General features: G+C 30.7%; 3 protein-coding genes across 13 annotated transcripts in view; 1 reads left to right on the top strand and 2 right to left on the bottom strand.

Annotated features, from left to right (window-relative positions):
• Positions 1–4,580: 4,580 nt before the first annotated feature.
• LOC111312188 (UDP-rhamnose/UDP-galactose transporter 6) lies at positions 4,581–8,994 on the top strand. The gene is made up of 6 exons (XM_022912227.2): positions 4,581–4,822; positions 5,937–6,180; positions 6,991–7,175; positions 7,258–7,458; positions 7,570–7,731; positions 8,413–8,994. Exons 2-6 carry the CDS (start codon positions 6,051–6,053, stop codon positions 8,731–8,733), a joined length of 999 nt encoding a protein of 332 aa, XP_022767962.1. The 5' UTR covers positions 4,581–4,822; positions 5,937–6,050; the 3' UTR covers positions 8,734–8,994.
• A 3,406-nt stretch (positions 8,995–12,400) lies between these two features.
• On the bottom strand, positions 12,401–14,605 carry LOC111312189 (small ribosomal subunit protein uS13z/uS13y/uS13x). The gene is made up of 4 exons (XM_022912228.2): positions 14,494–14,605; positions 14,034–14,194; positions 13,564–13,752; positions 12,401–12,725 (listed from the first exon to the last, which is right to left on the bottom strand). The coding sequence occupies exons 1-4, from the start codon at positions 14,494–14,496 to the stop codon at positions 12,620–12,622; spliced, it is 459 nt and encodes a 152-aa protein (XP_022767963.1). The 5' UTR covers positions 14,497–14,605; the 3' UTR covers positions 12,401–12,619.
• A 47,934-nt stretch (positions 14,606–62,539) lies between these two features.
• The window catches only part of LOC111312190 (protein GIGANTEA-like), a 17,111-nt gene continuing 7,561 nt past the window's right edge, over positions 62,540–72,089 (bottom strand). For all 11 annotated transcript variants that reach the window (XM_089763716.1, XM_022912233.2, XM_022912229.2 and 8 more), the window contains 8 exons: positions 70,706–70,943; positions 69,952–70,102; positions 67,716–67,925; positions 66,022–67,560; positions 64,169–64,237; positions 63,655–63,873; positions 63,419–63,511; positions 62,540–63,208 (listed from right to left, as the gene is read on the bottom strand). In XM_089763716.1, the coding sequence (XP_089619842.1) occupies positions 62,909–63,208; positions 63,419–63,511; positions 63,655–63,873; positions 64,169–64,237; positions 66,022–67,560; positions 67,716–67,925; positions 69,952–70,102; positions 70,706–70,943 (2,819 nt within the window). In that variant the 3' untranslated portion in view covers positions 62,540–62,908. The remainder of the gene's footprint in view (positions 63,209–63,418; positions 63,512–63,654; positions 63,874–64,168; positions 64,238–66,021; positions 67,561–67,715; positions 67,926–69,951; positions 70,103–70,705; positions 70,944–72,089) is intronic.

Consider the following 72,089-nt stretch of genomic DNA (forward strand, 5'->3'; position numbering starts at 1 on the left):
AAATGCATGTATGCAAAGAACATTTGCCTTAAGATGGTATTTAACTAAAAGATTTCATTTATTCCAAAAAATTTTTATTTACATTAAGTTTATCATCTTAGATTTATAATCATAAAATTGCTTGATCTGTTCATACTGGGCCTTGGCTTCTTCGATGAAGTTTAATAGACGCTGCCCATGCTCTCCTACTGGGATCACCACTTGTTTCAATACCTCTGCCTCTTTCACCATCTCTCTTACCTTGCATACCCCTTTACAATTTTGGGTCATTAGGTGCTCAATATATTTTTGTCTTTCTAAATTCTCTCTTTTACCACACCAGACTTGGTATGATAACTTTCTATGCTCTCTAACCAATGCAATAATATGGTCTTCTTATTCATTCAACTTTTATCTCAGCCTACTTAGATAACTATTCAGCATGTTATTCTCTGTCTATACTTGGGTACTTTCTTCTTCCAATTCAACATATTCTTGTTTCAATCTTGCATTCTCTTCAGTCAGCTCAACAATGGTTATGTCTTTGGCCCATTCTCTCACATATAACCTTTTATGCTCTTGGTGTAGCTTTTTTAAGTCTTCAACAGCTATATCACGTTCTCTCGTAATTTTGCAAACTCTGGTTTCATGACTTTCAGCTCTACCTTTTCACTGGTCTTTTTCTTCTCGAAGCTTTTGGATTTCTTACTTTAACTTATCTTTTTCAGACTCAAATTCTTTTGTCGCAAGCTCTAATTCTGATGGTGTCTCTTCAAGCTTTCCTCTTGTTGGTGGTTGAAAGCTTTCATAAGTGAATACCATTTTTTGTCTTCGCTTTGCTCTTCAAAGCAAATACCCTGGAGTGACTTTATCAATAAACGATTCAAGACTCACTCTTCGAAGATTTTTTCATGCTTTAATCATCTCATTCATCCTCTGAAATACTTTTGGCTCACTATAAGAGAAATCTAACTTATGAAGCCCATGCGTCATAGGAATGAACTATTTTACCCCAAACTACCTTCTCACTAGGAGTGGTGCATAATTTGTCGCTCCCTATAAACCTAAAAGTGGGACCATTGTATTATTCCCACATTGATACAATATAGGTTCATGATTCATCCACGGGGCCAACCACCTTACTTCTGTACTGGTCAATTTTTGTAAGAAAGTTACTTATTTTTTTTTAGATTTTTGTTCTAACTACCCACTTTCATAGAATTTCTTGATATGAGCTCGATTACAAACATAAAGCTTCGAGAAAGCACATTTTCTCTATTTGAAATGGCTTTTCATCTATAAGTATAATAACTGCATACAACCTATAAAGCACCCTCCATTCTGACGATAGTAATTCAAAGATCTGATAGTCTCTGCTAATATTATCATTGAAGGATTACAACCGTTGATCACACTCTCGAAGAAGTCAACCACCGCTATTTCAATGTAACCCAAAACCTTTGAAAATATCACCATTTCGTATATGGCTAAGGCAAATATATCTAACCCCCATTCTTCATTGGCATGTTACACCAGAAACTCATGAATGAACTTTCAAGGTAAGCAAACCTGTTCTTATTTCTTCTTTGTATGAGAATCCATAACTTCTTTGTCTATCCCCATGAGTTGACCCTTACGAAATCTTGATTGGTGTTTTTTGACATATATCTTATAAGGAGCCTTGAGGTGCAAACCCTATAAAATTAAATATTCTTCGATGTTTGGTGTCATATCAACTTCATTGAAGATGAAACACTTGTATGTAAGATCTCAAAATTAGGTTGCAGCTCTAATTAGTTGATCGTCGATAACTACTGTAAGAAGGTACGCTATATGCCCGTGTCTTTGACAAAATTACTCTTGTCTTGACGGACTCATCTTCTTTTATATATCAACTAAATCTTATAGATTATTTTATTTGAGAATGATAGATGTTTCTTGAGATAAGGTAGAATCATGTCCGATTGATAAGCAATCCCCTCTCTTCAGTTGAATCTTTTCTGACTGGATCCTTACTTCGTTGGTGACTCACAAGGTGCTAATACAGATGAAGAATAAACTAGTCGTTTTATGGAGTCCATGAAAAATTTTTGTTGAAGACCATCTTTCAAGCAAATGTTTTTTATGCAACTTTATGATATGAACATGAACCAATGCAAAAGAATGAGAGAAAAGGTTAGTATGCCCAGAAAAAAAAAATAAATAACTAAGTAAATTAAAACATCATACAGAATAAGAGGAATGAACCCTATGCTTTTGGTTAATTCTAAAAGGGAAGAATGATGGCTCTATCTATAGGTTAGGCACTCTTAAGGTTTACTATATGTGGTTTGAGGTTAAAGTCTAAAGGTTTTCAAATTGCTCCTTACATCATTGTTCATCACAGACTAGTAAGGCATCCTAATCCTCACCCATTACAGGCTACAAGCGAAAAAGGTTCAATTTGAGTGGGGGTATTTCGCTAGCCACTGCGGAGGCATTAAACCTCATGAAAGCAATAGGTACTTTACTCCCTCCTAAAAAGATGAAGCTCGGGTATAGAGCTCATGTTATGCATATGCATATGAATGACATAATTAATAAAGTAAATGAACATGAATGAATAAAAAAATCTATAAAAAAGGTTCAATTTTATTAGGCTTTTGGATAACACAAATTTATTTGCTGGCTTGACTCTTAGACAATCCCTAGTGGAGTCGTCAAGCTGTCATAACGTCTAGATTCGGGGATCTATCGCTAGACATTGACTTGAAGGAGTCACCACCAATCTTTTTTATCTAGGTGTGATTAGCCACTTAAGGAGTCTATCCTTTTAGGGAACACCTAAGCCTAAAGGTCCCTAAAAGAATAGGTTCAAGTCTACTAATCAGAACAGAGTTTGAGAGTACGGTTACGTGTGAGGAAGGTTATAGCACCCTCACAACGTCCATCGAAAGATGGTACCAGCTTAATTTTGTGTTATCCAATAAGCCTTAAAAATTTATCAAGTAATTAATTATTAAAAATTATTCTCAATTAACTCTAATACTTTTAGCAAAAAATTAAGAAAATTCCCTCACCTCAAGAGTATGCAAAGAGACTACTGTTTCACTTATAGAGGCTCTATCGTCGAATTTTTTAATATAAAAGAAAATTCAAGAAAACACAAAGGAAAAGAAATAAAACGAAAAAAAAAAAAGAAAAAGATGATTTAGCTTTAGGTATAAACCTTTTCCTCTTCAAAAAAAAAAAAACTCATTGCTTTCGTACAAGGAAAATTGATACTTTCAACTTTTTCAAAAAAAAAACTTTTTTTAAAAAATTATTTTCAAAGAAAATTAATACTTTCAACTTTTTCTCGAAAATATTTTTTAGAAAACTTATTTTTAAGGAAAATTGATACTTTCAACTTTTTCTTAAAAATATTTTTTTGAAGACTTATTTTCAAGAAAAATTGATACTTTCAACTTTTTCTTAAAAATAATTTTTTTGGAATTTTATTTAAAGAAAATAAAGAAAATAAAATAAAATAAAATAAGAAATACTAAATAATTCTAATATAATCAATAAATAATAATAATAATAATAATAAATAAATAAAATAAAATAAAATAAAATAAAAACTTTAGAACGGCTTGGCTTAGAGGCTCGACTTAAGGAAGAAATGGCGGCTTGAAGATGCAACTCGGGGCATCGGTTCGGCTCGACTCGACTCCAGGGGTTGGTTAACACTCGAGTCCTCATCCCTCTCTCTAAACAACGAAGAACTTTGGTTGAATCTCGTCGGATTCTAAAAAATATCATCGAAATCTGGGTTTTTCGTTAGAAGTTCGTCGAAAAGTTGGTCGATTTTTGAAAATAGTTATCGAAAATTGGGTAGTTGGCCGAAAAGTTCAACCGGTGCCGAAAAATTCACCAAAAAATTTAAACTTTGTCGAAAAATTCAACCGAAATCTAAAAATTTTCCAAAAATTTTCAGAAAAAATTCACTTAAAATTCTTCAAAAAATCCTGAAATTACTTCTGACATTTCTGAACGCCTTTTTTCTTTCTCTTTTCGCTCTCTCTCTGTCAGTGTGTTTTTTGTTCTATTCCAACACCTATTTATAGGAGTTGATAAGAAGAGTTTTTGATTAATCTCAATTCCCTCTGGGACTTGGATTCAATCTTTGAATCCAATCCCAACTCTACCAGCCCCAAATTCACGTCAGAATCTCAGCTGTTCCTAATCCTAATCTCAATCGAGTAATCAGAAAAAGAAAGAAACAAAGAAAAAAATAAATAAAAAAATAAAGATAATATATTAATAGATAAATAATAATAATAATAGATAAATAATAATAAAATATATATATCAACAGATAAATAAAAAATAAAAAATATATATTAATAAATAGTAATAATAAATAAGATACAAAAAAATAAAAAATAAAAAAAAATAAAATAGACTTATCCATTTAGATCAGGCTCAATTGATCTGAGCTTGGACTAAATTAGATGTCTACACGAACTTATTAGCAAAAAAAGAAAATGAAAAAAATGAAATAAGGGAAAGGGAATAAAAAATGTGTAGGATGGAATAAGGGAAAGGGAATAAAAAATGTGTAGGATGGAAGGAATGAAGAGTGAATTGTGAAAAAAAAAAAAAACGTGAAACATCGGATGTCGTGATTTTGCTGGCTTTTGTCTGCCTGTCTGAGTTCCTCTTCCACGATCCCTTCATTTTCCAACTAATGTTTACAAAAAAATTGAAATTTCCTTTTCTCTCCAACTCTCTGGGGATCCAAAGAATCTAATTTCCAAACATTTCCTTTCCCTTCATTTCTCTCATTTATCGACGTCTGACTTTCCATTTCAACTAAACGGTACTATGGCCTATCGTTTTCATTTCCCTTTCAATGCGTTAGATCTGTTATTTGCTTTCTCCATTGATATCAATTCTGAGATCTAGCACTGTTTTTTTCTTAGATCTATTTTCCAATTTTATCATTTTTTTCCTTCTTTACTTGATCTGGATCTGTAGCATCATTGATTAGAGTGTTAAAACTGTTCAATGTGATTTGCTTTGCTTTTTTTTTTATTAACCACTAAACCAAATCTAAAGTAAAATTTCATAGTTTAATTAACTTTAATATTTTGCTCATTTCTTTTCACTCTTATATATTTAATGTGTTTGACTAATGTAGAATTTTGCAATTATCTTTGACGAGGGAAAAAAAATGAAATCTATCATTTGAGTTAAATTATTTTCTGCAAGAATTGTGTTCATAATCTGATTCAAAGAGGGAAAACATCTCTTATTGGTTAGTTATTGTACAACTCAAAAATCAATAGTTGGAGTTGAGTTGAATTCATGTTTGCGGATCGCCGTCACCGTGATCTGTTGAGCACAATACATTTCAGTGTGTGGATGTCGTTTGCACGTCATTGCTTTTGTAGGAATTAGCAAATTACTTAGATCTGTTCTCGAATTGGGTAATACATCAGAGGTAGAAGATTTTGTAGTAAGCCTAGGCATTGAGTTGGTTACATGGGTATCATGATTTTTCAATGCTGAAATTTACAAATTGGGTTAGTATTTAATGGGAAAAATGTTGCTAAATATTTGTGTTTTATGCAGTTTTTTTTTTTTTTAATGTGGTTTGGATTTTTTTTCCCCTAATTTTTCCTTCTTGAAAATTAGGCAAAATAAAATAAAAATTTATAAAAGTAGAACTAGTTTGCAGAAAAGGTGAATCACTGCTAGTCAAAGGTTCCTAAAGGTGGAAGGATAGTAATTTAAGAGAGTAAAGCCACTCTTGTGCTTTTTGGAATATCAGGCTATTAGTGGTTGTTCTAAGTTTTAAACTCATATCTTAATTGTACGTGTCTTTTCAGCATGGCTTTGTAGACTGTTCTCACAAGCATTTTTTTTTAATTGGATTTCAATAAATTAGCTGTTCAAGTTTTTTCCCTTATTTGTTGCTATTATTTTTGTAGGACTTATTGCTGACGTTGTTGACAAGTCTTGGACATCATATGCACATGGATGGATTATTTAAAGAACGTTGAGTGAAATAGGATTTGGGGTTATCACTAGCAACAAAATATAAAATGGCTCCAGCTAATAAGGCTGATAGAAAAGCAGTTGTAGATGTGGCTGCTTGGATGTTCAATGTTGTCACTTCTGTTGGAATTATTATTGTCAATAAAGCCTTAATGGCTACTTATGGTTTCAGTTTCGGTAAATTGCTTTTCCTTTCAAACTCTTTTGAATTGCTTCCTCCCTCCCTCTCTTCTTATGCCACAAACGGTAAATGATGTTGTGGCTTGTTATAGTTCAATTGAATTTGGAAATTTTCTTGGCAAATTCTCTTATACAAATGTATAGGATCAAAGTTACGAGTTGCCATGAGATCAGCACATGAAATACAAATAAATGAGAATAGTTTGCTGAGCAAAGAGTTGCTGTAACAGTTGTGAGCATTATCTTGGAAAATGAAATCAGCAGGTGAGTTCTAAAGGTTTGAAAATTGTGATCATGGAGTGGTAGGGCTGAAGGGCAGATGATAGTGGAGTGGTAAGGCTGAAGAGCAGATAAGCAATCTTGCAAAAAAGCTGTAGAATTGGCCTTATTATACACAGAAATGAGGATGAGGTTCAAATCTGGAATATGTTTGGTATGGGTTTGTGGGGGTTGTAAATGGTGGAGAAAGTGAACAGTATGTTCTATGATTCCCTTCCCTACATACCCCCTTTCTTTTTGACCTGTTCTAGAGGGAGAGGAAATGATTGGAAGTAGTGGGAAACAATTGAAATAAAAAAAAAACTGTAATCATCAATAGAGATGAAGAGGAAGGCTTGACTTGGAAGTTGGAAGTAGCTGGGATTTAAGTGTAGGATGTTTGTGATGCTGGTATAATAATCATCTGCAAGTAAATAAGCTAAAGATTCTGGTTTTTGTTACTTTATGAATATTCTGATTATGCTTGCTGCAACAAGGATGTAATAAACTGTCACTAATTCCTTTGTATTTTATTGCAAATTGTTGCAGCCACAACATTAACTGGTTTGCATTTTGCTACCACAACCTTGATGACGGCTGTTCTAAGATGGTTAGGATACATTCAATCTTCTCATCTACCCTTGCCAGAGCTTTTGAAATTTGTTTTGTTTGCAAACTTCTCTATCGTTGGAATGAATGTTAGTTTGATGTGGAACTCTGTGGGATTTTATCAGGTAAAGTATAATATTTGCTGGATTTTCCTAGTTGTGTTTTTGAGGTGATTTGGAAATCACAGATTCTCCAATTCAATGGCAGATTGCAAAGCTGAGTATGATTCCTGTATCCTGCTTTCTGGAAGTTGTGATGGACAAGATTCGGTACTCCAGAGATACAAAGCTGAGCATAGCTGTTGTTCTTCTGGGTGTTGGTGTTTGTACTGTCACTGATGTGAGTGTTAATACTAAAGGTTTCATAGCTGCTTTTATTGCAGTTTGGAGTACTTCTCTACAACAGTATGTAAGTTTTTAATTCCTGTGCATATAAATTGAATCTTCTAATGTTCTGAATTGCTGTATTTTTTAGAACTTACAATGTAGTTTTTATTTTTTGTTATGTTTATTTTTGCAGTATGTTCATCACCTTCAACGAAGGTATAACCTTAGTTCCTTCAACCTATTGGGACACACTGCTCCTGCGCAGGCTGGAACACTGCTGGTATTAGGTCCATTTCTGGATTATTGGTTGACAAACAAGAGAGTTGATTCTTATAGTTATAACCTAGTGTCTGTGGTAAGTGTTCTATCTATATGTATTCATTGCTTCATGAGTTTTTTGCATATGGTTGTTGTTGCCATCAATGTAGAACAAGGTTAGATTTACTTGTTTCAGAGTTGCTGTTAGAATCATGTTTATATGAATTAAATGGCATGCGTTCATGAATTTGCATGCTGTAATTCATGCAATTACTTGTTTGTCTTGTGGCCTTCAGTTATGCTTAATTTGCATTGCATATGATGTTGTTGTTGTTAGCATATCTGAATGCATCTCCTAATACCACTTAAATGCCATACAGTGCCTAACATCTATTAAAACATCTATCCTCAACATGAGTTTAGGCATGCCTAGCGGAAATATTTGTGTTCAGTTCATTCTGATTGGAGAAAATCAATTAATCGTTAGTCTGATTTATAACATGCAGCATATATCAACTGATGTACCCACTCTCCTCTCTATCTCTTTAGCTGCTGTATAAAATAGACCCATGCATTGATATAATATTTGAGCTATAAGTTCACTTTCACTCATTCCAATGTGGTTCTGCTGCTGCATTTGTTGTAGCAGCAAGCTCGGTTGCCATTTTTGGTGCCTGCCTTTCCTGGATGCAGTTATGCATGTGTGTAATTCCAATTATAGCTTGTTCCTGTGAGTTTTGGTATTACTCACAGCTGTTTTATTTCTTGGTCTTTGCAGATTTTCATAATTCTTTCATGTACTATAGCAGTAGGAACGAACCTCAGCCAGTTCATATGCATTGGTAGATTTACTGCCGTGTCCTTCCAAGTACTCGGCCATATGAAGACAATCCTTGTGTTGATTATGGGATTCTTTTTCTTTGGAAAAGATGGTCTCAATCTGCATGTGGTTCTGGGCATGATCATAGCTGTGGCTGGAATGATTTGGTATGGAAATGCTTCATCTAAGCCTGGTGGGAAGGAGCGCCGGAGCCTTTCTCTACCTACCAGCAGACAACCAAAGCATGGTAGTTTGTCAGATTCTAATGAACACGACTGAGAAAGCCTAATTCTCCGTGTAGGATGTAAGTTAAGCATACAAGGGTGTAGCTGATTTCAGAAAAACCAACCATAATTTTAAATTATTTTTATCCTGATTTTTGTAATTCTTATTCTTTTTGCATTGGGTTCACTCTGAGGGAATGGATCATTTTCCATAGGATTAGATTTTTTTGAAAATTTGCTTTTCTATTTCAAGAATATAATTTATATATTAATTTCTTTTCTGTGCAATTTACTTCAAAACAATCATTTTTCTTGATTCTGAGCATCATTTTAATTGAAGTTTCCAATCTCTTGAGACGTTCAAGCGAACACCATGACTACCTAGTGTCAAAGCATGTTAAATTAGCAATGCATTTCCCTTGTTAATCAATCCTTATAATTTTACGAAGCAAATTCTTGGTCTTCGAAGAATGTCTTCTTCAAAGACAAGTATCCATATAATTTTTATAATATATTTTATAAAGAAGAAAAAAATAAAAATAAAAATAATTAAAGAAAAAATGTTTTTTTATTTTTAAATATATTTTATAAAATATTATTTTTTTATTTTTTATTATGATCTTATTTATCAGTAAAATACTATTTTTAATAGAAAATAGATCTTTAAAAACTAAAATTTAGTTAAAAATTTGAAAACTTTTTTAAAGAAAATTTCGTATCATTTTAAAAAATTAACTAAAAATTTCTATATTGGTTTAGAAAATTGAATAAAAAACTCCATATTATTTTAAAATATTAAGTAAAAAATTTTATATCATTTTAAAAAATAGATTTATTAATCTATTCAAAAATCTATTTTCTATCTAAGAATATATATTTTAAATATGTTTTTTATTAAAAATTTTATATTTATATAAAATAAAAATATTATTTTCAATAACTCGATTTTTTTTCTTTATTGGATCGGAGGTGGTACGAGATGTTTTGATTGTTAATTTTTTTTAATATTTTTATAAATATAAAACTTTATTAAAAATAGATACAAAATAAATTATTTTTGATAGGAAAAATATTATGAATAAATTAATAAATAATTTTTTAAAATGATTTGAAAAATTTTACTTAATAGTTCAAAAAAATATGGACTTTTCCAGATACAAGCATTTTTTGTATTTAAATTTTGAATGAAATTCTATTTTGATATTTTTATTTGTCACATAAGATATCGATTGATGTTAACATTTATCATTCAATTTAAATGATTGCATAAATCAAAGAATCAAAATATGATAATTTTGGATAATTGAAGGTCCAATCAAAATTTTTTAAAATTTAAAATCAAAATAAAATTTAATTCAAAGTTTATGTTCTACTAGTGCTATTTATCCCACTAAGAATTAAAGTAACAAAATTGCTAAATGTCAAAATCTTATGAAATGAACACCTCCTTTGGGTGTGTGTATATATATATTTGTCTTGTTTGCATATCATTAGTTTTTCTAAAACAATTTTTTGTTCGAAAATTAGAATATACATATATATATTCTTATTTTATCTTATATTCTTAATTATAACTCCATTTTTTTTTTCAAAATAAGGATAATTAAAAAATATTATAATCAATGAAAGTCAAAATTTAATTTAAAATTTTTTAAATTTTATGCAAAAGTCAAAATCAAACATAATATATAAGACAAAAAGGAATATTAGATATAAATGAATGAATGTATGTTGAATAATAACATAAGCAACCACATCTTGTACAATCTCATCACATCCAACATAATCTATATTAAAATTTCATACACATCATTTGTTATAGAAATATCACTACTTCCAACCAATAAACACTAATAAAAAGAAATCAAACACTAATAAGAAATATATTTAAACTTCAAATAATAATATTTTTTAACTGTTACAAAATCAGAGTACAATAGTTATATGATAGGAGACATAATTTTTCCTTTCAAGTTTCTCCATTTGTTCTTGATATCAGCAAAATATAATAATATCAATAGACATAGAAAACACACAATAAAATGTCTATAAAAAAAAATAAAGAATACTATAAATAAACTTGTGGTATGCTTACCAAAGTTCTATCTGTACACGCTTCGAAGTAGAATATAAAAATAAGTTTTCAACCTTTTCCCATTTGAGTGTAACTTGGGCTGGGTTAACCCAAGAACTAATTCAACTTAACTAATATGATTTGGGTCGGATTAAGTTAGAAGTTAACATCGATCGAATTAGGTTCTTATTCATGGGTTAACAACTTTTGGGGGGAAAGCACAGACTGTATCACGACTTACATGAACTCGACCTAAAAAAAAATTGTTTTGTTTAAAACAAACAATGCTAATGTGACTTACTCACCGGTTGCCTTCTTGTAACACTTTTTTAAAAACTCTGAGACCTACAATTTTATTTTAATAAAATAATATTAATTTACTTCTTATAATAATTCTTTGAACACATTATTTTTCAAACGATAATGAGACTATTGCTGAAATCCTCATTTGAAAATCAAATTATTAATTCTTTTTCAAACAAACAAATTAACAAAAAATTTTATATGATCCATTTCAATCAGATCCCATATAAATTGAGTTGGATTGGATTAAATCAAAAAGGAGATTGATTTGTCACATAATCCAATTCATGTTGACTTCAAGTAACTCAAGTTGACTTGAAGAATCTAACGAAGGTGCACTCTTAATTTTTCATACTTTCATTATGAAAATAATGATACTAAAAAACATTTGTTGTAAAATGCCGGAAAGTATTTCTAATGTCATATTTTTCTAAAAAATTAGAAATAATTACTTTCATAAAAAAGGAAAAACAGTAATAACTACTAATAAAAAAAAAACCTAAAATAGATGTAGTATGGTAAAAATATTGTAGAACACAGAATGGATACAAATCCTCCAATATAAGCTGGAAAAACTAAAACAGAAAAGAAGCAGGACTCTCAAAATTTAAAAAAAAAATAAAAATTCCTTACGATAATTACTTAGTTGCCCATGCTGTCCGCCAAAACTTTTTTTTCTTGTAAGCTCCATTTGTTCATTTTTCTCATTCTTATCCACTTTTGGGTTTTGTCGAACTGGAGACACATTCTTTCTAAGCTAAGCGTTGGAATAACCTGTTGGAACTAAGGATGGAGACACATTCTTTCTTTTTAAGCTAATCCGTTGAAACAACCTATTAGAACTAAGGATTACTATGTTCATTACGAATAAAGCAAGGTAACAAAGTCAATGTTTATTAAGCTTAAACAAGAAGTTTTCCTTTTTAATTCCTAAGACAAAATATTGAAACAAAACCTTGTTACGATAAGAAAGGTAAGTTTTCCTTTCCAATTTCAAATGAAAATATTGAAACAAAATCTTGTTCTTGTTGTGATAAGAAAGGTGTGTAGCCGACTCTAATGAGAGTATGGTCACGGGCAAGGAAAAGATTTACCGAAGATATGGGGGCCACAAGTGCGAAGAAATTAAACCAAGAGTTAGTACGTGTAAAATCTGTTTTCGTAGCGGTGAAGCAGAAGAAACTTAACCATGCCCTAAAGAAGCATCCCTTATAATTCCCTTAGCAGCAGCAATATTAACCATATTGACGCCTAAACCTTCAAGTAAATGCCTTTTGCGCATCAATGGGAAACACACGTGCTAAAGGAACTGAACATTTCAAAGAAGCAACATTTAATCTAAATATACCTATCAATGAAAGTTTACTTAGATAAAAAAAGATCAAAATTTTTTTGACCAAACAAATGATTAATTAAAACAGTAGTCTGAAAGGGTTTTAAAAGCAATCGAAAACAAGAAGGAAAATCATATCAAAAACTTGTCTTGATGCAAACGTTGCTTAAAAGCAAGGAAATCAACTCTCTGCCTGACAATATATATTTGTCCAAAATTTATATGAAGCATTCATCGCTTCTTAGAGACACCAACAGTCTTCCCTCTGCGACCAGTGGTCTTGGTGTGCTGCCCACGGACTCGAAGGCCCCAGTAGTGTCTCAGACCACGGTGGTTCCTGCATGACAGTATTCACATGTTAGCTGCCATCCCATGCCCCAATATCCAGAAAGTAGATCACAATGAGTAAACTGAATCAAACAGAATGCAAATTATTTCTCAAGAATTTCTTAACCCACAGCAAATGATTGAATGAGAAAGGAAGAAAATAAAGAAAAATAATTTTAGCTAAGGAACATTTAAATATATATGATTTAACATTTTTTACTTTTGATCCAAAACATAATAATTGTAAATCATAAGTCTTACCATTCGTACACCATGGTTATTTGAGTATGTATGCCTAATTACATAAGCAAAAATGGCATAATATCTTAGATTTTAAGATTTCTAAGTTTTTGTAGCAAAACCCTCTTCTCATCTTAATCAATAATAAACATCATCAAGATACCACAAAAATACACCTAGCATTATGACAATAACCTGCCCACCAACAGAAAGCTTGTAAGAGACTGCACAGAAAGCAAGCAAATATGAATGTAGGTTCCTACAAACTTGCCCACATGCAAGATAACACGCAGGAAAGACCAAGAGACATGTTTTACTCTCAGCATCAAAAAATTCAAATACAAATGCTATAGAAGAGAATATCTCAAATAAATTGTCCAAATCATTTTGTCATATGCTAGAAAATGCTTACTAAGAATGCGGAAGCAATTGCAAGTAAAAGGACATATTATGAGACTTAGGCAAACATAAACTCAAATTAAACAGAAACATTCATGCTTAGATAGAGTTGGCTTGATCATATCTTTTTAATTATCAAATAAATGGCAGATCAAATACACAAGGGCAATGATTAACACTACCACAAATAAAAAGAAGAAATAGTTAACCTGATCTTCTTCAAGCGCTCCAAGTCATCTCTCAACTTCATGTCAAGAGCATTAGACACAACTTGGGAATACTTTCCATCCTTGTAATCCTTCTGCCTATTCAGAAACCAGTCTGGAATTTTAAACTGCCTGGGGTTCGCAACAATGGTCATGAGATTGTCCAGCTCTTGTGCAGTCAATTCACCAGCCCTGATAACAAAAAGAAGTAAAAATCAAATAAGATCTCCACAGCAAATTACCAAAAACTGAATCCCATTGACAACATCCTCATGCCACAGACTGAGCTATATAAGTAATAGCAGCCTAGAAGACTATTTAAACTAAAGTAGATAGAATAAATCGACACTCATAATATTCTTCTTTTAATCATTTCAACATGAAAAAGCTAAAAGCATATCATATATCATTGCCTAAACTTTGTGCCATAAAAGCATCATTTCTTTGTCTAAAATTTTAAAAATAAAACAAACCTCTTGTTCATGTCGACATCAGCCTTCTTGCAAACAATGTTAGCGAAACGCCTTCCGATACCCTTGATGGAGGTCAAAGCAAACATAATCTTCTGCTTTCCATCAACGTTGGTGTTCAGCACACGCAAAATGTGCTGAAAATCTTCGTTGGCCACCAGAGACTACACACAAACACACACACACAAAACATTAAAATGAAGTTAAAAGAAACAATCTTTATAAAAAAAAAAACATAAACGAACAATTCAAATAATACAAAACCCATTTAACAAACGCTCATACCAACCCTCTAACATAAAAAAAACAATAAAAAATGAAGCAGATTTAGATCAAGAACTGTGAGTCATATCAAGAAAAATAAAGCATACAAAAAAGGCTGAGAAAGAGATGAACTAATGAAATGATGGGAACAGAGAATAAAGATTAGGAATTTGGAGGAGAAAGACGGAACCCTAATTACCATTTTTGTGAGGGATAAGGAGGTTAGGGGAAGAGCAGGGAAGAAGCTCCGGAGGAATGGTGAGCTGAAGCAAAGAACCACGGAGGCAACACTAGGGTTTTTAAAGTGCTTATATATAATGATCCCTAACTAGGGTTTTTAAGCGGTAGGTTGGGTTTTGGGCTTCTGGGTGAGTGGGTTTTGAGCTAAAAAACAAAAAAGAAATTTTTTGCGGTCCAATTACTGTTGGACAGACCAAAATTTAGAAGACCAAAATCAATTTCAACATAAAAACAAGAGAAATTTTTTAGACATAATTTTTTGCTATTTTCCTCCTTAAACTGGAAGTGGCCACCAAGTAGCCGAGGTGAACTATTTTTGTCAAAAAATTTTATTATTATTTATCGATTTTTATTATTTTAAATATATCTATAATTATTTAATGTCAAAATAATAAATAATAAAATAAATAAAAATATTATAAAAGTATTAAAATTAATATACATATAGTATCTCATATATTACAATTATAGTTTTTTGTTAATTTTTATACTATATTTTGATCATTGTATTTTTATTAATCATTTGATCAAATGTATAAATTTTAATTTATTAAAGTTTATAATTTTTTGTAAAAATATTTAAAATAAAATAACAAATAATTTAATTTCTTTGTCATGTCTTTTTACATTTATAATTATCATATTATATTTTTTATGTTATTTTATTATAATAATTTAATATCTAGTTAAGTTTTATGTAATTAATTTAATATGTAATTTAATAGGGTATTATAGTAATTTTTATAAAATGCCAAATATCAAATTTTCATGTAGTAATGGTAATATTATTTTAATAATTTAATATGTGGTTAATTTTATATTATGGTAAAATTTAATAAATAATTATGAGGTAATCATAAGAACATTTTCATAATTATGGTTAAAGAGGTATTATAAAAATTTTGGTCAATTATGGTAGAAAGTGTATTTTTGTAATTATGGTAGGAAGGGTATCATAATAATTTTAATCAATTATGGTAGAATATCATTTTCATAATTATGATAAGAGAGGTATGATAATAATTTTAACTAGTTATGATAGAAGAGATATTTTTATAATTATAATAAAATAGATATTATAATAATTTTGACAAATTATAACAAATAAGATATTTTCATAATTATGACAAGAGAAATATTATAATAATTTGGCCTTTTACGGAAGAAGGAGCTTTTGTTTTGCCATGTGTCACCCTCTAATCAATTGTATAGAATGGCATTAAAGAAATCTCCATGAAGATTACTTTAAATGTAACTAGAAATATTACTTGAGCTTCGCTGCAAGATAAAAAATATTATTTAATTATTTTTAATTTTTAAAAATATTTATACTTTTTTCATACTTTAATTGACATAATTAATTTTAATTTTCAAAAAAAATTTCTTTTGTTATGTTATTTGTTTTTATGCTTTTTAGGCATGCAACTACAACACCACATGTTAAAAATATCTTCTCTCTTTTGTTCTTTTAAATTTGGTAGGCCTAGTCATAGTATTACATAGTAATAAGTAATAGTAATAGTACCATCCCATCTCTCACATTCTTTTTCTACACACCCTATTCCCTACCTCTCATGTCTTTATTAATTGGTTTTTGAGAAAATTATTACAGATCAAAACTTGATATTTCAAAACTGCTTTTTAAATCTTTCAAAGCATCATCAAATTTTCACAAAAATATTTACCTTTCTTACTCATTTTTCCCTCTAAAAAAGAAAAAAAAATGTCTTTCCTTTTCTTCTTCTACTTCTTTTTCCTAGTTTTTTTTCATCTCACTCTCTACTCCGCTTACTTCCTTCTTACTTTTCCCCCATAATCCTTTCTTAAAATTACCAAATAATTCTAAAAGACCTTCAAAATTGATGCTTACCCTTTCTTGAAATGTTATCGTTTAACTCCAAGTTGAATCTCTTTTTTACTCTTCCTTCAACACAACCTCTTCATTTCATAATACCCTAAAAAAATCCCATTTATTCTTCATTCAATTCTTTTTCCACTTTGACCTTTCCTTACACTCTGCCATTCATGTGATCAGATATTACTATACAGAGTTCGTTTACCCATAGGTTCATTGTATATTTAAGTTATTAAGGAGTAAAAAAATTATTTTACAATCTTAAATTAGTCAACTTCTAATGATTAAGGGTTAAAAATGTTATAGACACCCTATTTGATCCGGATCCAAATCAATTGGGCCTAATCCGATCAAGCCCAAGCCCAATAATCATATTATTTTATTTTATTTTATTTTACTTTTATATTTTTGATGTTTTATCTGTATGTTTATCTTGTTTATTTATTTATTTATCCTTTTTTTTACTTTATTTGTTTTGATATGTGTATATATATATATATATTTATGATTGATTATTTTGTTTTATCATTATTTGTTATCTTTAGGGTTGATTATCTTTAGTTTTAATTCATCTTGTTATTTGTTAAAAAAAAAAGATAATTCTTGAATGATTGAAATTGATTGGGGAAAATATTGTTCTTGGAGATAAAGGCTAACATTTCTTCTGATGATGAGATTAAAATTTCAATTTGTGAAGAATTCACTATTTCTTAAAACACTGATTAAGTCAAAACATTGTCCATAAATAAACTGCAATTCACAATAATATAGGACATAAAAAAATCACAAAAAAAAAATCATTGAAAGCGATCGGCCAAAACCACCTACATCACCTATTAGTGAACAGAAATAGGCAATACAAAGGAACCACCGTCAGCCACCCATCAATAAAATCCCAGTAAAAAACCACCATCACCCTTAACCTTGCCAACATTGGTTTTTTAGCCAAAACCTAGACCCAATTACCATAAACATCACAACAGCCCTCTTTGTTGAGACAGGCAGTGCCTCAGCCCTTTATCAGTTCTCATCACTGAAGTCATGACCCTGCCACCAGCATTAAATCTTTATTCAAACTACCACCTGTAAGATGTATCACAATAACAAAAAATAAGTAGACATAGTTAGTAAAACAAGGGAAATAGATCTTTGGTTGTGAGGCTGTTAGGGATTTCTGGACATTAGAAGAAATAAGGCAAGGCACAAAAGTAAATAGGGAAAAACATCAGTGATAGAAATAGTGGTAAAAGTAACAGCAGTGATGAATGGCACCTGTGACGATTCATGGGGACCTAAAGTTTTTTAAGATAAAAAACGGTGCAAACATAGAGTAAAAGGAATTGAATATCATACTTAAAGATTGACTTGATTGGATAGATGAAAGATGCTAAAATAGTGGAGGAAAGCTGTACTTTTAGCTTCAGATCTGATGCATTTGAGGAGGATTTTCAAAAAACCAAGCCCATATTCGAGACAAGGAGGCCACGGTTAGCTTTCAGGAAAAATTTGGGCTTCAATAATAGTTGATCGAAGACAGTAGATGGTAAGGTATGGCGGTGCCTGCACCAAAATCTAAAAACCTTAAAGTTTTTAGTTGGGAATCCTAAAAGAGATAGAGAGTCTAGAGAGACTTTATAATGAGAGAAACAAATGAAAGAAATAACTGAGGATAACTAAAATGGGCATTTATACCTAAACAAAATGGCGTTGTTTCGAACCTTTCAAAAACCCTAGATCGATACGTCAACCCATCAACTGACCCGACCCCATCGCAATCCACTTATTAACCCCCAGACTTTTTCAACTTCTTAAGTAGAGCCACCAAACCAGCCGAGCCATCTAGTCTAGCTGACTTTTCTTCCTACATTTGAGATCTTCTAAAGCCACCAAGTCGAGCCGCAATTCTATTTTTTTGATAATTTTTTCTTTTTATTTATTTGTTTATTTATTTATGAGTTCTATTTATTTATTTTTCTTGTGATACACTTTGCTTGATTAGTTATACATATAGGAAAAATTATTAAGAGAAGTTTTTCTTTATTAAAATAATTATAAAAAAAATAAATCTTTAATAAAAATTGAAGAATAAATAATAATTATCCAATGATGAAATTTTTAAAAATTACAAATGGTTAATTCTAAGAAATTTCTAGGTGATAATTTTTTTTTCTAAATTTGACCCAACTAGAGGAAAAATTTAAATAAAGTTTTAATAATAATAATTAATATTTATTTTTTAATTTTTTTAAAATAATAAATTTCATAAGTAAATTTAATAAAATTTTGAGATTGAATTACTAATTATCTAATGATAAGATTTTTAAAAATTTCAAATGATAATTTTTCTAAAAAATCTTTAAGTGAGGAATTTCTCTAAATTTGACCCAAATAGTGTAATAATTTAGATGAAATTTCAATAAATGTAATTGTATTCTTTGTCAAATAAAAAATAAAAAAATAAAAAATAAAATTTTTAGTATGAAAATATATGATGATTATCCAAGGATGAAATCTCAAGAAAAATCACAAATGGCTGAACTTTTATGAGATTTCTAGGTGAAAGATTTTTTTCTAAATTCAACCCAAATGGTGGAAGAATTTAGAGGAGATTTCAAAAATAATTGTCATATTATTTTCTTTCTAAGGATTAAGAAACAAATGATGAATAATAAGAGTTTATGTTCTAAATTTAACCCAAATGGTGAAAAATTTAGAAATGAAACTTGTAAGATAATTTTAAATTAGGCCCAAATGATGAAAAATTTAGAAATAAAATTTGTAAAACAAAAAATAAATCCCAATGATAAAATTCTTAGTAATCGTAAATGAATGATTATCTAATACATTTCTAAGTGAGAAAATATTTCTAATTTTAGCCCAAATGGTGGAAGAATTAGATATATTTTCAATAAAATAAATTTAATAAAAAAGGTGTTTAAATTTTTTTACGATGGAGCCTCTTCAAGGAAATAAAAAGTGACTTTACTAGATTGATGGAGAATCTAAAAAGTTATTTTTAATATTTAAATTTTAAATTTAAAACCATTAGAACTATAAATCTTTAGGATAATTTAAAATAAAATGGTACATTCTTTGGATGGGCATGTGGGGGTGCTATAATCTTTCCTATATGTAACTGAACTCCCAAACTCTATTCTAATTAGTTGACTAGAACCTATTCTTTTAAGAACCTTTAATCAAGCTTAAGATATTTTGTCATAACGTATAGAGCTGTAGATCTACCGCTAAACATAGATTAGATGAGTCACCACATATCTTTTTTGGTTAGGTGTGATTGGCCACTTAAAGCAGATTTTGATCCATAAAACCAGAGTTTAGATTCGGGAGTATAGTTATGCATAGAAAAAGTTATAACACCTCCACAATGCCCATCCAAAGGATGATATCAGTTTGACTTCCAATTATCCAAGCCTTGATCATATTTGTGATTTACCAAATAATTTAATATTAAAAATTAGTCTTAAAATTGTCCCAATAGTATGGTAATAATTTAAGATAATTTTTTCACTTCAGGAGTATTCATAGAGACTAGTATCTCGCTCTGAAAAGATTCTATCATCAGATTTATTAATTTTTATTCAAGAAAAACTAGTATAGCCTCAAAATAGTTTGGTAGGGCTTATTTTGAAACAGATCTCCCAATAGTTTGATGAGATTTTATTATAAAAAGATTCGTAAAAATTTTGTGAATTTCATTAAGTCTTCCAATAGTTTGGTAGGACTTAATTTGAAGCAATCTTTCAATAATTTAAAGAATAAAAATTATTTTTTTTATTTTTTTTGAAAATTGATCTATGGAATTTTTCAATAGTTTAGTAGATTCCAAATTAAATCCATGAAAATTCTCCAATAGTTTAGTAGAATTCATGAATTTATTTTGTAGGGATTTTTATTTGAAAAAGATTTTTTTATTGAAATGATTTTTTTCTTTTTATAAATTTTTTTTGAAAACTTAAAAAGATTTTTTTTGTTATTATTTTGAAAACTTATTTGAAAAGATTTTTTTTTGTTTTTTTTTTACTTGTTTGAAAAGTTTTTTTTTATATAATTATTTTTTTAAACCAATTTATTTTCAGAAATAATTTTTACAAAATTTCTAAAAAATAAAACCATAAAAAAACTTAAAAAAATAAAATGAGCTAAAAAAATAAATAAAAAAATAAAAATAAAATAGAAAAAAAAACCTTGCGATCAGGTCAAGTCAGAGCTCGGGTTAACGCACGGGTCACTGAGTTAGAGTATGGATCTTAAGCTACTTGAAACGAAGTCGTCTTAGCGATGTATAAAAGCCAACCTTAGCGTTTTTGCTTCAGAATCCCCTCTATTCCCTTTCTCTCTAGACTGAGAAGCTTTGACTTATCTCTAGAATTTCTTAAAAAACCCATCGGTAAATTCAATCGAAAACTGAAAATCTCATCGGTTTCTGAGAACGTTATCAAAAAATTCAATCGAAAACTAAAAAAATAAAAATAAAAAAAAAAACCTTGCGATCGGATCAAGTCAGAGCGCGGGTCAACGTATGGGTTGCCGGGTTAGAGCACAGATCTTAGGCTACCTAAAACGAAGTCGTCTTAGCCATGTATAAAAGCCAACCTTGGCATTTTTGCTTCAGAATCCCCTCTGCTCCCTTTCTCTCTAGATCGAAAAGCTTTTACTTCTCTCTAGAATTCCTTAAAAAATCCACTGATAAATTCAATTGAAAACTGAAAATCTCATCGATTTTTGAGAACATTGTCAAAAAATTCAATTGAAAACTAAAAAACTCACCGAATTCTGAAAAACTGATCGAAATATGGTCAAAAAATTCAACCAGTCACCGAAAAAATCATCGAAAACTTTAAATATTCATAAAAAAATTCATATTTTCCAAAAAAAATCCAGATTCTTTAGAAAAATTCTAGATTTTCCCCAAATTTGCCCAAATTACTCTTCGAGTCCTCCAGAACCTTAATCTAATATCTAGAAACCTAAATCTAACCCAGAGATTTTCAGAATTCCCAAAATCAAAGTCCCAAAAACCTATACTACCAAAAAATTTTTCAGAACACCAATTCTCTCAAAAATCAGTCGTTTCCCCCCAAATTCATTCCCTTTCTCTCCGTTGTTCATTGTAATGCTCAGTTTAATTTATAAGTAACATTAGGAATTAGACATAATCCAATCCTAGGGTTCAAGCCTAGATTGGTTCTATCCGAACATGATTCTTGGCTAGATTTTAGTGAAGCTGAAAGCCTTTGATTCAGTTCCATTAACCAAAAGAATTCAATCCAAATTCATTTTCTTAAGCCACGACAGTTAAGAAAAAAAGAAGATAAAAACAAAATAATGATAATAATAATAATAATAATAATAATAATAATAATAATATAACAATAATACTATATAATATACTATGTTAATATAATATAATAATAAAAATAACCCTAAAAGTAATTCTATTGGCCCCGGACACATATGGTTTTTTACATATTCTAAAAGGGATAGATTCACCTAGGTGACTAATCATGCCTTAATTAAAAATTGTTGGTGACTCTTTAAGTTGTGTCTAGCGATAACTTTTTTAATTTGTCTATAATCATTGTGAACCCAACTTTTAGACATATAATTAAAAATTATGAAATCTTTTATGTGTTATTTTTTTCTTATTTATTTATTTTGATGTTTACTTAAATATATTTTTTTTTGCATATGTCCTAATCTCTTCTCTTTTTCTTTTTCTGCAAATTTTTTTTGTTTTTTTAGATTCTTTTATTTTTTTTCCTTTCTAATGAAGATAGTTGTCAAAACTCATTCGATGATTTTTTATATGTAGCATATAAATTCTATCCTTAAATGGATATAATACCTTTTATGAATTTTGATCATTAATAGAAAATGAATTACATGACACATATATTGTTGACACATGTTCTATTAGTTCAAGGTAATATAAATATGCTAAGGTTTATTAGATAAGGGTGGAATAAGTGAATGAAAAATGGATGAGATATTTTAAAGGAAAGGGAATTAAGTCCGATGGAAAAAGGGAAGAACATAAGGATAAGTTAGACAAGGGCACAATACCTTGGCTCTTGTAGTGGTATTGGCAAAGCTGGGAATGAAAAGAAAAAAAAAAAAGAAAAAAGTAAAGTGAGAAATAAAAAGGAAAATGATAGAGGATAAAAAAAAAAAGAAATATGAAATAGGGTATTTAAAGCGAGTGGATTGAAGAAGTGGAAAACTAAGAAAAAAGAAATGGGTTGGAAGTAAATTTCATACTTAAATTTGAAAAATCTCTTAAAATAATCTAGTATTTTCTATCAAATTTTGTTTATTTTTATTGGATTTTTCTTGGTTTTTTTATTTCAAATTTAAAACTAGATGTTATCATTTTTTTTATTAAGTCATAGCTTTTGTGGGTTATTTTCTTATTTTTTTCATATTTAGATCACTTTAAATGGTATTCTTTTTTATTAATATCATTTATTGTTATAATTTTTAATCTTTCTTGAGTGAGTTTTAGCTAAACAAACACTTTTGTTATGTATTTATGGCCATTAATTGCTAATAAGGTTTTTTGTGTTTCTAATTATTATTTAAAAAAACTATATAGCAATTTAACTAGATGAAGAAAAAGAAAAGAAAAGAAAATTAGGTTATTTATTTTTTAAAATTGTAATTTATAATTTTCCTTATAATTTTTATTAAAAAAATGAAAATTTCAAAATATCTAAGGGCTTTTGAATTTACTTTTTTATTTGATCTTACAGTTTAAGGGAGATGCCTCTTGATTACTTTTTTCTTTAATTTAATCTTTTATAAGGATATGTTTGTTATTTTATTAGAGTTTTTGCTTTCTTTGTTTTTCATTTTTCATTTAACTTATGTACTATTTTTGTTTTTTTTTTACCTATAGGTTGATATCTCATTTACCATATGGTTTTGCTGATTTTAAAAAAAATTAATCTTTATTTTATTTTTGTTTGTAGAATTTTACTTTACTTTTCTATTCGTTCACTATCAATATATTTAATACTGCTTATAATTTTATTTTTGCATGTGCAAAGGTGGCTTTGAAATATAATTTTTTTCAAGTATTTTACATCTTTTTTCAAGGATGACTTAGAGCTTTATCCATCAAGCTTATGTTAGCACTGGATTTTTTTAATTTTAAAGGTGTTGATCATGTAGTTGTAATTGTATTAATGTTTTTTGCAATTGTTTTTTCCTTTTGTTAAAAAGTAGAAAAGACATAATAGAGAACTTGACGAAATGAAAAAAATTCTTTCCGTATTAGGTTAAAGAAGCCTATAAAAATACATGATAAGCTTTCTTATGTGCCATGATTTTACTTTTAAATTCTAAAAGTTAAATGTTTATATATTCATTTCAGCCAATTAGCACATAATACGATCTATGTGACTTGTAAATTGGCTAATTGATTATGAAATTTTTATAGATAGCATGTATGATGCTTATTAGGTAATTTTAGATTCATTTATTAAATTTATTTGAGTTTATTTTCATTTTTTTTAGGTATTGTAGGCTATTAATTATATAAATTATTCTTAACATATTTTTTATGACAGTTTTGTTCTTTATATTTGATTCAGTTTGACTACTTTAGAATAACTTAAGTGCATTACTATATTATGCTTAGCGCTACTAAATTATGACCTTCATGAAGCAAAAAAAATACAAAAATTAGGGATAATTGGCTACTATTAGGATGCTAGCTCAAGTTTAGGGTTGAAATTAAAAGTTTCTCATTTGTTGTACCTCTAATTTATTGTCAGTGAAGCCATCTAATTGGTAATAGTGGAAAAAACTTACAACTTCATCCATTTGTAAAAGCAAGACATTTGACTATTGTAAACTAAATTTATGGGGTTAAGGGTGTGTCAGTCAACACAAGAGACTCTCGATTAACACAAGGTTGGATGTACATATTCTTTTTAGAGTTTTCAAGGTTAGTTAAGGTTTTTGGGAGGTTTTGGAAGTAGGATTCTAGCTTTTAAGAGGTAAAAGGATGTTTTTAAAGGTAGATGTTAGTCTTGAATTGATCTTTATTTTGAAATGATAAAATATTAAGCTAAATAAGCTTGATTATATTTTTGTAAATAGATTTATTTAGTATTTATTCTTAAGTTATATTATTTTTGTACTAAATACATAATTTGTTTACAAAATATGTTTTAATTTGTTAAAACTTGGAAAAATGTTTTTAGGTGTTTTTATTAAGTAAGAATTTGTTTTAGATCATAAACAAACTTTTTTCCATGGTTTAAAAACATTTGGTGCAAAAATAGAAAGAAAGGATCGATCTTTTAAGTTATAGGTTCGATTGATTTTTCATCTAGAAAGCTTCCAAGTTCAAATTTTAGCAAAACCAATCAATCCCCTATGGTACAAGATCGATTAGATCAAGTGTTTACAAAATAGGATCGATCCCCTCTTAGACATAATTGATTGGGTATTTATCTAAAAATCCACTAAGTTGAAAAACTAGCAAAACCAATCGATCCCTACAATATAGGATTGATTAAGGTATAGGATCAATCCCCTCAATCATAGGATCGATGGGTTTTACCAAAAATACTCTAAGCAGTTATTTTTTCAAATATTCAACAAGTATTTTCATCATCAATTTATTCCTAATGGCTACAAACTCAATTCTTTTATGAGTTAGGCATACCGACACATTAAGAAGCAGAAGGAAACAAGAGAGCAAGCACCATCAAACTTTACATTCATTCTCTTAAGAATTCAAGAGTTTTTAGAGCTTAAATTCCATATTTTTTGTATTTTTTGTATCCAAATCAGATTTGTCTTTCATTCAACATTTTTTGCACCTAAATTAGGCAAAACCTAAGCTTTTAGGAGGTTTTCTTAGTTTGCAGAATAATTAAAGCTATTTTGTAACCAAGAGGTGATGCATTCTTTTGAAGGTTTTGAGAGTTTTTATGAAACTCATTTTGTGAGATTAGAGGTTGCTATTTTAGCCTAAAAAGAATGGAAGTGGGAAGTTGTTATCTTAAGCCTAAAAAAAGATAAGGATTCTATATAAGATAAGAATTGTATATTGTAAGAGACTTATTCAATTAGTTAATTGAAGCTTACTTAAAAAAGGTAATAAAGAGGACGTATGTGCCTCTAGAGAAGTATCGAATCTCTATAAATTATTATATTTGATTTCTCTATTCTTACACTTTTTATTTTCATTATTGCTTCTATTTTCTTTAAGATCATCAATTGTTGTTGATTGCATCACATTTTCTTATTATTTTTAATTTTTCATTCAAATATCTTGAAGTTTATTATTGGAAAAGAATTTAGAGAAAATCCAATTCACCTCCATCTTGGATTGCCTATCTATTCTTGGGCTAACAATTGGTATCAAAGTTTGAACTATATTTTGTAAGTTTAACAACTTTAGAGGAAACTATCTTATGGTTCAACATATTTTCTAACATGGTGAGGAAGTGCTCATAGCTCCTAATATAAAAATATATAAGTTTTGTGAATGAAAAAAATGAGGATGAAGATATTAATCTTAGCACAACATTTTAGAGTATGGAATGTGATAATAAGAGGGCTTGGAACTCTTTTAAAAGATGCAAACTACATAAGGCATATACTTGATGATGCTAAAGCCAAATGCATTCTCTATGGAACTCTTAACTCCAACAACTTCAATTTGATCTCAAATTGTTCAACCTTAAATGAGATATGAGAGAAGTTGATTGAAATATATGTAAGATAATAATCCAACTATAATGTATCATGTCTTATCACCATTGAAGAGCCTGGGGTAACCTCTAACTCTTATGATTCAAACTCTTATATATTTGATGAATTGTAAGATGCTTTTAATGAGTTATATGTGAAATTTGAGTCAATCAGAATAAAATACAAGAAAATGATTTCAAAATTGAATATTGAAAATGATTTCTTAATAAATACAAAGAATATTTTGAAAAAAAAAAATAAAAAGTTGAAAAAAGATTTTAAAACCTCTCATAAGAAAAATGAAATTTTAGAAAAAAAAGTTTTGATTTGAAAAAACAATTTGATGAGTTAATAAATGAAAAACAAAGAGTTTTAAATAATTTCTCATATGTTAAAATGACCAAAAGCAATTATTGTAAATTTCATAATCATTGATCTATATCCACTTGTCTTATAAGAAGGAAAGTCTCATTTAAAATTAGGCAAGTCTAGGTTTCAAAAGGAATAAGAGACTTGGTCACAAACTTTGAATAACCCAAAATAATTTAGCTACCAAAAATCAAACAAGTAATGTCTCTTGTAGGTGTGCTAGAACAAGAAGCTACAAAATCTTTTATTGAAGATTGGATACTCTAAACACACATTGGAGAAGAGTATCCTTTACATTTTTATTTGAAGAGAATTTGAAATTAGTTGCCTATTCTTGATTGAATATTGATGTATGCTTTGTTGATATATCTCGATTATGTCAATTTGATTTGATTAGATATATGTTGTATAATCTTGATAAAGTGTGAGTTTAAAATTGAGTATGGATTTATTTTGCTCTTGAGTGCATGATTTTGATATAAATATTCCTCATGCTTATTGAAATTGTGTTTAATGCTTATTTCCTTGAAATATATTTTTAAGAGAATATTTGTTATGACTATGAATATATTGGATATGACAATAATAAGGAGAATTCAGGGGAATTCATGAATGCTCTTTAGAATAGGATTGCATGAATGATCTTAATATTTTGATATTATTGATGAAGTTTATTTTGCATATTCTTAAGACATGTTTGTTTTTAGAAGCGCTTAAGCATATATTTGTTTACGAATACTTGATATTGATGATAACATGCTTTGTGAAATTATTATTGGTGCTTGTTGTGATAAATTATGTGCTTAATTATTTTATATTTATGCACAAACTTAGGGGGAGCACTTAAAACTTAATAATTTTGAATTTTTGAGTTTTGCTTTGAAAATTTTTGCAAAAGTCAAGCTTTAAATGTGAAAATTTATTTTAGAAAGTCTTTAATTGTAAAATGACTTTGAATATTTTGTGTTCAATGATTTAAACTTGCTCAAACAAAGAAAACTTATTAACTTGCAATGCTTGTAATTTTTCATTATGTTAAATGCAAGTTATAAAGGATTTTTTAGTTCAAAAAATCAAATCTTGTTTTTGAGCATATATGGGTATAAAAACAATTTGGACAAATTTAAATTGTGATATAAACTTTTTAAAATGGTTTAAAAAGTTTAAAATACACTTTTAATATATTTGACCTTTAAAGTAGCATTTTTCAAGGAAATATGGATTTTAAGAGTTGACTTTTTGATTTCCTTGTTTCTAAGGCCAAATAACCTCTTAAACAACTTTATTTTGTCATTTGAAATTTGTTAGATTGGTTCAAGATGGTTAAAAATGAGCTTGACAAGTTATGAGATTTTTTCAAGGTATTTTATAAGAAAAATGAGCTTTAAAGTGTCACATATTTTATTTTGCATAAATAAATTTGATTGACTGAGTTTAGTATGATAAATATGATTTTATGGTCTTAATGCACTATGTATGGTATACATATTGATGTTTTTTTTGTGATTCTTGACAATGCTTAAATTATTTATCTCTTGGTTCTTAAAATAGTCTTGAAATATGGTTGAATTCTTTATCTTTAATTCAAGATTTAATTCCTCTCTTATGTTTGTGAATTAATGAACTTCTTATTCTTAAATGAAATATATTGATTCTTGGTTCATCTATAGTCTTGGTTAATATGTGCTTACATAATCTTTGATTTAACTTGACCTTAATGCTTGTATTTTGATTTTCTAAATGGCTTGTTGCTTCCATTTTGTGAAATGTAGCTTTGTGCTTAACTGATTTATTAAATTTTGTGAAATATTTTTGAAAAATGCTTACTTTTATGCTAAATTTATATATCTTTTTTTTTTATTTTAATTTGATGTGTGATGAACTACTTGTTTGTAAATGAAATATATTAATGGTTTATCTATTGTTCTTGTCAAATGTATGCTTTTGCTTTACTTGACTTGCTTGTAATATGACTTGAGTAAATGATTTTCTTATGATACTTATTTTTAGTTTAAGTTATTGTTGATTATGGCTTATGGCTTATGACTTGTATAAAATATCTATACTTTGGTGCTAAAATTTTTTTGAATATATTTTAATAATAAATGTCTTTTTTGAGCTTTTTACTTTTATATGGCCTAAAATTAGTTTTCACATATTCTTGTATACTTATGAATATTGAATATGTTTTATTTGTGTTCATTATTAATTTTTTGCATATTACATAAGAACATTAGCTTTAATGCCAACATTGCTTAATTTGATATTTAGTTTTCTACATGGTTTATAGCTCAAGTTGATTAATTATTACTTAAATATACCTCCTTTGCTATTGGCAAATTATGATTAGTGGACAAATGTTTTTGTTTCTTATAATAACTTAAAAAATGGAAATTCATTTTCTAACAATCAGTATAATCTTTATCAATTGATATTCTTGATGCTACCAATGAATTTTTTTGTTAAGAATTTTCCTACATCTATGCTAGAAGAACTTGAGATATACAAGAAAGAGTTAATAATCTTTTTGGGATTTCAAATATAGCAAGCAAAATATCTTCATCAATCAAGCTAGTTTTGCTCAAATGAAGTGGATTGGAGAATTTAAAGCTTAATAACAAATCTTAATAAAGATGGGGGTAAATGTGTTGAATCTAAACTTTATAGGTCTATATTTGATTGATTATTTTATCTTATTATAAGTAGACCATACATAATGTTTAATTTATGCTTTGATATATGTTTGCTTTGATATGTGTTTAAGATACTTATTTGTTTTGAATGCCTATATCAATATATTTTTACTGATGTGCAAATATGTGATCTTATGCTTGAAATTATGAACACATCGTACAAATTTGTCACCAAGTCATTTATAGTGATTGTTTTAACATTGTCAAAAGCTTGGATTGATTAGTGCACCTTGATTAATATTCATACCTAGATTGCTTTGATTAATATCGTTAATGCATGAATATTTGTTTAATACATGAATCTTTGAACATGGCTATGAATTGAATATATCGATTTCTTGAACCTTAATTGCTTTGACTCATAGATTATGAACTTATGATTTAAAATTTTATCCATGTTCATTGATTAAGATCATTGAGATAGTATGTACCACATTATGTCTAAATGTTTATATCCTTTTTGGTATATTGCTATATATGATTTAAAATGTTTTTACGTATGCTTGTATGATTTTGATTGAATTATGTTTGAATAGTTGCATATGTTTGGATTGAGTATATTGCTTTACATTGAAATAATTCAAAATATATTTGAACAATTATGCTTTTATTATTTCTTTGCTGTAGCATATGTATTCATTATGTTTGAAAAATCATGCTCATATAATTCTTTGTTATAACATGATGAAGAAATCTTATTAGTCATTAGTACTCATGTCTTATTAATTATATATGACCTTATGGTTTTTGTTGAATATTTAGTTGGATATGATATGCTTAAGAAAGATTGCTCTTATCAGTTTAGATTTATTAATTGAAATTTTTATATGCATAAAATATTTTTGCTCTTTGAAAGTTGGTAAACAAAATTGCTAAAGAATTTTTAAACTTTCATGGATGCTTACTTATTTATGTGCCTATTCCCGATATAGCTTATACCTTTCATGCAAAATTATGTGTGCCTTAAATTGATTACTTTTTATTTTGAAAAAAGAAAAATCTTAGAATACAAGTTTACTTGAATAAAAATGATCTATTTTGTCATAACAATTGATATCCTTTGTGATAACAATTCTTTAACAGTTGATATGAGCTTGATTATGTGTGTTTGAATTTATGCTCAATTGCTTTTAGATTCTAAGCATATTTTATAAAAACATGATTCATTAGTTGCATGCATATCATTTTTCTATCCTTCTACTTATAAGTTTCATGTAGTAAATGTGAATAATTTTATGCTAAATTGCTAAAATTGGATACATTTATACATTTAAACTATTGTGTTTGAATACATGTATGTAAACTTCATTGTGCATATTACACTTGAATACATGCATTAATTATACTCTTAATATTATTTGACCTTGCATTTTGTCTTATACCTTAAATTAATCTTTTTTTTTTAAATGATGGAAAAGGGGATAGTTTATGGAAATCCTCTTATATGTACATTATTAGTAAAAAAAAAAGGAGAGCTTAAACAAAAAGGAGGTGAAATGAATATGTGAATATTTGCTAATACCTAGTTGCATATTTGCTAATGACTTTTTGTTACGACAAAAAAAAGAAGAATATTTTGTGGAAAAATTTGCTTATGCTTAATATGCATATGTTTGTGTGTGCTTAATTATTATATATACTTTAACATGTGTGTTAGGTGGTGTTGGATTAAGTTGATGCATTAGTTGAAGAGGAGAATTTATTGAGTTTTATTATGCAATGTTTAAAGGGGAGTTTTGCAAAATGAATTTTGAAAATGGCTTTCAAAACCCTCAAAAGATTTTTATCAAGTAAATTTATCTTTAAATTTTGTCACATAAAAAATGAAGAGATTGTTAGCCTTGAATTAATCCTTATTTTGCAATGACAAAGTATTAAGCTAAATAGGCTTGATTATGTTTTTGCAAATAGATTTATTTAGTACTTGTTTTTAAATTTTATTATTTTTGTATTAAATATATAATTTGTTTACAAAATGTTGTTTAATTTGCTAGAGCTTGGAACAATGTTTTAAAGTGTTTTTGTTAAGTGAAAATTGTTTTAGAACATAAACAAACTTCTTTCTATGGTTTAACAACGTTTTATGCAAAAATCAAAAGAAAGGATCGATCCCCTGTTTGATAGGATCAATCTTCTAAGTTATAGGATTGATTAATTTTTTGTCCAGAAAGCTTCTGAGTTTAATTTTTAGCAAAACTAATTGATACCTTATAGTGTAGGATCGATTGGGTCAAGGTTTTGCAAAACAGGATCGATCCTCTCTTTGACATAATTGATTGGATATTTTTTCAGAAAGCCATCAAGTTGAAAACTAGCAAAACTAGTCAATCCTTACAATATAGGATCGATTGGTAAGGCACAGAATTGATCCCTTCCATCATAAGATCGATTGGGTCTTGCCAAAAATGCTCTAAACGATTAGTTTTTCAAGTCTTAAACAGGTATTTTCATCACCAATCTGTCCCTAATGACTATAAACTTAATTCCTCTATAATTGGGCATTCCAACATATTAAAAAGCAAGAAAAAACAAGAGAGCAAGCACCATTAAGCCTTAAATTCATTCTCTTAAGAATTCAAGAGTTTTTAGAGCTTAAATTTCATAGTTTTTGTACTCTTTGTATCCAAATCATATTTGTTTTTTATTCAACATTCTTTGTACCTAAATTAGGCAAACATTAAGCCTTTAAGAGTTGTTCTTAGTTTGCAAAACAATTAGAGATATTTTGTAACCAAGAGGTTAGGCATCCTCTTGAAAAGTTTTGAGAGTTTTTGTAGAAACTCATTTTGTGAGACTAGAGATTACTATCTTAGCCTAGAAAGATAGGGAGTGAAAGGTTGCTATCTTAAGCCTTGAAAAAGATAGAGATTGTATACAAGATAGGGATTGTATCTGATAGCAGACTTCTTCAATTAGTAGATTAAAATTTGGCTAGAAAAGTCTAGAGAGAGAACGTAAGTGTCTTTGAATAAAGACTGAACCTTTATAAATCATTGTGTTTGATTTTTCTATCCCTATACTCTTTATTTTCATTATTGTTTATATTTGCTTTAATACATCAATTTTTGTTGACGACATCACATTTTCATATTGTTTTTAATTTTCCATTCAAATATCTTGAAGTCTATTATTGGGAAAGAATTTGAAGAAAATATAAATCATTCCCTCTTAAATTGCCTATCTACACTTGAGCTAACAGTAAAACTTCTTTAAAAATTATGAAAAAAGCCAAACAACTCTGGAAACAATTACCAAAATATAGCTAATAGAGGGAGAGACTTGCTAGATGTCTTGAGATTTTGAAACATGGGAATAAAGGTGCCTATTGATAGGAAAATATGTGTAAAGCTAGGGTTCTTTATAGTTTATACCAAAGGTTAAATGATTACCTCTCTAGATCTTTCCAGAAGTTGATACTAATAAATGAGATCAAGAGAAAATCTTAGAATTAAATATGTGTGTGTTGATTGGCACAAGCCATGTGTCGATTCATACAAAATAATGTTGATATACACTAGTTAACTCTGCTGGAATTGATTTTTTATTTTAATTTCATTTATTCTTTAAGCTAAAGTTAGTTTATTTAAATCCAACTTTAAGAGTGCAAAATTTGACATTTATAATATTTAGTATTCCCATAATTAAAAATATCAAAAGAATGAAGTAATTAATTAATTATCATCTTGAAGTCATATCGAAATAACAATTTATAAATCAACATTCCACTTAAGTAATGTACCTGTTAATGGTGTTTTAAGAGGTGGTGAGCTGAGACACTTTGATGATGATATGGGAGATGGTTTGGACAAAGTTCAGACCTACAGTAAGAAAGCACGTCAGAGGAAGAAGAAGTTGGTTCTTCGAGACATGTTCTGATGCTTAAGTTAGTCAAGTGTCTAAAGTTAAAGTTAGAGAAAGAAAAAAGTAAGTTGCAAAGAGTATTAAGTGAGCTTGATAAAAAAGGGTTAAAATTCCCTACCTGGAACTCATTTTTACCTTATATATGTGACAATGGGTAATGATGTAGCCAAAGTGTGTAATAGTTTATAAGAAGTCCATGTGGAGTTTGAAGAAAGAACACGTGGGTGAGTGTGGGTTGCATTTAATGATCCCAAGCTAGTGTGGGCTACATTTAATGATCTTAGACAAATTAGAGGCTAGTTGGTCTGTTGTGAGATGATACACTAATGGGACATAAATGGTGATAGTTAAGCGAGATCATCCCATGAGTGAAGAAGTATGGACAAGTTTGTATTTTGGTGAGGAGTGATAACATTATAAAATAGAGTTATTTAGACTTGTTTTTAATGCTTAAATGAGTTACTTTTGCTTATTTTTGTTTAAATAAGCTTTTTGTAAAACTCTTAATGTGTTTAATTTGTTGTTTTGTAGGAAATATTAAAAAAAATTGAATCTTGATAAATCTTGAAAAATCTTGAAAGTTCTTGATCAATCTTGGATGGTTCTTGGTACATTTAGAGTAATCTTGGACTTTTATTGAGAAAATCTTGTTGAATCTTGGAAATCTTGAAGTTGGAGTGTTGAAATTGTTCAAAAATACTGTTGTCGAACCTATGCAAATGAAGAATTGTTCAATTTGTTGAAGAATACAAAAAATTTATACAAGAATTAACTAAGGGAAGTTTAGCCATTATTCAGGAAAAAAAAATAAATCCAAGGTCAATGCTAGTCTATTGTGTTCTATGTAGGTGCACATGCATGGGATTATAGTGGATGATATGGTAACAAGTCTTTTATTATTGGTCAAAAGTGATAACTTAGAGACTTATGTGACATGATACTTGAAAATTTTGCTCATATGTGAAAAAGACCAAACAACCCTTAGTAATCTTATTCCAAGAAAGATTCCTAGAATTCTCACATTGACTAGGAAATCCTACCTTGTTTAGGAAATGCATTTGGTTATTCTACTTGAAGACGGTTTTACTAAGTTGATTGAGTAATCCTAAGTTGAATGAGAATTCCTACTAATGGTAGAATCTGCATGTAACAAAAAAACTTAAAAGAAGGGACGACATACATTTGAGATTTAAATTTAAAATTGAAATTTCTTTTTTCAAAGAAGACTCCAATTTAAAAGAAAATTCCAAAAAGTCTTCAAGTTGAAGAATTGTTTTTATGAGGCTACTAAGGGTTTAAAAGTAATTACAATACATTAATGTCTATTAAAAATGCCCTAACCACCCATACTCTTAAATTATTAAGAAAAAAGTAATTCAAAAAGGTTACAAGATGTATAAAACAAGACTTAAATAAAGAGACTTGGCCAAACCTATCTTCTTGTATTCTAGAAGGTCATGTCAGCTTTTTTTTTTTAATTTTTTTATGATACCAAAAAAGAAAGATTTTGTTAAGTTAGCAAGATTGAAGCTAAGTCAGCACCTAATTACATATCAAGATTCAATCTACATATATTAGAAGGAGTCAAGTCAAATTAGCACAACAAAGATTCAAATAAAAAAGACTTTTCCATTCAAGAATATAAAGTTGGCAAACCTAATTAGTTTAGGAATTTAAGATTAAGTCAGCTGACCATTAGTTTAGGGTTTTTATGTAATCTTGTTCTATAAATAGCTAGGTTAGACATTGGGAAGAAACTTGATTATATGAGAGATCAATCTTTAGTTTAGCAATTTTTTTCTTGTCTTCTTAAGTTTTTATTATTTTTAAGCTTTGCTTTATTGTAATTTACATTGTTCAAGTTTATTGTCAATTTTCAAAGTAATTCAAGTTTTGGTTTTCAAATTTAAGTTTCTGTCCTTACTTTTTTTTATTTCAAATCAATTTTATTTTATGCAATTCATGCTTAGGTTTTCTTTAGAAGTTAAATTTGATTTAGTTTATGCTATTCACATGCTATTTGCTTTTAAATTGATGCTTGCATGTTTTAATTCATAAAGTTCATTTGGTATTGGATGTTGTTATTATTAATCTAATTTGATTTTAAGTTTAAGCTTTTGTTCTTAGGTTAATTGATTAGAGCGCATGTTTTTAGGTTTAATTAAGATTTAATTGAGTAATTTGTTTAAGTTACATGCTTTTAGGTTTAATTAGTAATAAATTCGGTTTAATTACTTCTGGTAAGTTTAAATTTAGTAGTCATGCATGATAATTAGCATAATTGGTTTCTGGTTTTAAGTTTTAAGTTAAGTTAAAGTTAATTCATAGTAATTGCATGTTTTAGGAATTACTTAAGTTCACTTATACTTGATGCAATTTTGGTTTTATTTCTTAAATTAGTGCTATTGCATGTTAAATTTAGAATTGCCTGAAATCAAGTTTAATTGGTTAAAGTTGCAATCGGTTCTAGTTTAATTCTTCTTTTTTTATTTGATTCTCATTAACTTGTTAAGTTTGCATGTTTAGTTGTTCATTTAAGTTGTTGCATAGGTTATTAGTTATATTCGATTCTTGATTTTAATAAAGCATATTATTTTCATATTTAGGTTTAGAATTGTTTAACATTGATGCATGTTTAAATTGGTCTTGCTTGCTTAGTTTTTAATTCTAAATTGCTAGTAATGTTGGTTTAGATTAATTAGAATTATTGCATCTTAATTCAATTAATTACTTGTTTTTTGCATTAGTCAAAGTTAATTGCATATCAATTCATTGTTATTGCATGTTTTTAAGTTTAAATGCATTAATTAGATTTTGTTTTGTTTAATTTGCATAATAATTCATTTTTATTATAATTTCTCTAAATATAAGAAATGTGAGCCAGTTTCATTACTTGGGTCACTCTATTTACAATTTTCATGGAAAATATCTCTACTTACTACATGTATAATTTGTGCACTTACATATTATCAATCAATTTTTTGGTGTCATTATCAAGGATTGGTGCAGTCGATTCAATATTGATACCAATCATTCTTTTTTTTTAAGTTTATTTTTTTGTTTTAATATGTATGATTATTGTTGTTTTGTTTGCTTTAGTGTTCTAGTTTATTACCCTTAGATAAAGAAATTCAGAAAATTATTAAAAAGATAAAAAAGGTAAAAACCAAGCAACTCTTAATCCACCCATGGTCGAACAACAAGATAATCAAAGAACATTGAGAGATTATGCTATCTCATAGTTAGATTGCTTCTAACATAGCATTAAAAGGCCTGTTATTTAAGCTAATAATTTTAAATTGAAGCCATCTATTATTAATATGATTCAAAACTTAATCCAATTTAATGGGTTATTCAGTGATGACCCTAATATGCACTTGTCTAATTTTCTCGAAATTTGTGATACTTTTAATTATAATGGTGTTACTAATGATGCCATTAGACTAAAACCTTTTTCTTTTTCTCTTAGGGACAAGGCAAAAGCCAACTGACTTCTTTTTTATCGAACTCTATCATTATACATTGGATGACTTTGTTTAAAAGTTTTTAGCAAGATTATTTTTATCGGCCAAATAGCTAAGATAAGGAATGACATTGTTGCATTCCAATAATTTTAGGCCAAATCCTTGTTTGGTGCATGGAGAGAGATAGGGAGTTATTGAGGAGATGCCTACACCATGGTTTGGCAAAGTGGTTATAAGTCCAGATCTTTTATAATAGGCTAATGGTGTAAGCTAGAATCACCATAAATATTGTTGCTGATGATGTTTTGATGAATGAGTCAATTGATAATGCATATGACTTGATAGAGGAAATGCCCATAAACAAATATGAATGGTCTAATGAAAAGTTAGTTCTAAAGAAAACAATTGAGATACATAAATTTAATGCTTTACTGCCTTTACTTCCCAAGTTGTTGCCACAGCTAAAAGTTTGATTCTTTAGGAACCAACCTTGCACTAAACCATGTTCAAGCCTTACAAAGCTCTTTTTCCTTATATGATGTTTGTGGGGGGTAACATTATCAAGATAGGTGTCCTATTAGAATCGAAGCTGTCTAATTTGTTGCTCAACCCAAGCAACAATTTAACCTATACTCAAACACCTATAACCATGGTTAGAAACCATCCAAACTTTTTTTTTTTAGGAAATAATTAGGGGTTACCATCCACTTACCATTATAGACCCATACACTCATTTGGTTTCCATAAACCACAACAATCCCAATTCTAGCCATCTCTCTCACCCAAGAAAAAAAACCTTCCATAGAAAAGGTGTTCACTCAAATCCTACAAAACTAAGTAGCCTTCATAAAAATCTTAAGCTTCAAATGGGTTAATCAACCCCTTAATAGCCACCCCTAAGGAACATTGCCTAGTACCACCGAGTCAAATCTTATGAAAGAAAGGATAAAGCATTGTAAGTTAACCTTTAAGAGTAAGAAAATCCTTAATGATGAATCTGTTAAACCTACCTCTAAAGTAACCTTCAAGGAGCCATTGGTGGAAGTTATAGGTAAAAAAGATAAGAAAAAAAAAGATAAAGGAAAGGCAATTGAAAAGTCGTTTGGACAACAAGCCTTAGTCAAAAGATTATCAAAGCCAAAAGTTGAGGTATTTCAAAAACAAGCTATTTGCTAAGTTTGTGGAAGTTTTCAAGAGTCTCCAAATCACAATTCTTTTTGTTCATGCCATTGAGCAAAAGCCAACATATGCAAAGTTCATGAAAAGCATCATTTTAAAGGAAAAAAAAAAGGTTGGAGGATTGTGATAACATTGCACTTACTAAAAAGTGTAGCGTCATTCTATTTAAAAATCCATGGAGTTTTACTATTCCTTGCACTATTTGTGATCTTTATTTTGATAAAGCTTTGTGTAATGTTGGTGTTAGCATTAACTTAATGCCCTGGTTTGTTTTTAGGAGACGTAGACTTGGAGAAACAAAGACCATTTTAGTCATTCTTCAACTTATTGATCAATCCCTTAAACATCCAAAAGGAGTCATTGAGGTGAAAGTAGATGGATTTATCTTCCCTATTAATTTTATGGTGTTGGACATGTTGGGGGATAATAATGTTCTAATCATTGTTTTAATAGTTTTTAGACCGCCAGACATAAAAAATTTTAAAAACGAGAAAAACGGGAGAGTCATCACCAATCTTTTTTAGGGTGTGATTGATCACCTAAAAATTTATCTTTTTAATAAAACTATAAAAACGGATTTAAAGTTTATAAAAAAGATAAATTTTGGTCTACAAAAATCATGTTGGGTTCGAGAGTCGGTTACATGTGGAAAAAGATTAGCACCCTAATAACGCCTATAAATTGGTACAAATTAATCATGCACTATTTTCGGTATTGGATGAAATGGTTTTGTTTTAAATTTAATGCTAATTTCCTTTATTTTTTTTAAAAAATGAATTTTTGCTAAAACTTTTTATTTAGGAATATTGAAGAAATCTTTAAGTTAAAGAATTATCTTAAAATTCTCTAATATCTAGGCAGAATTTAAAATAACTCTTTTCGCTTAAGATTTAACACTATATTCCTTGAAATAAAAATAACGCTCTTTGTAGAAGATAATTGTTGGTGACTCTCTAAGATCTAGGCAGAGTATCAAAACTTATTTTCTTCGAAATGTTATTTTTATTTTATTTTATAATATCACAATTTTAAAATATGTATTTTTTTTTTTTGTTTTGTAAAACATTTTATATGAGAAAGTAAATAATGGTATTATCAAGTAGCAAATAAAATTAAAGACAGAGAAATGCAAAATGAGTGCCAGCAACAATATAATGATGTATGTATGCCAATGGATATTATGCAAGATGATGAAATGCAAATTAAAAAAGTGGATTCTTAAATATAATAAGACCACCGTGACTTTTCAACACCTAGGCAAAGCTTAGGTATGACTATTTATATTTAAGATCCCATATTATTATTATTTTTTCTTAAAGCTGATTAGTTATTAACCCCATTGCTAAAACGAATTAAGGACTTGCATGAAAAACTTAATGGAATAAAGTTTCCTAAATACCCCATCATCTAGGTGGCATTTGAGAACAAATTATTTCGCTCGAGATTTTCACACGTATCCTTAAAGTTTCGAAATGGTTTTGAGTATAGGCTTAGATATGACTATTTATATTTAAGATCTCATTTTATTATTATTTTTTCTTAAAGCTTATAAGTTATTAACCCTATTGTTAAAACGAATTAAAGACTCACATGAAAAACTTAATGGAATAAAGTTTCTTAAATACCTCATCATCTAGGTGACATTTGAGAACAAATCATTTAGCTTGAGATTTTCACACGTATTCTTAAAGTTTCGAAATGGTTTTGAGTATAGGCTTAATGTTTTAGGGGGTTTGAGGGTTATAAATTTTTTGGGGTTTGGCGTTTTATGGTTTTGATTTGAGAGTTTAAGGTTTTAGGTTTTTAGTTTTTAAGGTTTTTATTTTAAGGTTTGGGGTTTAGGGTTTTGATTTTAGGGTTTAGAGGGGTTAGGGTTTTAGTGTTTGTGGTTTAAAAGTTTTAGAGGTTTTAGTGTTTTTAGGGTTTTGATTTTAAGGTTTAGGATTTAGAGTTTAGTTTTAGGGTTTCAATTTTAGGGTTTGAATTTTATGGTTGAAAACGCGAACATATCTAAAAATCATTAACATCTAGACAAACTTTCGGAGTAAGTTTGATTTTTATGATCTTCAAAAACTATTTTTAAAAATTTTTTTTTTATTTCATGAAAATTATTATTAATAATATTATTAATTTATTTAGTGATTTTTTTAATAATAATTCCCCAACGTCTAGGCGAAATTATCATTATTTAAAATACGATTGTTTTCCCTACAACATCTAGGTAGGAAAATTTTTCTTATTACTTTATTCTTATTATCAGTTTTTAGATTTTTTTTAGCATTTTGTGTTATTATTTTCTTTTATTTATTTATTATTTACCTTTTTAAAAAAATCAAAAGTTTGAACTCATTTTTATTTTTATTTATTATCATTTTTATTATTACTATTATAAAAGCAACAAAGTTTATTCTAACACATTTAAACATTTTATAATGCATAAACATTAATAGTAAAATTTAAAATAACAAAAATAATATATATTAAACAAATTAAAAAAAAAGTACCTGAACTAGATTGGTCAATGGGCCGATATGGTCGGCTCGATGGTTTGGTGATTCAGACTGATCCAAACCAGTTCACTGTGATTCATCTGAACTATCTAAAGGTTGGCTGAAATAGGTTGATGGGTTAGGCTGTGCGGATCTCGGGTTAGGTCACAGACACGTGCGGATCTTCCCTTTTCCCCAAAATAACATTGTTTTGCTTTTTTATTTTTTTAATATAAAAGCCAACCTTTTTTTTTTTCAGTTCATTTTATCTTTTCCTTAGAAAAAAATTCTCAGCTTTAAAAAAAAATCTTTCACCTCGTCAGAATTTGATATTGTATCGTCACTGAGGTCGTTGCCAATGGTGGTTGTCGGTGGTCGAAAAATGCCAAACTTTCTCTAAAAATTCCTTTCATTCCTTTGAGCTCGAATCCACCCTTCTTTTGAGGGGAAACAGCCCTGATCAGCATAGATCAGGATTTAAAGTTTTGGTTTCCCTTCCTCATTTTTTTTAAACCAAAACTAATGATGATTTTTGTTTTTGCAAGTAGCTCGACACTGGGCTCCTGCTTACGGGGAGGACTATTTGTTGTTTTTTTATGGATTTTTTTTGTTTTGGTTTGTTTTCTGATAGGTGCTGGGGGTCTTTGGGTATAGTCGTTTGGGGCTAGGCCAAGGTCGAGGGTGCTTGGTGGGGTGCGTAGAGACTTGGGGACATCTTAGGTGTTTAGTTGGCTAGGTGAAAGGTGCTTCGTGGGGTGCGTGGAGGCTTGGGGTTTAGGCATGAGAAAAGGCAAGGGTGCCTGCAATTGGGGCTTGTGCTAGGCGATCTTAGGATATAGGTTTAACTGGTGACTTTTGCTGGGTTATGGCGCTGGGTATAAAAGTGTAGGATACTAAGATTTCTGGGTATAGGAGTCTGGGAGGGTTGGACATCTGAGCTTGGGGTTTCTGGGTGTGTTTGAAGATCTCGAAGGGAAGAGAGCTAGGTGTTTTAAGGAGCTGGGTGTCTGGGATAGTGGGTGGAATAGATGGTGGCTATAGGGGGTGGCTACAGGTATGGCTAGGGGTTGTAAGGATGATTGGTATGGTGGCTGCAAGGGCTAGAGGTATGAGTATGGTAAGCTATAGGGGGTGGTTGGTCTGGTGGCTATAGGGGTGGCTGGAGGTACGGCACCACTGGCACCAGACCTCATCCCTTTTTATGTTCTATTCTTCATTCTTTTTTATTTTTTCTTGTTTTTTTCTTTCTTTTCTTTTTTTTGTTTAATTAATAAATTAATATTAATATCTAATGAATAACAAAAAAAATAAACAACAACAGAGAGCTCGAGCCCGAAAAAGAAATCAGGCTTTAATTTGTGAACTCGATAAAACTCAAAAATTTAAATCAAGACTTGAACAAATTTGGTATCTACAATTATCCCCTCTTTGCACGTTGTTGAGAATTAAGAATAGAGCAAAGACAAATATAACAATTTTGCCTGGAAACAAATTGAGGATTTTTTTCTTTTGTTTTTTTTTTTTGTTTTAAAGTTCAAGATTAAACTATGAATCAAGCAACAAAGAACGACTGAGATGAAATTGTAAAATAAAAATTATTGAGATTGAAACGTGAGTTAGAGAATGATGGGACCAAGATAGAATCACAAGTCTAAAAATAAAAATGATTGGGATTGAATCTCGAGTCAAACAATAAATATGATGACTAGGATTGAACCGCAAGTCAGAAAATAATGACGATTAGGATTGAACCGTGAGTCAAGATAATAAAACGACCGAGATTAAACCATGAGTCAGAGAATAAAAATGACTAAGATTGAACCACTTGTCAAAAAAATAAAAACAATCGAGATTAAACCGTAGTAAGAGATTAATGATGATTGGGATTGAACCACAAGTCAGAAAATAAAAACAACTGAGATTAAACCGTGAGTCAGAGAATAACAATGACCGGGACTAAATCATAAGTCAAAAAATATAAAAATGACCAGGATTAAACTGTAAGTTAGAGAATAAAAACGATCGAGATTAAATCGTAAGTCAGAAAAATAAAAATGACCAGGATTAAAACACAAGTTAGAGAATAAAAATGACCAGGATTAAATTGTAAGTCAAAAAATATAAAAACAATTGAGATTAAACTGTGAGCCAGAGAATAAAAATGATTGAGATTAAACCGTGAGTCGAAAAAATAAAAACAACTGAGATTAAACCATGAGCTAGAGAATGACGATAACTGAGCTGTGAGTCAAAAAATAAAGGATTGAGTACTCCACAAATTAACAGTTTCAACGACCAGGATTAAACCGTGAGTCAGAGAATAAAAACAAACAGGATTAAACCATGAGTCAGAAAAATAAAAATGACTGAGATTAAACCACGAGTCAAAAAATAACGATGATTGAGCTGTGAGTTAAAAAATAAAGGATTAGGTACTCCACAAATTGACAGTTTCGATTTTGAGAATTGTGCTAAAGGTAATATTTCATCTTCAAGACTATCATCATTGTTTCGAAAAAGAAAAACATGCTGATTTTTCCTCATGTCTCATTGAGAGTCCTTCAATGCAACTTATTATAAAAGGTATGTGATGTATGCAATGATTATGACGAATGAAAAAATAAAGATGCAATGAATTATATCATGCATCTTCATTCATGTTACTTTAACTTCAAGAATTGGTTCGCTTCTTTCAAATTTTAAAAGTCACTTTTGTCTTTTTGAATCTTTTAATTTTCATCCAGATGTTTTTCTTTCCTTTTATTTCAAAATCTTCAACTTCTGATGGACTTGTTTGACCTTTGGTTACCCTACAATCTTCTTTGAATTCTTTCTTTATCTTTTTTTCCTTTTTTTTTCTTCTTGTTTTTGGTGATCAATCAATTTCTTTTCATTTTTTTGATGCTGTATTGTTATTTTCGTCATCCTTACATTCTCTTTTTGAGAAATACATTGGTCTATTATGAACTTTATCAGTCATTATCTTAACTTTAAATGACAAATACAATGATTTCAAGTTCAGGATTGAATATGAAACACAATCAACAATGGGGTATTTTAGGTTTAGAAAAATAAAGATAAACTTTTTGGGACACAATGAACAGGTAATTCAAAAGCATTTCAAGAATCAAATATCAATTTTCTAGATAATGAACATTTGAACGACCTTGACCTACTCAGACCAAGTTTTTTCGCAAAAACTCATTACATTTGCAATCTTGCCACATTTGATTTCATATAACCAATCCTTGCCCTATATCTGAACTAATAAGAACTTGCCCCCAAAAGTCATCTCTCTTAATTTTGGTGTCGATTCATCTAGTTGGTGCCACTCCTTTGTTCTTTGAAAGATTTTCTCCTAGCTCAACCTTCATTTAAGCCATCTTTTTAGGTTTTCAGCTGAAACAATCCCCCTTTTGGTTCAAACCACCTTTTTTGGGTTTTCAGTCTGAATCCTCTCCCCTTTTTTCTTTTTTTCTTTTCTTCCCTTTTTATTGCATCTTTTTTTTCTTTTTTTAAGCAAAATATTTTTTAACGGTGTATAAATTCATAGGGTTTGGCAATTCATCACCATCTATTTCTACAAGGATCAGAGCTCTTTCAAAGAATGCCTTTTTACCACATATGGACTTTCTCAATTAGGTGTCCATTTTCCTCTATTATCATGTTGATATGGTAGAATCCTTTTCAAAACCAATTCTCCTTCATGAAAGCACTGGGGTTGTATCTTCTTGTCATGTGCTCGCATGATTCTTTTTTGATACATTTGCCCATGGTTAAGTGTTGAGAGCCTTTTCTGTTCAATAAGATTCAATTGCTTGAAATGGTCTCGAATCCATTTTGCTTCATCTAATTTTGCCTCTATCAAAACTCTCAGGAAAGGAATTTTCACTTCAATTAGTCGTACAACCTCCATCCCATACACTAGCGAAAATGGGGTGGCCTTCGTGAATGTTCAAATTGATGTTTTATAGGCAAGTAGGGCAAAAGGGTAACTTTTTGTGCCAGTCTTTATATGTATCAATCATTTTCCCCGATATTCTTTTAATGTTTTTATTCCAAGCTTCTACCACACCATTCATTTTTGGATGATATGGCACGAATGATGACGCATTTTCTTGAATTGTGCATAAATTTTTTTCATTATTTTATTGTTCAAGTTGCTAGCATTATCAAAGATAATCTTTTCTGAAAGCTTATATCAGCATATTATCTTTTTCTTTATAAATCTACACACCATTGATCGCATAATATTAGCATATGAAGCTACTTCTATCCATTTTGTGAAGTAATCAATTATTACAAAGATAAAACAATGCCCATTCGAAGCTTTCAAGGTTATAGGTCCAATCACATGCATTTCTCACATAGAGAAAGACCATGGTGGTGCCAAGACATCCAACAGGACTGAAGGAGAATGAATTTTATCCGTATAAATTTAGGATTTATGGCATAACTGATACAATCATTTTCCATTGTAGACCAGTAGTAGCCCATTCTCATAGTCTGTTTGGCCATCACATGCCCATTGGCATGTGTTTCATAAATTCCCTCGTATACTTCTTCAAGTATTTTTCTTTCTTTAACAGCGTCTACACACTTTAGCAAGATTTAGTCTCGATTCTTATATAGGGTTTCTCCATCAAGCATGAACCCTACTGTGAATTTTTAGATGATCTTCTTATCATTTTTTGAAGCCTGCTTGGGGTAGTTTTGACTCTTGATATACTGCATAATATCATAATACCACAGTTGCCAATCTACCTCTTTTTTCACATTCGAACAGTGGGCCAATGAATATTTCATTTAGGCTTTGATGGGCTAGATTCCCATATTATCATTTAACTTGAACATTATTGTTAAAGTAGCCAAGGCATCAGCAATCTAATTTTTTTTTTTTAGAAACATGCTGAAATTAAAACTCTTTGAACAATTTTTTCAAGCTAATTATGTGCCTTTGGTATAACATTAATTTTGGGTCCCTGGTCTCCCATTTACATTTTAGTTGATAAATTATTAAGGCTGAATCCCCATATACTTCTAGTGTTTCAATTTTCTTTTCAATGGCCATCTGCAAACCCATGACACATGTTTTATATTTAGCAACATTATTTGTGCAATTAAAATTTAACCTTGCATTACAGGGGTAATAATTCTTTTATGGGGATATTAGCACTGCCCCAATGCCATACCCCATTATGTTGGATGCTCTATCAAAAAACATCTTCCATACTTTTCTTATAGGCTCTTCATCTTCATCCTCTGAGAATGCCATTAAGTCTTCATTTGGAAACTTAAACTTCATAGGCTCGTAATCTTTCGTAGTTCGGTCAGTAAGAAAATTAGCTATTGCACTCCTTTTTATGGATTTTTATGTCACATCCACGATATCATATTCCAAGAGCATGACTTGCCATCTTGCTATTCTACCTGATAGAGATGGTTTTTCAAAAATATACTTGAGGGGATCTAACTTCGATATTGGCCAAGTCATATGATAAAGCATGTACTGCTTGAGTCTATGAGTAGTCCAAGCCAAGGCATAGCATATTTTTTCTATTTGAAGGTACTTGGCCTCATACTCCATAAACTTTTTACTCTAATAGTAGATAGCATACTCTTTTTTACCAGTTTTATCCCTTTGTCCTAATACACATCCTATTGATTTTTCTTGCACTGTTAGATATAAAATCAATGGCCTTCCTGCAACTGGTGGTACCAACACTGTTGGACTTGTCAAATATTCTTTAATCTTTTCAAAGGCACTTTAGCATTATTTATCCCATTTACCAGGATTATTTTTACAAAGCAATCTAAAGATTGGATCACATTTCAAGGTGAGTTGAGATATGAAGCAAGAAATATAATTCAATCACCTCAAAAAGCCTCTTACTTCCTTCTACATGCATAGTGCTGACAACTCTTAAATGGCTCGAATCTTATCAGGGTCTACTTTATGCTTTTTTCACTAACTATAAACCCTAACAATTTTTCAGATTTAACACCAAAGGTGCATTTGGTTGGATTTAACTTGAGTTGGTATCTCTGCAACCTTTGAAAGAGCTTTTTGAGATTAGCAACATAATCTTCACCTTTCTATGACTTAGCTATCATATCATCAACACACACTTCTATCTTTTTGTGCATTATATCATGAAAAAGAGTTACCATCACCCTTTGATATGTGGCGCCAGCATTCTTTAGCCCAAAAGGCATGACTTGATAGCAAAATATGCCCCATATGATTACAAATGTAGTTTTTTTCATATCTTCGTGAGCCATTTTAATCTGGTTATAGCCAGGAAACCCATCCATGAATGAAAAGATGGAGTGCTTAGCAATGTTATCTACAAGGGTATCAATATATGGAATGAGAAATTATCTTTTAGGCTAACCCTATTTAAATCTCAGTAGTCCATACACATTTTAACTTTTCCATCTTTCTTAAGAATTGAGACTATATTAGCTACCCATTTAGGGTACTTGGCTACTTCTAAAAAACTTGCATCAAATTGCTTCTTTACTTCCCCTTTTATTTTTAGCAATATTTTTGGCTTCATGCGTCTTAACTTTTGCTGTATTGATCTGCACTTTTGTTTTAAAGGCAATCTATGCTCAACCACATCTATGCTAAGTCCAAGCATATCCTAATAAGACCATGCAAATACATCTACATATTCTTGCAATAAATTCACCAATTTTTATTTCTCAATTGGTGATAATGAAGTACCGATCCTAACTTCTTTCTTATTCTCACCATCTCTCAAATTCAACAAGTTGATAGATTTCTGATGGGGTTCTATAATTTTCTCCTCTTGTTCCATCCATTTTAATAGATCATGAGGTAAATCATAGTCTTCTGAATCAACATTGTTATCAAGCTTGCTAATATGAATCAAATTTTCAAAATCAAACCCGGTGTTATTACCTTAATCATCCATAATGTTCATTATTAAAAGACCTAAAAATGGGTATAGTTATAAAGACATATATATATATATATATATTGATTTTGGCAAGGGCAAGGCTCATAGCAATGAAAAGAATAAAAGAAAAAAGAAAAAAAATAGAGAACATGGTATATGTGAAATGCATCATATTCATCATTTATTAAGATAATGAAAGTAAGCCCATACATTTAACTTTTGTATGCTTTTAGGCAGAAGCAATTGAAAGTTTTAGGTTAGAAAGCTTCAAGGATAACAGAAACGGTACATCATTCTTGGGTCTCTTAAGGAAAAAACATTCCTTCATTTTGCTTAACTTTGTCATCTGCTCTAATTTAAACTTGAAAGGCTTCCTCCAATCCCATTATTGGTTCCCTTTGTTCGACCTTTGATGATCCAAGATAGGCATGCCCACCTGAATGGAATGTTTCATACAAATAAGGGAACACCATTTTTTTATCAACTGAATCTTACCTTTTGAGGTGTGCTATTCTCTTTTCTTTCTTTTTCAGCATCATATTCTTTCTATTAGCAGTAGTAGGCTTATATCCTAACCCCTATCTTTCTTTGTTTTCAATTGAGCTTGGTGCTTTCTTAATTACTTGTAAAGCTTTTTCTAAGCCTTGCTTGGCTTGCCAACCCTTACCAATAGTCTATTTGATCTCCATGTCTATAGTCTTTAAAAAACAAGGGATCGATATCTTTGACCCATTTTCGATATAAGTAGCATTTGCTACTTCAAAAGCTCTAAATAAGTATTCAAACGCCTCTTCTGTAGCTTTAACATAAGAAATAGTTAAGGTTTTTATCACAATAAATCATTTTCATCTTGTATACAAACTTATTTCTCTTCCATAATGAATTTGACTTTCTAGTACAAGGATAAAGGTACAGCTTCGATCGTATAAATCCAAAGTCTTTCGAGTAAATAACTATATGCTAAAGTTATGTCCATCACCTGAAATGGGACATTAAAAGTATATGAACCAATTTGTAACTGAATCTTTATATCATCGATCACCTCTTTTCGTGCTCTATCAAAAGCTCTTACAATCATGTGACTGTTTCACGTATGAGAGGGATCAACTGGAAGTTTTGACAAAGTTATTAAATGTATGACATTGATTATGACATTGAGAGATGATCCATTGTTAATCAATATTTTGGCCATGGTGTGGGTTTTACACTTGACAATAATGTGCAAAGCCTTAACACTACCTTGTTCTTTTAGGAGTATTTCATCATCATTAAAAGTGATGAAATTCGGGACTATAATATTCTTGACATGTGATCTACTTTCTCAATAGAAATATTGTGCTCGACATAAGCTTGGTTGAGCACTTTCAACAAAGCATTCCTATATGGCTCAGAATTCAATAGTAGTGACAATAAAGAAATACAAGCTGGTAGTTTATTCAGTTGGTCGACCACACTGTACTCACTATGCTTAATGATCTTTTCATCCCCACACCTTTTCCATTACCCACCATATTAATCTTCCCTTCGGTGTGATTTGATAAAGGGTTTTCACTGACATTTTGTTTGAATTTGGTATCAAAAGTTAGGAGTCCATTATTTATCAGACCTTGCACTTTATGTTTCAGTGCCTTGTAATTTTTGATAGAATGTCTTATAACACTATAATGATAATTGCAATTGGCATTAAGGTCAAACCAACTTGGGTAAGGTGGCTTTAATGGTACCGCATATGTAGGAACGATAAGGTGGCCTCTCAATAACTGAGGGTACAAATCAGTGTAAGACATGAGAGTTGATCAAAATGAGGTCTTTCTTAATTATTGTTGTTTTGTGGGTTTCTTTGGTTAGTGTTTCGGTGGGTTGGTTAGGTGAATGGTTGAATTGGAGGTATGGAAGGGTAATTGGATGGTTGAGGACTAAAGCTCGATCTGTGTGGTGGTTGTTAGGGTGCTCGATAATAATATTATTATTAAGAGATTTGGTTGGTAACAGGGTAATAGGGAAGGTATGGTGGGTTTGGATTATATGGGAGGGATTTTCATAAGTAACTGCATAAGTCTCATGTTCTTTCTTTTTTGAATTTGCTGTCTTTTTTTCGGGCCCTTCAATTTTGTCACTTTTAATGGCATTCTCTATCACTTTTCCTAAAATTACCATATCAAAGAAGTTTTTCATTGCATTTCCTACCAATCTATCATAGTATAGAGCTTTCAGTGTGTTGACAAATAGCATAGTTATCTCCTTTTCAGTTAATAGTGGTTGGGCCTAGGTCGCTACATCTCTCCACCGATAGGCATATTCCTTAAAGGTTTTTTTTTTATTTTTTCTCTATATTTTGTAATGACAACCTATCAGGGGTCGTATCAAGGACATGCTTATATTGGGTAATGAAAGTTTTGGCAAAATTTTTCCACGAATGGATTCAGCTCTAGTCTAGCTGCACATACCATTTTGCTATCAAACCATTTAAACTGTCTTGAAAATAGTGTATCAAAAGTTTGTTATTCTGGGTATGACCCATCATCTTTCAACAAGACATGGTAGTGTGAACAAAAAGACATTTTGGTCCATCATATTTCTTAAAATTTAAGATTTTAAATTTGGCCAAGATAACTAAGTCAAGTACCAGGCTTAGCTCATTAGCGTCAACAACCCCATAAATATCATTACCTTCTACTGCTTTGAGCCTCTCTTCAAGTTGATCATACTTGTTTTATATTGTTGAGTTTATAACGGGCTCTGACATGTCATGGGACTTCTTTTGTTTAACTAGGTCATCAAGATTTGGTACCATGGTGGGGTCAGTTGGGATAGATCCTATATTATTATTCAAATGGATCAGTTGTTGATTAGCAGAATAATTGACATAAGGGTATGGCTACATACGTGGTGGCCAAATGTGTATGCCACGAGGAGCTTAAACTTAGGCTTGAGGAGGAGTGAATCCTGAAAGGTACAATGGTTCCTCCGTATTAACTTCTTACCCTGTCTTTGATGCGTCAGTGACTCTTTTACCTTTCAATGAACTAGATAGCAATTGTCTTAATATAGCCATCTGTGCTTCGATACTTTGCTGTATCTCCATCACTCTTTCTCTTATTTTTTCTTGTGCCTTTTTTACTCTCTCAAATTTGGCTGTGTTCTCTTCTTCCATAACTTGAGCCTGAGAATGAGTATTATATCTATGTGGGATTGTCTGACTTAGATTATTCGGCTTTGCTATCTTTGAACCTTAGTTTATTAACCATGAATTAGATCACATGATATAATATCATTACTATTGTTATTAGTATTTGCCTTTATTAAAATGCATGTGTGAAATGAATGTAATGCAAATTGAGGTATTTTTTTGGATCAATTGAAACAAAAAAAACTTTCATTAACCATAGTAATCTTCATACATAATCTGATCATCATTGCATTAAAACCATAAAAACATTTTATTTGAGCATATTACTCCCTAGCTTCATATAAAAAGTTAAATAATCTCTGACTATGGCCTTAGGTAAGTACAATCTTTCGTTCTAGTGTTTCCACTTTTTTGACCATATTGGCTACTTTTTGAATTGCCTTGTAAATTTGAGCGGTTAAATATTCTATGTATTACTACTTCCCTAAGCTTTTCGCTCTCCATATTTCTCGAACATCCACTTTCATGTTACAAGTGTGGGCCTAATAATTCTCTAATTCTTACCATTTAGTCAAAATCTTTTCTATGTGATTTTGATCAATTGAAGCTCCAAGCTTATTAATTCCTACTCCAAAGCTTTTTTCTCATTTTGCAAATCAGAGTTCCTATTTTGTTCCCTTCTTAGTTTGGCCCTTAGCTTCTTGTTTTCTTTTTGGCACTTGGCTACCTTTTCAGGAACTCTCAAAAACTTTTTTTCCATCTATGTTGTTCTTTGGTGAGTGTAAAGATCACTTCTTTATTTTCTTGAGCTTTATTTTTCTAATACTCTACCATCTCTTTTAATTCTTTTATATCCTTCTTAGATCCCTTCGAAGGTCTATTGTCCAACCTCAATTTCTTATTTTCTTGATGAAGATTTTATAGATCTTTTTTCAATACCTTTCGTTGGTTGGTCAACTTCTATACTGCATCATCTTTTATCATCAAATTATATCTCAATTGGTTAACCTAATCCATCATTGCCATTTTCTCTTTCTCTAGCTTTTTTTTTTAATCTCGAACTCTCGTTAGGCGATCTCAAAAGTTGATAATATCGACCTTGAAATAAGATTGGATAACTTATCTAAAACATTGACTGGTAAAGGCTTAACTTCATTAATCCTTTTCATTGTCCATACAAGGTAACCTTCTACAATATTATTTCCAAACTAGCCAGGCTCATTTAGTTAACCTGTTTTCATGCCTTGATGAGTTCACAAACCTTTTTCACATAACTAGGTGCCCCATAATCAAATTCGAGTGAACTAAATCCATGACTCATATGGATGAACTATTGTGAGTCATATTGTCTTTGAACCATAAGAGGTGCATAACTCATTGCCCTCTATATTCCTAATAAAGGTACCCATGACTCATCTCCACAACTATACATGATGGTTATAGGAAACATCTATGGTGCCATCCATGTTACATTTTCACTGGTAAGCTCTAAAAATAATGACATCCATTGACCTTTTGTCTAATCCTTCCACCATGCTTTGGCTATAAACTCCTTAATGGGAACAAAATGAATGGAGAATGATCAAAATGATATCTTTTCTTTTCTCTAAAAGTGACTTCCAAGCCAAATTAAAGAGCAGCTAAGCACATCCTATGAATCGCCCCTCACCCTTTCTTCGATAAAAATTAAACGATCTAATGGTCTTTGCTAAAATAGTCAGTGAAAGGTCATCAATCCATGCACAGCTAAAGCAAACACATCCAACCCTTGACCAGTGTCAATATACTTCTTCATATACCCAAATAGAAAAGCTGATGGAATAGTTTCAACCCCATTCTTTTCCTTCTTGTGCCTGTCTATCTTTTCAACCTTTATTTGCATAATCTTGGTTAATTTCTTTCTATATCTAGTAGTCTTTTACTTCTTTCAATAGATCTTATCTTAATTAGTAGACTTTATCTAAAGTAAAGATGAATATTCTTTAATTGTGAGGGCCAAGTCTTCTTGATTGAACCCAAAGCATCGATAAGATAGATCCCAGAATTGTATTGTGACTCTAATAAGTTGTTCATCGATCTTTACTGACATAAGTAGCACCACATCTCTATATTTCTTGAAAAATGATTCTTTTTTCTATGTTCCCCACTGTTTCTAAATAGCCTTCAATTCAAATGTCCTTTTGACTAAGATCCACATGCACTGACTGTGGTAGCGTTAATATATGACCATCTACTAAATAGTCTTTTTTTTTTCTTGAGTACTTTCTGAGTGGCTCTTAACCTCTAAGTAGCTCTTACATAAGGATGACAGCCTTGTAGGCTTTATGAGAGTTTCTCTTGTAAAAGATTGACCCAAAACAATACCCTTCTAAGAAATGTGACACCTATATGATGCATGTAGCAAAATTGAAGGCAACAAAAGAATTAAACAAGTCAATAAAGTAAATAAAACAAATAAACAAACAAATAAATATAGTATATGATAGAACAAAATATACATAGTGTCCTAGTTTTAGGTAATTTTTTCGAGAAAGACAACATGGCTCTCTCCTAAGGTTGGGCCTTACGGCTCATTATATGTCAGGTTAAGATTTATGCATCTAAAGGTTCCCAGATTATTCCTCACATCATCGTCTATTATAGACTAGTAAGGTTCTCCAATCCTCACCTATTATGGGCTACTAACAAAAAAGGTTCAGTGTTTCACTAGCAAATGTGAAGGTTATCACCTCAAAGAGTGTAGCTACTTCACTACCTACTAAAAGGAAAAAAGCCTGGGTCTAGAGCTCATGGATGCGAGTGAATATGCAAAAGTGTGCAAAGTGACATATTAATCATACTATCATAAATAAATCATCAAAACAAAATAATAACTACCATACAATTTATTTTATCTATTAACTTGTATATATTTTTTTTGAAAAATTGAAATACAGGGAATTAAATTAAATATCACATAAAACTGATTAAATCTAACAATTCTTAATAGTGCATAATTAAAATTTTTGGCCAGACTCTCAAATATCCCTAATAGAGTCACCAAGCTATCATAACGATTTTATGATCGTCATACGTAAAGAATTTTAAAAATGAGAAAAATGAGAGACTCACCACTAATCTTTTTTAGGGTGTGATTGGTCACCCAAAAGTTTATCTTTTTAATAAAACTATAAAATCATATTTAAATTTTATCAAAAAGATAAATTTTGGTCTACGAAAATCAGGTTTTCAGAAGTCAGTTATGTATAGAGAAGGATTAGCACCCTTTACAGTGCCCATAAATTGGTACCAATTAATCATGCGCTATTTTCGGTGTTGGATGAAATGGTTTTGTTTTGAAATTTAATGCTAATTCCCTTTATTTTTTTTTTAAATTCTGCTAAAACTCTTTATTTAGGAATATTGAGAAAATCTTTAAGTTAAAGAATTACTTTAAAATTCTCCAACATCTAGGTAGAATTTAAAATAACTCTTTTCGCTTAAGATTTAACATTATATTTCTTGAAATAAAAATAACACTTTTTGTAGAAGATAATTGTTAGTGACTCTCCAACATCTAGGTAGAGTATCAAGAATTATTTTCTTCAAAATGTTATTTTTATTTTATTTTATAATATCACAATTTTAAAATATGTTTTTTCTTTTTTTGTTTTGTAAAGCATTTTATGTTTGAAAGTAAATAATGGTATTATTAGGTAGCTAATAAAATTAAAGACAGATGAATGCAAAATGAATGCCAACGACAATATAATGATGTATGTATGCCAATGGATATTATGCAAGATGATGAAATGCAAATTAAAAAAATGGATTTTTAAATATAATGAGACCACCTTAACTCTTAAACACTTAGGCAGAGCTCAGGTGTGACTATATATATATTTAAGATCCGATCTTATTATTATTTTGTATTAAAGCTTACCAGTTATTAACCCCATTGTTAAAACAAATTAAGGACTTGCATGAAAAACTTAATGGAATAAAGTTTCCTAAATACCCCATCATCTAGGCAATATTCGAAAATAAATTATTTCACTCGAGATTTTCGCACGTATCCTTAAAGTTTCAGAATAATTTTGAGTATAGGCTTAAGGTTTTATGAGGTTTAAGAGTTTTAAATTTTTTGGGGTTTGGCATTTTAAGGTTTTGATTTAAGAGTTTAAGGTTTTAAGATTTTTCTATTTTTAGGGTTTTGATTTTAAGGTTTCAATTTTAGGGTTTTGAAATTTGGGGTTTGGATTTTAGGATTGAAAACACAAACATCTTTAAAAATCTCCAACATCTAGGTACATTTTCGGAGCAAGTTTAATTTTTATGATTTTCAAAAACTATTTTAAAAAATATTTTTTTTATTAATGAAAACTTATTATTAATAATATTATTAATTTATTTAATGATTTTTTTAATAACAATTCCCCAATATCTAGGCGAAATTATTATTATTTAAAACACGATTGTATTCCCTCCAACATCTAGGCAGGGAAAAATTTTTTATTACTTTATTATTATTATCATTTTTAAAAATTTTTTAGCATTTTTGTTATTTTTATTTTTATTTATTTATTATTTACCTTTTTTAAAAAAATCAAAAGTTTGAACTCATTTTTATTTTTATTTACTATCATTTTTATTATTACTATTATAAAATTAACAAAGTTTATTCTAATACATTTAAACATTTTATCATGTATAAACATTAATAGTAAAATTTAAAATAACAAAAATAATATATATTAAAAAATTCAAAAAAAAATACCCGAATCAGATCGATTAACGATCCGATCAACAGTCGGTCTGGTCGGCTCGATGGTTCAACGGTTTAGACCAATCCAAATTGGTTCACTGGCAGTTCATCTAAACTAGCTAAAGGCTAGCTGAAGCGAGTTGATGGGTCAGGTTACGCGATCTCGGGTCAGGTTATGGGCACACGTGGATCTTGCCTTTTACCAAACCGACGTCGTTTTGCTTCTTTATTTTTTTCTATATATAAAAGTCAAATTTTTTTTCAGTTCATTTCATCATTTCCCTAGAAAAAAAATTCTTAGCTCTAAAAAAGACTTTCTGGCCTCGCTAGAGTGTGGTGTCGTACTGTTACGTTGGCCGCCACTGAGGTCACCATCGATGGTGGTCATCGATAGTGGTCACCCATGGTCGAAAAATGCCAAACTTTTTTGAAAAGTTTCTTTCACTCCCTTAAGCTCAAATCCACCTTTCTTTTGAGGGGAAACAACCCCGATTGGTGTGGATCGATGTTTGAAGTTTTAATCTCCCTTATTCTTTTTTTTTTTAAACTGAAACTGATGATGATTTTTATTTTTGTAGGTAACTCGACGCTGGGTTCTTCCTTATGAGGAAGACTATTTATTTTTTTTTTTAGATTTTTTTTGTTTTAGTTTGTTTTTGATGGGTGCTTGGGGGTCTTTGGGTACAGTCATCTGGGGCTAGGCTAGGGTCGAGGGTGGCTAATGGGGTGCATAGAGGCTTAGGATGTCTTGGGTGTTTAGTTGGCTGGAGTGTGTGAAGGCTTGAGGTTTAAGCATAAGAGAAGGCTCGGGTGCCAGAAATTAGGGCTTATGCTAGGTGATCCTAAGATGCAGGTTTAGCTGGTGACTTTTACTTGGTTATGGCACTGGGTATGAAAGTGTGGGATATTGGGATTTTTGGGCATGAGATTCTAGGAAAGCTGGGCATCCGAGCTTATGGTTTCTGGGTGTGTCTGAAGAGCTCGAAAGAAAAGGAGTTAGGTGTTTTAAGGAGCTGAGGATCTAGGATAGTAGGTGGAATAGGTGGTGGCTATAGGGGTGGCTGCAGGTATTGCTAAGGGCTATAAAGGTGGCTGGTCTAGTGGCTACAGGGGTGGTTGAAGGTACGGCACCACTGGGACTAGACCTCTTCTTTTTTTTATGTTTTGTTTTTTTTTATTGTTTTATTGTTTGCCTTTTTTTTTCTTTATTTTTTTCTTTTGTTTAATTAATAAATTAATATTAATATCTAATGAACAACAGAAAAAATGAAACAACAATAATGAACTCGAGCCCGAAAAAAAAATTGGGCTTTGATCTATGAACTCAATAAAACCCAAAAATTTAAATCAAGATCCAGACAAATTTGGTGTCTACAATCATCTTAGGTAAACCATTTCTAGCTACTAGTAAGGCACTTATTGATGTTCAAAAAAAGACACTTATCATAAGGGTAAAAAATCAATAGGTGACTTTTAATATGTTTAAGGCTATTAATTACCCTAGTGATGTTGATGATTGTCTAAAAGTTGATGAATTGAATGAGTTATTGCAAGAAAAGTTTAAAGAAAAAAAAAAACTATTTAGAAGTAGGACTAGTTGAATCATGTGGTGATGTAGTAGATGTTAGGTTGGTGAGAAAATATGCATTTAAGAAGGGAAAAAACCACTACAAGTCCATGGTGTTCTATGTAAGTGCACATATATGAGATTATAGTGGATGATATGGCAGTAAGTATTTTTTTTATTAATCAAGAGTGATAACTTGAAGGCTTATGTGAATGATGACTTGAAAATTCTACTCATATTTGGAAATGACCAAATAAACCTTAACAATCATATTCTAGGAAGGATTCCCACATTGATTAAGAAGTCCTATTTTGAATTGGAATTTCTACTTTGCTTAGGAAATGCATTTGGTTGTCCTATTTAAAGATGGTTTTTCTTAGTTGACTAAGTAATCATAGGTTGAATGAGAATTCCTATCGAAGGTAGGATTTGCATGAAAATAAAAGACTTAAAGAAAGAAAAGGTGGCATACACTTGGGATTTAAATTCATAATTGAATTTTTTTTTTCAAAAAAGACTCCAACTTAAAGGCAAACTGTAAAAAGTCTTAAAGAAGCACAAAATCTACTCCGAGTTAACGACTTGTTTCTAGAAAGATGCTAAATATTTAAACATAAATACAATACATTAATTTCTATTGAAAAACCCCTAGGCACCCATACTCTTGAATTATGAAGAGAATAGTCATTTAATAAGGTTACAAGATGCATGAAACAAGGCAAGAATAAAAAGACTTGATCGAACATATCTTCTTGTATTTTAGAAGGCCATGTCAGTTTTTCTTTATTTTTTTAAGATGCCAAAAAAAAAAAAGATTTTGTCCAAATCAACAAAATTGAAGCCAAATCAATACGTAATCATTTCAAGATTTAGCTTAAATATATTAGAGAGAGCCAAATCATAGTAGTACAACAAATATTCAAATTAAGAAGACTTTATCATTCAAGAATCCAAATTTAGTTGAACCTAATCAGTTCAAGAAGTCAAGATCAAGTCAGTTGGCCATTAGTTTAGGGTTTCTATGTAATCTTGTTCTAGATATAGCTAGGTTAAACATTAGAAAAACACATGATTGTGGTGACAGATCAATATTTAGTTTAACAACTTTCTTTTTGTTTTCTTTTAAGTTTTTTGTTCTTAAGCTTTTGTTTATTGCAATTTAAGTTGTTCAAGTTTAATTTTAGCTTTCAAAGCAATTCAAGTTTCAGTTTTCAAGTTTAAGTTTCTATTTTTTCTTTTTTAGTTCAAATTAATTTTATTTTATGCAATTCATGTTTAGGTGTTCTTTAGAAGTTAAATATGATTTAGTTTATGCTATTCACATGCCGTTTGCTTTTAAAGTGAGAATTCCTAAAGTTAGTTCTATATTGCATGTTCTTATTATTAACCTAATTCATTTTAAGTTTAAGTTGGTGTTTAGGTTAATTGATTAGATTGTATGTTTGTAGGTTTTTATTTGTTTAATTAATTGATTATATTGTATGTTCTTGGGTTAATTAATTGATTAATTGAGTAATTTGTTTAAGTTGCATGTTGTAAGGTTTAATTTGTAATCAATTCATTTTAATTAAGTTTGGTAAATTTAAATTTAGTAATCTTGCATGATAATTAGCATAATTGGTTTTTTCTTTTAAGTTTTAAGTGAAGTTAATGTTAATTCATAATAATTGCATATTTTAGGATTTACATAAGTTTAATTCACTAATACTTGATGCAATTTTTGTTCTATTGCTTAAATTAGTGTTATTGCATGTTAAATTTAGAATTGCATGAAAAAAAGTTTAATGGGTTCTAGTTTAATCCATCCTATTTGATTCGGATCTCATTAATTTGTTAGTTTGCATGTTTAGTTGTTCACTTAGGTTGTTCCATAGGTTATTAGTTATATTCTGTTCTTGATTTTAATTAAAGCATATTGTTTTCATATTTAGGTTGTTGTTTAGAGTTATTTAGTATCAATTCATGTTTAAATTGATCTTGATTGCTTAGTTTTTAATTCTAACTTACTAGTAATGTCAATTTAGATTAATTAGAGTTTTTGCATCTAAATTCAATTGATAACTTGCTATTTGCATCAGTTAAAGTTAATTGCATATCAATTCATTTTTATTGTATGTTTTTAAGTTTAATTGCATTAATTAGGTTTTGTTTTGATTAATTTACATAATAATTCATTCTTATTCTAATTTCTCCAAATATAATAAATGTGAGCCAATTTCAGTACTTGAATCACTCTATTTATAATCCTCGTGAAATGATCTTTACTTATTACTTGTATGATTTGTTTGCCTGCAGATTCTTAATCAAAGAGTTTGAATGGCGATCCTCTTTTGTAATAATGTGACAGTCAAACATGTATTGACTTGGTGAGTGTAAAGGTTGACTTTTTTAATTGAGTGAGTAATAGGTATAATAATTGCTTCCAAGTCTGAGAGAGGTTATTAAGTGACCGCCTTCAGACCTTTGTCAAGCTATGTTCAATGATGTATCCTTGTTGGTTGAAGGACCTCACCTTGGCAAACCTTAATTGTGCCCTTATTGGTCGAGGGACTTCACCTTGATGAGCTCTATTGAAGACATGTCCATATTAGCTAAGGGATTTTGCCTTGATGAGCTTTGTTTATGGTGCTTCCTTATTGGTTGAAACATAGGAGGCAGTAGGTGAGGACTTAGAAATTTTTTCTATACTGTATGCTAGGAGTGCGTGTGGTACGAGTGAATGAAGCACATCTTTGGGTGTGTTTTGCGATATACACCCGTGTTTTTTAGTTATGTGGCTTTGCAGGACACATGGTGCAATAGTGTATAAAAGTTGTCAACAACATTTATTGCTTTTAAATTTTGAATTATACTAGTTTAGCTAATGATAGAATTCTTGTATTTTTTTTGAAAAATAGTGTAACTAAAGCTCAGGCTTGGCTTGGGAATTAATACGAACCATTTTAGTGATCAGTCCAAGTAAGGGTGTTTAATTCGTATCGTTTTGATTAAAATGTTTGATGGGGTATAAATAAAGGAAAAAGAGGGATTGGGAATTTATTAATTTTTCAAGCAAGATAAGCTTTTTGGTTTTTGAGTTATTTGTGTATTGCTTGTCTACTAATAATCTCAAAAAGCATTTGTGGGTAAGTAAATTTATGAGTTTTTAATGATTTTTGTCCAATTTGAGTTGAAAAATGGCACTAAAGAGAAAATTTGTAGAAGATTAGTCAAGTGACGATGAAGGCACTATGATGCCAGTCCTTAGTGGTGGGGTCAGTGGTGAGTTTCATGAAAAGGGAAAGGGAGGCCAAATGAGGGGTAATGGAGCCCAAAAGGCTTAGAAGAAAGGTGGTTAGGGCCACGACATCAATGATTTGAGAGGTGGGTATTATAGGCTCTAAAAAGAGTGCTCTTGGGACAGTAAGGGGAAAAATGTTGTTTTGGAGGTGCCAAAAGACTTTGAACTAGGGATGTATCTACTACATGTGTATTGATTAGTGGTGATGACCAATAAGACGAACCAAATGCTGGATCACGTGGCTTTAATCCAGGGAATTCAATGTTCTCAGCTTCTTTGGCCCTTAAAGGTTTTACAATCAATTAAGTGGGGGCCAATGAAGGAATGGCAGGGTTCTATCTACATTATTTTTTACATGAGCTTCATTTGCCATTACACCTTATTTCCACTTGTTGCTGGCCACATTTAATTTGGCCACATCACAGCTAAAGTCAAATGCCTGGGAACCTTGGTGACTTATTTCATTTAATGTTAATTGAGAACGTGAATTCTATCAGTGAATGTGGTGCTGGTGTTATATATGCTAAGAGAAATTAATTAGTGGCTTTACTATCTTCAAGCTCAAGGGTGAGCCACAATATGAAACTAATGTGCAACATGGGCTCACACCTACTTATTTGCCCATGGGAAAAGCTTGCCTAATTATAAGTACTAAAGTCCTATCAGTACATCCCCTCGCAACATACCAACTCACTTCCAATTTATTTTGAATCATTAAATGTAGCCTACGCTAATCTAAAATTATTAAATGTAGCTCACACTCATTCACATGACTTTTCCTTGAGCTTCTCATGGACTTCCCATCAACTATCACCAAGTTTGATCACATTACTATCCATTATCTTATATATAAGGTAAAAAAAAGTCTAGATAGGGAATCTTGAACCTTTTTTCCTCAAACTCACTTGCTACTTTTTACTATTTACCCTTTTCTTCCTCAAATCTTAACCTTAGACTCTTAACTGACTTGAGCTTTGAAACGCATCTCAGAAAACCAATTCGGTATTTTTTTTTTATCATACTTTCTTACCAGGTCCAAACTTTTTCCAAACCACCTCTCATGTCATCAGAGCTTCTCAGCTCACCACATCTTAAAACACCATCAACGGTATTAAATTTCAAAATTTGTTAATAACAAAAGACAGCCAAACATTTGATTTACTTGCTAGTGAAAGGAAAAAAATTAGAGAAAAAAAACTAAAAAAAGAAAAGAACGAAAGAAACAAGAATTCAATATGATTTGTTATAAATTCATTTTTTTTCTATTCTTTAGTTTATCTTTCATTAATGGTGATGTTTTCATTGAAAATGCATAGGATTCTTGGCATCGAATGAACGCAGAAAAATCACTTAAATTTTAGTTATCTACAAAATAAGTGTAAAAGAACCAAGGCATTCAAAATTGTATCATTAATTATACAAATGATACTTAAACTATAATCAAATTCTTTATTTGATATTTGATATATTATACCTATTGTTTTTAAATTTTGAGTCACATCAATGCGATCCCTAAATTTTCAAAAGCTGTTTATTTATCTCTACTTTTCTACCAATGTAAAGAAATGATTCTTTTATCAATATTTATGTTAGACTAATCTAATATTAAGTGATAATTGAGGCACTTGACAAGCACTTTTAAGTTAATCGTGTATATTAATTATTTTTTAATTTATATTCAATTTTAATTTTAAAAGTCTATATTATATTTAAAAATAAAAATATTTAATTTTTTATTTTAAATTATATATTATTTGATAAATACATCATTTAAAAAAAAAAATTTCTCTCCCTCTCTACTTTCTTCCTCTCTTTCTTTCCCTATAGACCAGAGATTTGCCAAAAATGACAGATAGCTGCATCTAGTCCAATCGACAGCTTGACGACGATTGAAGCTAAATTTTGTCCTCTACTGCCGCTGGTCTCTCTTCTTGTGTCGAACCAGTGGCTATAAGAGCCGATCTGGCTCTAACCCCTATCGCGACATCGTTGGGTCATATCCATCCTTCTACCACCATCAATAAGCCTTTGGTCAATAGGAGAGAGAAAAGAGAGCAAGAAAGAAGAGAGAACAAATAAAAAAAGAAAAAAGGAAAATTAAAGATAAAAAATTTGGAATTTTTCTAATTTTTTTTATTTTACCTTTTTTTTGTCAATTATGATTTTTTTATTTGTTAATATTTTTAAATTTTAAAAATATTATTTTAAGCATATCATTTAAATTTTAAAAATTTTAAAAATACCACTTAATTAACTTAAAATTTTTATTAATCATGTATTATCAATTAAAATATTTAAATATAAATAAAAATCATTTATTGATTTATAACATATATTAATCATGTATTATCAATTAAAATTTAACCTAAAAATTAATTATTTGATTTTAAAAAATAATCTCCCCTACGTTAAAACAACAAAAATTAAGAAAAAAACCAATAAATTACTTTCAAAAGTTTAAAGACAGAAGAGACATGCCATCAAAACTTAAATATTTTAAGAAAAAAAAAACTCAAAAGTTTAAAAATCGCAAATCTATAATTTATCCTCAAATTTTAAAATTCACAATTATATACTCCAATTTCACTTTCATCTATCTATTTGAACAAAAATTTAGGCACTCAGAATTAAAAAACACAACTAAGAAATTGAATCTTAGCTTCATCTATCAATTTATAACAAAATTAACACCGGTCCAAAACAACTTTAGGTACTGATGTGCTGAAAGAAACTGAATTATCCAACCTATTGAAGCTAAGCAGAATCCTTGAGTTATCACCTCATGCTAATGTAATAATCAAGTTAAGTGAAATTACATATAGTAATCCGACAAACAAATTGAAACCTGGGCCAATATCATACAAAGCTAGCTTAAAGCAAAGTAAGATTAGACAAATGAAACCTCAGGGTGGCAATTTCTGCTTGAAGAGTTTCACAACTTTCAAAGGCTTCATATCTAGGACTAATTGAAGAGTTACATTTCTGCCCAAACCATATCCTTAAAGCCACTTGAAGAAGTCTATTCCTCTTTGTAGTCTCACTTGAAAGAAAAAGACATTTATACTGATAATCCGAAAGTTAATCGATGTTATATGGAAATATTACAGCCTAATTCTTTGGCAGCGGTATCAAGAAATTGTATAGGCATTCCTCTCGCGAGTTGACTATGAGCTTCCCATGTTAAGCACTTCTCAATGTCAGAATGCCAGTCAATGACACCGATACTGAAGCACTGATAAGAAGGATGATGGATGCCATTTATTTCCACCTGCTTAGAATTAGATTCAATTGAACCTGTATGCAAAATATTGCGAAGGACTGATGTGCTGAGAGCACGAACATGTGCACTTGGATGAGAGAGACATCGAGTTGTAGCTGGCAGACGACACTGCATGAATTGACAGATTACAGATCACACATCAGTATAAATCTTGCAATGACATCAAGGGAAAGAAGAAAGAACTTCCTTTCTATTTGCTCCATCTTACTCCATGTTAATAGGCATTGGTATTTATAATGAACAGCTTGAAAGCATGTTTTGTCTTTCAACCTTCAGCCTTTATCAAATTGACTATGCCAATAAAGGGCATCTGCTCACCTTTAACAGGTTTGAAAGTCCATCTGCTACTGCCAATCCAGATTCTCCCCACTCTAGTACAGGCTGAACTGCTCTAGCTGTTGCTTCCAGTAGCTGCCATTTATTGATAAAAACTCAACACATCAACGAAGCTTTGCAATAACACAATTGACTTCAGAATACCACAAGCGTTCAATTAAAAAGACATGGTGATTGGTGAATGACTATCTGTAAGAGGCAATAATTAGAGACAGTACCTCCAATTGCGGTAAAGTGCAAGCTTCCCCATCAACAAGCATCCCATCTGTGGCGCGTAGAAGTAGATCAGAGGCACTTGCCACAATTACCAATGATTCTGGGCTATCATGATTTCTCATTAGTTCCACTATCAACTTTACAATCCGCTGGTTGATTCTCCACATTTTCTGACCTTGATCATCATCTTTGGCAATCCATGGCTGCAATTCCCTATCCGCCTGACAATAACACAAGGCCATGAAAGTGACCAAACAAATAGAGAAAATAAAGTTAAAACCAACAAAGCTAGACAATAAGGCAATTTATGGCTGCTGGCTTGGACACATCCAGATGACAGTTCATCGTGTTGTACAGAGGTCACAAATGATAGATCTGAATTTTATTACCCTAATTACAAATTGGTGTCACCGTTTACAAAACACATGGCATTCAAGTCAGCAGCTATAAAGAAAAGCAGGCCGTTTTGTCTTTCTAATTTTAGACCAATATTTAAAAGATGAACAAACTTTGGACCTGAAGAATAACTGCTGTAGCTGCTTTTGCCGGTGATGCTGATACGACATTGCACAATGCATCAACCACCTAATTTCATCCAAGTAGCATAGTCAGACAAATATAATTCCATGAAATCATAATGATGAATTTATAAATGAATCATAGGGGTATTCCGCCAACTGTTCTACTCTTATGCACTCTCTCACTAGTCTCAGTTAAAATTTATTTGTATGCCAGAATGTTACCAATCCACACCAGGATAATAAATCAAATTTTATGTTTGAAAATAAAAAGGAGAGTCTATGGCATCAGTTAAGGTGAATCCTTTATTCGTTAAACCTGAAAAATAAAGACAGATCTAGTCAAATGCTTTCCTAATCTGACATAGAAGATTGCTATTGAAGTCTTGGACACTAGAATCAGCAACATACTAACACATGAATTACACAAATTAATGCTATTTTTTAGTCGCTAGGAATTTTCCAATGCCATAACAAAATGAGTATGTAAATTTGATTTCTTTAACTGTTTCCCTAATAAAAATTCTAGTTACATCTTATTTACTGTATTACTGCATGTGAGCAGAGATTGGTGGAAAATAACCATTGGGCTTCAAAATGCCACACCTTACACTTGTGGACATGTGATTAAATATGACCCAACACTATAAGCAAGTAGCTAGAATAGGAGAACCTATAAAGCATTCTCTAAAAGTTGGATGGCCAGGCCCTTTCATATCTGAAAGAAAAATATCCTGAATGACCTTGGATACTAGGGGTGACAATAAGTAAAAGTACCCATACAAACAACTCCAACCCAATGGGAAGTTGGTGGGTTTGAGTTTAGTGTTAACAGGTTTGTGTCAAAATCAAATTGACCCAGGAGTCACATGGAAATAACCACGCCATGTTTAGGTTGACCTGTTTAACTCAATATTGACACATTATAGATTTGCATATTAATAGTGCTGATGTGCCAACCTGCATAAGAGCTAAGCCATTTAAACCTGTTCATTCTTCTTTTTTTTTTAATTTGGGGATCAAGGAGTTCATAAAACAGTTCATTAATTTACAAAAAGCATTTACTGAAAGGTTTATTCTAACATTCATTAAAAGAAAAATTATATGTAGAGGTTAGAAGGCATTGCATCAAGGAGAAGCTGGATGCTTGTCATGTTTTTCCTTAATGATTAAAGACCAGAAGAACTTGCCATATTTACATTCCAACAAATGGAAATAATTTCTAAGAATTGTAATACTAATACAATATCACGCTAGAAGGGCATGTGTAATGCATTATGATTTGTTCATATACATATTTCATTGTAGGGGTTATACCGTTTCTCATCATACACAGTCTAACACATATGTTCCATCTTAATGAAGGATTGAGATCCTCTCACTACCTTTTGAACCAACAACTTTTAACACACTCATCATCACACCCATAGTCATTGGAACCACTTATAATTGTGAGTCCAACTCATGTGAATGGTGATAATGAGGCCTGCTAATGAGTATTCTCCTAAAATTAACGGAGTGAAGTCCCTGTTGAAAGGCCCTAGCCAAGACTTAATAGGCCACCTAACCGACCGGTAATGCAACTAGATTCAAAGTTCAAATATTTGGCGAAATAAATAAGCATTCATGAAGAAATTATGGTGAAATACTGATTGAAACAAAAGGTTCAACTTTTTTACTGTTTCAACTGATATACTTCATGTGCTTTTTTAACAAATTATTTCAAAGTTTGTTTCAAATAATGAAGATTATAATCTAGAAATTGTTGTTGTTTCTAATCAGATGCTGATGATATGATAAGCAGATCTTAAAAAATTAATACTACATGAAGCATGAAACCTAACAGATTACCTGTCTCCATCCCTGTTGGGCAGATGTGCTTTCAGCACTGGGTTGTGTTTCAGGGGCTGCTATCAGCTTGTGCCACAATAGTGAAACAACAGAGAAACATAACTCCTGTTTCTCTACAAGCACAGATCTCAGAAGAATTTGAGCACTGCAATTGAATCCTATGTGCCTGTCCATTGTGAGAAAATTGGCCAAATCTGAGGCATCTAGTGGAAAACTTGCTATACCTTTGCCCAAGGAATTTCCTGAACCATCATCTGGTGCTAACACCCTCTCACATCTGAGTTTATTGTCTGAATGAGTTGAATCTTCACATTCTGAGGCAGATGACTGCCCAGGATCATAGCAAGTGGTATTTGTACGTTTGTTTTGTTTTCTGCCATCTAAACAAACAGGGGAATCCTTCCGAACAGGCGCACATATCAATTGTGCCTCTAATGGTTCAGCCTTGTTAACAATGGATGCAACAGCCTTGCTGTGAATATCAATGAGATTATACAATGATGATGCCCTGGCATAAATTTCATTATCCCACTTGCATCGCATTAGGACAGAGAGCGCATGCATGCAAGCCTTTGACCGTCTAAATAGTTCAGAAACATGAGCGGCAACCATAGCTGCCGCAACTATTTCATTTGAACTATAACTCCATGAGGTACCAACAGAAGACGGCTTCAGCGAAAAAAGTGCCTCTAAAATTGCTAAGATTCTGTGAGTATGATAAATAGCTGAGTCAATACCATGTCCATACTGAATAGAAGATCCATTTACTTTTGCAGGGTTGGCTATAGTTTGAACATCTTTAGCAGTTGAATTATTATTTCCTCTTGTAACCAAAGGGAACAACTGAAGCTCACAGGCAAGAGCACAAACAGCAGCCAGCACATAAGAATCAAATGCAGCTACAGGCCCTTGTTTTTTTGTTTTTCTAGGTTTTATGTCTCTCGGCTTTTCAGATTGTGCCTGTGATTCCTCAATGCTCTCATCCGGAGGATAACTTTCTTCACCTCTTGGTCTCTTACTGCCACTGAACTGAGCTTCATGGCTAACGCACACAGTCAAGACAACAAAAAGTAGGCGTGAAGCAAGCTCTACAGAAGCACATGATTCTAAAAAGAGGGAATGGACCATTGTACGAAGCTCTGCTACAGCAAGATTCTTGGACGCAGAACCTATGCTGTATCTTGTTTTTCTGGTTTGCTCCCTAGAGGATTCAGGTGGAAAAGTTCTCTGTAGAATTGCTTGAACAGTAGCCACAAATATCTTCATGAGACATGCTTCAGAAGGACTTCCACGTGGAAGGTATTCCAGGACCTTAAGAAGAGGTATGTATAGGTTCCATGATAATATAGGAGGCTGCAATGGGGTTGCAACAATAATTTCGGGAAGATCAACAGCTGAAGAGCTCAAGGGAATCAGGCCATAAGCAGCTTCCCATATAGTACAAATTCTCCATTCGACCTCCGGGCCATGAGCACAAAGCATTGATGCAATCCCTTGGGCAGTAGCTTCAATAGTTGCTTCAGCTGCAGGCACCTCTATCTGATGAACAGTATTTTGAGATAATTTTTCAGTACTTGTGAACATGCATTATTGTATGTATAGACCCATAAATATGAACCGCTTCTCAGCAAATGGAAACATTAAGCTAAAGAATGGAAAATAACATGCAAAATTTTGAAGTTGACCACTAATACCTGCTTCCTATAACATGAGATATAACCACTGGAAGGTTCATGTTGAACTTCTACTCCCTCAACTTGTCTTAATGGAGGAAAAAGCAGTGCAGGCTGTGACAGTATCCGAAAAAGCAAAGCTGCAGCAGCATCAGCAGCAATACCTGCTCTCATAGACATCGCAGTCCCAATTGCTCGCAAAAAATGCAAATGCATCCAATTCCGAGGAAGCTACATCAACATCAATAAAAGCAATTTGCTAAGACAAATAGAATGGTGAAAGCTGAAAGCATAATTGCATCATTTTGAAGACAATTATATATTATTTCCCCAACAAACAATTGGTACTAGAACAGACCACTTCCTCGGAGAGAACTCCAAATAAGTGTATATCATCAGCTTAAAGTGATTATGTGATAGGTGTTTTAAGAAAAAGATGGCTGTCATAACTGTTAAATGGAGCTATCACACACTGGGTAAGTTTAGAGTTTGTTGTAGTCTTATATTCAGGACGGCCTCACCATCTATAGCCAACAGGCTTTACATTGAATACTGAAAAATAGTGATGTTTAACATCTTAATTTTAACTTCAATACACAGTATATGAACACAGCCACCTTTAATGAATACTGTGGGAAAACACTTATTTACAGCTGGTTGTAATCTTGTAATCTGTATATTTATATTTGTATCTCTAGAATTAAGTATTTGTATCCCTAGAATTAAGGAAGATTTAGTTTCCTAGTTTAACCCCTAGTTAGTTGTATATAAACCTAAGATTCTTGTATAATTGGAGATAAGCAGTTTTTCAATATACATTCAGTTTCCACAACCTTTAATGAATACTCTTTTATGAAGTATGGACGCACAAAACACTGTTTCCCTGCATCTAGAAGTATTTATTCATCCCATTTTCACAAGCTGGTTTCAGTGCAACAAACTTTAAACTAGCAGAGCAGACCAATGGCTTATAATTTTACCCCTAAAATCTTAGTCACTGAACCCCTAACTACCTTATAGAAACCAGTAGCAACATTTTACCAAAAACACATACTGAAACCTGTAGGGCTTTTTGGCTTCTACTGTCAAAAAATTGCAACTACATTTTTTCCCTAACAATCTAGTAATCATATATGCCTCAAATCTTCAGACTTTGAAAAATTTCCATCCCAATCTGAAACCGTGAAATGATAATCTTTCCTTACCAAGCACACTTAACATGTGATGTAAGCAACTTTTAGAATTTCATTTTATTTTTCCTTGTTCTGGGGGGTGTTGGAGAAAATTTTCAAAAACCAGGCTCAACAAGGCCCTCATCAGCTTTTACTTTGTCATTTCACAATCTTTATTCACCTTTCCCTGCCTTCTCTCCATGTATCAACTTGGGCAATTATAGATGGTCAGAAAACATCAATGAATCATTAACTTTAACATAGGTAAGATTCACAGGTCATATCCATAGAGACTTTACATTCCATCAAATTTCAGCAGTAGGAAAACCAAAAAATGTTAGTGGTCTAGCAGACTTCAGAATAGTAATTATATTGCTCATCTAATGTGACTAACTTTAACAAAGAGGTCAAAAATCATGATCCAACATCTACATGCTTTAAATACAAAACTTCAAATACTTAAAGGTGTTTTGAGAAACTGATTGACATTTAATGATCGCATTTAAGAAGAGGATTACATTTACTCATGCTGGAGGACAGATTATACCAATAACAGATAAATAAATTGATTTTTAAAATTGCCAATTTAAGAAGCTGAAAACAGGCTGTTTTTAAAGAACTAGGCTTAACCCCCTGAACTCATGTATTTCAAGGTCAATCAAGCTGAATATTACTCATAACTATTGCAGAAACTGTGATCTGTAAACATCAATTTTCCTTTCATATTTCAATGGCTGGGCTAACAAATGGGTTGATCCCCATCACTTAAAACGCCCAAAACATTTCTACGAACAACATTTAATTCCAAGTCCTTGATACAACCACCAATATTTGTTATGAAGGATTTTATCTTTCTTATTCATATTAATCTCATTAAGAACTGTATCAACTATATTTGTCGGCACCTTCACATAACGCAGTTTAGCATGTTGGCGAACAACATTAGCATTTTCATTAAGCTAATGCTCATAAATGGATTGTGAAAATTCAAAATAATCCAAGTAAGAATAACATGAAATTCGAGTTTGATACCAAAAAGTGTAATTTTATTTTCAAATATATGCAGTGAAAAGCATTTAACTCACCCTTATACCAGTTGCATAATCTTCAGCAGCCCGAAGTAGTTCCACAAGCTGTACAGCAGCATCAAGTGCATCTGGAGCCCATGATGGTGGCGCTTCTAGAAGTCCAAGAAGAAGTCTTTGAGTGGCACTTGGAGTTGCAATGGCATAGTACCTGATCCAAGAAGAAGTCTTTATCAATTACCTTATTATCAAGCATATATTTTCATCAATGTTGTTATTTTATGCACTACGACAAACTTTTGTAGTTGCATTTGTTAAACACTCCTATCCCAAATAGAATATCCTACATGCACATTGGAACATCTCAAAATCATATCTTCTTACCTTTTCAAAACATCCCAAAATCCTACCTTTTCCATATCCATAATAGATATTATAATATTTTTCTTATATATTTGCTTTGAGAATATCAGATTTTTATACTACAGAAAATTCTTAAAGTTTGAGTTAAGAAGTCAAAAGGTTTTTTACAAAGCCATGTAGAAGGAAATTTGGGATAGAAGGTGCATATAAACAAAAGCACACTAACATTGCACTCTTCACCCAACCAAACCTATCCTTCTCAGAAGAAGACAAAGAAATTGCCATTCCAACAAACATCAACATTCCTGATAAAAATTTGGGTGTGTTTTGCTCAATGCCCAGTTTACATGGCAAAACACAAGACTTACAAACTATGACTATGTACAACTACTATAGAACAAATATCCTTGAGCAATGTTATTCAAGAGCTCTCAAAGGTTCAGCTACTTACCGATGAAATAAACGAGCGTACGGTTCAAGAGCCGGTAGCCCAGCAACTAGATGCTCATCCAAAGCTGTTGTTGGGGGTGGAAGTAGTAGTGCAGGGACTGCTGCAGCTGTTAAAGTAGCAGTCTCATAGCGTGCAACCTCCTCATCACATACACTTAAAATCACACCAGCACCATTTGCAACAGCCCATCTTGGAGTTGATAGCATGAGCTGAGGATGCTTTCCAGATCCACGAGAAGCTTTTGAAAAACAATAGTCAAGTGATGAGTCCTCAGACTTAAAAATCTTATTATTTGTGGTTAGAAAAAAGAAATCCCAACTAAGGCTAACTTTATTTTCCAATCTTGATATACATCCGCACATCCATTCATCAATTATTGTGGTTCTAGTTTAGTAAATGCTCACATTAATTAGCATCATATTGTAAAATTATAACAAGACAGTAACTAGTAAGGCCACTAATGACGCTTCCATGACAATTTTACCACATAACATATTCTCATTTATGCCTTAAGCCCCAAGGCAACAATATAACAGAGGAACTTTCACCCTGTCTGCAAATAAAGATTAGCATAAATGTTTAATTTGGTAATGCTGCAAAGACAAGATCCTAGGAACCAATAAGCATGTCAGAATAATTTTCTGTACATAATCTTTTCAACTGGATTAAGAATATTTATTTTAAAGCATTCCACAATAGAATGTTGCTCAATTGGGCAAGATATGATGTATTTACTGTCATCGCAACTTATCAACTGGTTACATGCAGACTGCTCTTTAAAAGATGTATATAATCCTTTACTGCCTTAAAAGAATCTGCTAAACTACGCCTTCCCTAGAAAATTGGGTTTGATTAAGATGAGCCCCTTCGTAAATTACCACAAACAAAGTTTATAAAATCACTTTCAATTAGAGTCATATTTGACTGATTATGAAGTGAGAGATAGATCCTATCACTTATAACCGAATTTTGATTGACAGAATTTTCTAAACTCTAATAATATTTGTAGTTATTGATTCTTATTGATGTTGGTTGTAGTGTATATATGTATTATGTACAACATACACAAAAAATATGTATCAATTTAATGTTTCACCTTAATCTTATATTTCTACCTTTTCTATTTTTCATATATATTAGTAACTTTTTCAACTTAATAATAGAGGGCTTGACTTATTTAGTAATATCTTCATCTGTTGTTCTTAAACTTTTTCTAGTCCATTATGATAAAATCTTGAAAATTTTCATATTTAAAGCATGCATTTCCAGATTAAAGAAACAATTTCATAGCAAAAAATGTCAATGCCTGAACCTAAATCTATAGTATGAAGAAATGCATCAATGGCATAAAATGCCCACGTACAAGCATGTAAAACATAGCTAG

Source organism: Durio zibethinus, chromosome 1, assembly GCF_047325235.1.
Source record: "Durio zibethinus cultivar Kanyao isolate XHJ-2024 chromosome 1, ASM4732523v1, whole genome shotgun sequence".
NCBI classification, from domain to species: domain Eukaryota; kingdom Viridiplantae; phylum Streptophyta; class Magnoliopsida; order Malvales; family Malvaceae; genus Durio; species Durio zibethinus.

Coding starts and splice junctions, on each gene's coding strand:
- LOC111312188 (XM_022912227.2), top strand. CDS start 6,051: ATGGCTCCAGCTAATAAGGCTGATAGAAAAGCAGTTGTAGATGTGGCT. Junction 6,181..6,990: donor TACTTATGGTTTCAGTTTCG/GTAAATTGCTTT, acceptor AAATTGTTGCAG/CCACAACATTAACTGGTTTG. Junction 7,732..8,412: donor GTTATAACCTAGTGTCTGTG/GTAAGTGTTCTA, acceptor TGGTCTTTGCAG/ATTTTCATAATTCTTTCATG.
- LOC111312189 (XM_022912228.2), bottom strand. Junction 13,753..14,033: donor GATGTCGACATGAACAAGAG/GTTTGTTTTATT, acceptor TTTTGTTATCAG/GGCTGGTGAATTGACTGCAC. Junction 12,726..13,563: donor GAGCGCTTGAAGAAGATCAG/GTTAACTATTTC, acceptor ACTGTCATGCAG/GAACCACCGTGGTCTGAGAC.